Source organism: Notamacropus eugenii, chromosome 5, assembly GCF_028372415.1.
Source record: "Notamacropus eugenii isolate mMacEug1 chromosome 5, mMacEug1.pri_v2, whole genome shotgun sequence".
NCBI lineage: Eukaryota > Metazoa > Chordata > Mammalia > Diprotodontia > Macropodidae > Notamacropus > Notamacropus eugenii.
In genome coordinates, this window is record NC_092876.1 from 94,282,028 (window position 1) to 94,354,116 (window position 72,089).

Here is a 72,089-nt window from a genome sequence, read left to right on the forward strand (position 1 = left end):
TGAACCACTCTTGTCCTACTTTAGTCCGTTCTATAGCCTTGGAGCCAAAACATAGGCCTTCTGACAATCTTATGTCTGAGTGAGAGCTACTAAGGGTCATCCATGTGAGAGCAGACTGAGTCCTTTAACCTGTGGCTGATAAGTGAAGCACGAACAGGAATCCAGGGCTCTTAATGCCATCTTGCCATATATTCCTTAGGAAGTCAAATAAACTCCCAGGGGAAATTGCCTCAGGGAGCTAATCTCTGCCCTCAAAGGTAAGGAATAGAGACTCTGCCCATCTCACAAGAGTATTGTAGATATCAGCCATGATAATACCTTGAAATAATATTTCCTAAAGTTCCACATGAATCCCATTCAGTATCATGATGATAATGGCTGAATTATGGCTGCTGATAGCAGCAGTTTGAGCAAAGGTTTTCTACATAAATTCTAGGTGTTTTTAAGTAAGAGACTAGATCAGTTTCTCCTACCCATTTTATCACCACATTTCGCATAAAAGTCTCTCAGAATAAGGGGTTATGTGGTAATTTTACATCTGCATAGGGAAGGGAAAAGAAGAAATACACATATAAGACTCATATCCCAAACAGGTTTAGGATAAGAGATGGGAAAGTCATGCTTTGGTCCTCCAAACAAGCTGATTGTGTGGTACCTGCCAAGATTACTTCCTAGTTGTCCCTGTTGAGTTCTCTCCCCGTGGAATGTCTTAACCATGAGAATATTTGCTACCACTTTTTTTACCTGTTAATAGATTTATTTTGTCTTCTCAAGTAATATACTAAATTTCCTAAAGGTAGAATATATTTCCATTACTAATTCTATGTGTGGGGGACTGGGTGAGAAAGTGGGATGGACTCAATATGTGCATAGTAAATTTTTTGAATAAATGTTTCATACAAGAGGTACATTAAACTTGTAAATCCAAAAGACCTGAAAAATGAACAGCTCTTGTTGCAAAACAACAACAAAAACAAATCCACAAACTCTAGAAGTATCTTATTCAAATAACAATCCTGAGTAAAATAAGGCTAGCAAATGAAGGCCAGCTTACCAAAGTTGGAGCTGGATACACATTTTTTCTGGAGTGGCCACAGAAATGGAGAATGCTGTGAAGGCGGCACAGGTTATGCAATCAAAACCAATGTAGTCAGCAAGCTGGTATGCCTCCTAAAAGGAATGTGTAACAGCCTCGGGACAATGCCTTTGCCACTTACAGGAAACTTCCACACAATTATCGTTTGTGAGTATGTTCCCACCATGATGAACCCTGATAAAGTAAAACACTTTTTTCATGAAGACCTGGAGACCATCATCATCAATGTGCTGAAAGAGGACAAACTTGTACTTCTGAGTGACTTCATACCAGAGTAGGCACAGACTATGGCAGGGAGTCCTTAGAAGGAGTGGAGTTGGAAACAGCAACCACAGTGGTCACTTACTAATGAAGATGTTCAATTCATGACCTCACCACTAACACTGTGTTCTGTTTAGCTAAATGCAATAAAACATCATGTATATGCCCTTGTAGGAAACATTGACATTTAATAGACTATGTCATTGTAAAGATAAAATGTGACAAATAGAACGTGAGAGTGCTATAGGCAATGTGTGGTGGAAAGTGTTGGATCACACATTTATGCTCTCCAATCTAAACATTCACATGATTGGCAACAATGGAGTAGAAAATGAGTGGGCAGCTTTTTGGAGATTTGATGTACAGCATCACATTTATTCATCTGGGCCATACCACTCACAGATATCAATACTGATTTTATGAAAATGATTGAGAAATTCAGAAGCTGCTACCTAAAAAATAACTCCATAGGGTTTACCAGCAAGATAGTTCATCCATCTCTAATAAAGCTATAAGTTTATTTCTTTATTTTCTTTTTTATAGGTGTGTTTCAATAATATTTCAAACAACAAAGAAGCTAGAGTTGTATCCAAGAATAACTTATCCAGAAAATTTAAGTATAATTCCAAAAGAAACGAAATGGAAATTTGATGAACTGAAAGACTTTCAAGTATTTGTAACAAAAACATCAGAATTCAAGGAAAAATTTCATGTAAAAAATCCAGAAGAAATATAAGGAAACCATTTAATACTAATTATAAAGTATTGATTAAGGTCAAACTGTTTATTTATAGCATAATAAAATGTTATTAATATTAGTAACTATTAGTTATTATTACTAGTAGTATTCTTATAACTGTTCTTATTTCTAAGGTAGTTTGAAAGAAAGGTTGGGACTGAGATGTGTATGATTAGGTGATTTAAAAAACCAAAATTCGGTAGGAAAAAAAGGTTAAATGGAGAAATTATCTCATAAAAATGAGGCATTAAAGGAAGAACTAATACAAGGAAACAGTTGAGGGTGAGGGACTGGTAATACTGGAACCTTAATTTCATCTGGGTTGAAGAGGAAACAAGGCATATATATTTGAAAAAGTCTGGCAGTCTTCTAAACTTTTAGAGAGGTGAGAAAACTAGATAGACCCAAATAGAATAGGGCAGGGACTTTTAGAAGGGTGTATATATATTGAGGTTTGGAAGGTGGGGTGAATAGATAAGAACTTTTAGAGAAGTTTGTAAAAAAGGAATAAGAAGTTAAAGGAAGAAGCTAAGGTAGCAGGGTAAAAAAAAGAGAGGATGAGAAGAAAAACAATGAGTAAAAATAATAGGGAAATTCACAAATAGTAATTATAACTTTGAATGGGAATGGGATAAGCTCACCCATATAATGGAAATGGATAGCAGAGTGGATTAAAAATCAGGCTCCAACAACATGTGGTTTAAGAATTAAAAAATGAGAGATTAAGTTAAAATGACCTATTGGAGTAGAATTTATCATACCTGATTTGATACAAAAATGTAGGAATAGCGATTATAATCTCAAAGTTATAGCTAAAATAAATTGCAAACTCATGAACTGGGTAATTGCATTTTGATAACAGGTACCATAGACAATTCTCTGCTTCCTATGCTAATTTTGACCTAATAACTGACACCAAGAAAACACAGGCGCTCCATCAGACACCACCACACCATCCATATGTGGAACCATTGCATATCTCAAGTTTCTTTTTGAGCTATTGAAATTCCACTTTGCTCATACAGTACAGACCTGCTTTAATGTAGGCATGTTATGCTGGATGATCCTATGCCAGTGTCTCCCATGTCACACAATCAACTCCAAAGTTCTTGAGACAGGTGATCACTTGGTGGTCACAAGAAGACAAGGAAACTCTTGAGGTCTCAAGTGGGTGCTGTACTCTATGAACAAAGTGGAATTTCAGTAGCTCAAAAAGAAACTTGAGATATGCAAAAATTTTAGAGACATCTCCATCCAAAAATTCATATGTACTATTTGTGCCTGATGCTATGGTAAAATCTTCCAAGCTTGTACTGGTCTGATCAGCCACAGTTGGACTCACTGTACCTTGATATTAACATAGTGATGTCATTTTAGTACTTTTCCAGTATGAAGGGCAACAACCAACCACTACTCCCCTGAAGCTATCTTACTTAATCTCTCCTTCATTTCATAGCCAAATTCCTCTTAAAAACTATTTCTGCTTGTGACATCTATTGCCTCTCTTTTCCCCTTACTTCTCAACTTTTTGCAATTTCACTTTGGATGTCACCATCCAAGTTAAACAGCTTACTACAAAATTAGCAAGTTTTTTTTTAATTGTCAAATCTGATTGCTTTGTATCAAACCTCATTCTTCTGCAGTATTTCATGCTGTAGAAATATTTGCTCCTGTTGGATACTCCGGAATTCTGTCACAGAGATCTCTCTTCATTCTTTTAATGTAGTTTGACTATTTCTTCTCAGTCTCTTTTGTTGGTTCATTTTCCATATCAGCCCCACAACTGTGGGTATATCTACAAAGTTCTGTCTTTGATTCTCTTCTCTTTCTATACCATGTCATCTGATAATCACAGGCTCACATGGTTTTAATTTCATATCTCTTACAATGTCTCAAAAATCAATTGCAGGAGAGAGGTAGAGAAGAGGAAGAAGGGAGAAGGAGAGAGAGAGAGAGAGAGAGAGAGAGAGAGAGAGAGAGAGAGAGAGAATATCTTAGCCTGTCCTGAGTTCTTGTCATAGATTTCCAACTACTGGATGTCAGATAGTTATGTCAAATTCAACATGGTAAAATTTGAACTCATTTATTTTATTCCTCAAATTCACCTCTCTTCTGAATTTTTCTGTTTCTTCTAAGGGAACCACCAACCTTCCAACCACTCTGTTCCATAACTTCAATGTTATACTTCACTCCTTACTCTCCATCACCACACATATAATTGGTTGCTCAATCTTTCCTGTTTCCATTATTATTTTTATTGTCACAAGAACTTTCTCATCTATTCACTTCTCTGTACTCACAAAGACTATATTCTAGTTTAGCCCTTTATCACTTATTGCCTTAAATAATGCAATGGCTTCCTAATTAATTAGCCTTCATCAAATATCTGTTCACTCTAATCCACCTTCCATAGTGTTAATTAAGTGATTTTCCTAAAATACAAGTTGACCATTCAACTACCCTACTCAATAAATTCCAATGGCTCCCAATTGCCAGTCAATCAGTCAATAACCATTATAATATAAATTCCTCCATTTAGTTTTTTGGAATTTTTCCCAACCTACCCTGATTCTATCTTATTATACATTAATCTCCTTCCCACATTTTGCAAATCTGAAAAAATGGACTTTTTTCTATTCATCACAAGGCACTTCCTTTCCTTTCACCATGCCCATGGACTATCCTTCATGCCTGGAATGCATTTCTGCCTCACTGCTGTTTCTTAGAATCCATTTTTTTCCTTCAAAACTCTGCTCAAGCTACACATATAAAAATCATTTCCTGATCTCTCCAGGAGTCAGTGCCTTCCCTACCAAAGTCTAACAATTTGTTTGGTATTTTGTGTACATACTTATTCATTTGCACAATGACCCCCAATAGAATGTAAGCTCCTTCAGGCCAAAACAATGCTTCATTTTCATCTCTGTATTGTTAGTGACTGGAACAGTACCTGGCATGTAATAGGTACTCCATGACATCAGAATTCCACCCAAAGTTTTAAACCCCTAAACTAAGAAGGAATACATAAAGTGCTATGGGAATGGGTACCCCTACCCATAAAAACTTCCTGTGTTTAAACAAACTTTGTGGAACTGAGTAGCTACCTTTTCCACCTGTGCCATTAGAGATTATTCTGAGAGAATGTGAGGGTATGTGAATCCCTGGGCTCTGATAGGGAAATGAAGGCTATATATGAGACCAGTGGATATCCCTCACCTCACAGTGAGGAGGACGCTATAGACAATCCCAATGTTATTCATTTATTTTACATTTAATTTTGTGGGCTTGAGACCTATGATTTCAATAATGCAGATATTAATAATAAGTAAAATCTCTCTATCAATGAAAATGTGAAACTGCCCTGCTCCTTATAGCCTTAGAAAACTTCCTGAGGCAGAAATGTTGGATTTGCCCAGTTTGACTGAATCAATGAGTGGTCACAGCAGGAGTGGAACCCAAGTCTTCCTGACTCTGAGGTTTGCCCTGTATTCACCATCTCCAACAACCTCTCTCATATGAATAATATTAATCATAATAGCTCATACACTTCTGTGGTTTGCAAAGTGATGTGGTCTAGGGTTGCTAAGGAAACTGAAGGGTAAGGGCAGGTCTGCCTCAAAAGAATTCAAACACTTAAGCCTTCTTTTAGGCAGAATAGTGAGGCTTAATTATGACACCAGTTAGGTGTGTGAGATTCCTGATGAATCTGCCCAATTTAGTGGGAGTAAGATTGGTACTTTTATGCAGAAAAAAGGAGAAAAGGGCCAGTGAGAGAAGATTTGGATGGGATTAAGGAGTGACAATGAAAGGACATAAGACATGAGTATGGAGGGCAAGGAGAGGCTTTTCAAGATTGATGAAGTCCAGACCCCTTTCCTTTATCAAGGGATAAGAATAACACATACTGAACAACAGGTCCTCATGGACAGGGTCTCTGCCTTCTAAGATAAAACACCCTTCATCCTGACTACTGAGTCACACTACTATGGTTATGGGAAAGGTCTAAGAAGGTTGACCCAGGGCTCCTCTTTATAATCTGAGCAAAATTCTCCTGGGACACTGAGGAAGATTATTTCAGACCTGTTTGCTGGGGTAAATGACTCTTGACAGATCAGTGGGGTTTCAATGAGATATTGTATTGCGCTTCCTCTAATTTTGTGGTGCCAAATGGCTGGTCTGATGGGTTAAGTTCTACATTATCCCCTATATCATACTATTTCTAAACAAAAAACTTGTTCTGATTAGGGTAGGGAGGAGGAATCTCTTCCCAAGTACCACCACCTTTCCTGATTTCCAAAGTTCCTAGCTTCTCCCTATGCAAATCCCTCTGTCTTTACTACTTTGTGTACTGTTTTATCAATTCCAGCAGAATGTAAGCACTTTGAGGGTAGGGACTACTTCACTTATTCCAAATGATTAGTATAGGACTATGAATTAGTAGGTACTTAAGAAAGGTTTGTTGAATTTCACTTAATAGTGTTGAATTAAGGTTACCCCAAACCATGCTTGCGACTGTAATGCAGCCCTTGAGACTGAATTCCTTCATTACTTCTGTTGTATTTAGTCAATATAGAAGTCCTGTTCCCCAGAATCTCGTTATAGTTTTGTAGCCTTCAGTTTTGATTTCTTTTATTATTCTTTCCATTGAGATTGAGGTCATTATGTATCTTATTTTTTCATGTTCTGCTTACTTCATTTTTTAAAATTTTTCTTCTTTCCTTCCTTCTTTCTTCCTCCCTACCATGTCTTCTTTCCTCTCTTCATTCCTTCCTCCTCTCCTTCTCCCTTCCCTCTCTCCTTGCCTTCCTCCCTTCTGTCCTCCCTTCCTCCTTCCCTTCCTTTCCTTTCTTCCTCCATAAGGATCATCAAAAGGCAGTAAGATTTGAGAAGAGGGAACATAGTTGTTATATTTTCACCTAAATTATTAAGACTGAATGAATTGGATTTGGAATCAAGCACAAGATGGTTAAGACCTCTGCTAACCTTGTGAAAAAGAGAAAATGAATCTACACATATACATATATACACACGCTATATATACAGATATATAGATAGACACATATATACAGATATATAGACATGCACATATACATACATATACACACATATACATACATATGCATATTATACATATGCTTGTTTTACATTGTATCTGAGGAAGCTGAGGTCCAGAATGATGAAGCCATTGCCCTAGGTCACATACTTGATAATTTTTAGGAGTAGGATTCAAACCTAGTTTTTTTTTTTTAAATTCCCAGCCCTTTTTGCTTTGAAAATACTTTCAAACCTTTCTCCAAGTCTCAGGCATTCTTCACTCATCTAGTAGTCCCACATGGCCCCAGTTCTGTAACCTCTCACTGAATGGTATGATGGGCCCTTTAACAATTAATGATGGGGAAGTGAAATTGTGTGTTAAGAAACATTTCCTGTCATTACCAGTCTTGATTAGGTAACAGAGGGAAGGAAATCAGAATCATAACTTGGACTCTTGTTTATTAGGACAGATCTCTTGGTCTGTAGGATACCCCTACTCTTTCCTTCTATTTCTCTCCTGCACAGAAACCTGCAGGATTGTAGAAGTGTTTGAAATTGAGTGGTTTAGGAAATTTCAGAAAGAATGATGAGTAAACTGACAGAAATGGCTAAGGATTAGAATATGAGAAGGGAATATTAGAGTGGGAGACTAGAGAGAAGGAACTATGGGGTATGATTTCACTGAAGAAACCCTAAAATTTGGGGCTTGCCTAGTTTTCTTTCTTAATAAGGAGGTCCCTACACTGACCTAGAGCAGAAGATACTGAGTAAAGATTACACAGAAAATCAAGAAGCAATCAAGTAGTGAATAATGATACAGTAAGGTGATGTTGGACTTTTGACCCCAATTTCCTTATAAGATAAGAACTTTTTCTACCTTATGCTATTGAGTCTGGTCCTGGGCAAGTATGAGTGACAGTCTCCGCTGCAGACTGGTGCGATACTTGGAAGAGCTGACCAATGAGGAATTCAAGAAATTCAAGTTGTATCTGGAGGATACTTCTCCTAGAGAGGGAGCTCTCAGGATCCCTAGGGGTCAGGTGAAAAAGGCTGATAGCACTGACATGGCTGAACTCATGGTTCATCATTATGGGGAATGGGAGTCATGGGAAGTAGCCCTTATGATATGGGAGAAGATGGGCCTGAGAGAGCTGTGGGAGCAAGCAAAGAGAGAATCCCCACAAATAGGTAAGTGTGGAGAGATAGTCTCCCTACTGGATGCATTATCTTCCAACCTTGCTTTCCTACTCACCATGCATCCTATTCACCTACATCTCATCATGCTCTCTTATTTTCTCACTTTTTCCATATGTCTTCTATAGCCCAGCTTCTCTCTCATCTCTTCTAATTAGTCGTTGTTGATCTTCACCTCACTGTCTCCTCCCTTTACATTTCCCTTACCTTCCTCCCTTCTTATCCTTCATCCCATCTCCTTGCCTTTCTGATTTCTTTTAATAATTCCCTCCATTTCTCCCTCATTCTCTACCCCACTGCCTTTTCCATTCCTACTTCCATCCCTGGAAGACTCACTGGAATGACTACTAGGCTTTGAGAATGCATTACTGGGCAGAAACATTGGGACTGTTTTTCTTATTAGGGGCATTGGTCTGTCAATGATGTCTTACTCTAGGAAATGATGATACCTTGCTTTGTGTTGTTCCCCCCTCCTATTAGACCATAAGCCTCTTTTTTTTGCCTTTTTGTATCCCCAGTACTTAGCATAGTGCCTGGCACAAGTAGACACTTAATACTTTTTTACTGACTGAGTGATTGATGATCTCCAGAGATAAAGAGAGATCCCCTTCCCCCAGGCTTGGAGTACCAGTAGTGACTAAAGATAGAGAGGAAAGGCTGAGTCATAGAAGAAATAAGTCAGAGTCTTACAGGGACTGGGAGAGGGGAAAGCCATAGGAAAATAGAATGAAAATCAGAGGATAGGATGAGTTGAGCTCCACCTCTAAGCAGTGAAGAGACTTGGTCTTAAGAGAGCAGTCCCAGGAGTAGAATAGGCAGAACAATGAATGGCCTTGGAGTAAACTTTTCAGGTTCTATGTTTGATATCTATCCTACTTGAAGTATCATGTTCCTTTACACCCACTTCAGTAAATATCCTCAAGGTTAATCAAGTGTTGTGGTAAGGACTTCAAATGAATTCAACTTAGTGTTTCTGCCATGTTTCATTGAATTAAGAGATGGAGTCAGTGACAATTGTAAGAGGAATGAGCCTATAATGGAACTAGTGACAGCGGATGAGAAGATATGTCATTTAAATTCTCAGAGCAGAAGTCACAACTTTATACATGTGAATTCATATCCCATCTGACATTTGATCTTCTGGTCTTACTTGGAAATAGCTATGTCCATTCTTGAAAAAAGGGAAAATTCCCTATACCTTTCCAAAGAGAGAAAGTATCCCTGTCAATTACAGTGACTATATTTAGAAGGGATCTTTGTTCATATGAGTTAATAACATGATGCAAGTCTAAGGCTGATGCTAACAAATGGATGGCTTGATACTTCTCTGAAACCAGAGTGGGAGATATTTCTTGGAATCTTACATTGACCATGAATGACCACTGCTTAGGTTACCTTTCTATATTTCACAGAGATACTTCCCTATTGGAATGCATGCTCTTTGAAGGCAGGGACTGTGGATTTTTGTTTGTTTTTGCCCTTCTTTTTATCCTTGGCAATTGGCAAAGCATCAGACAACAACAACAATAATAGCTAACAATTGTTAGCTATCTGATCATTGTCAGTTCCCTAGGCAGAACCCAACTCCTCTCTAATATATATACCATTTCATTATCTTTTGTTCCAGTACATAGGCTTGGAAAATTCAGTTCTTTCTTTTAAGCCAAATCCTTCATCCCTTTGAGGTAGGTGGGGGTTTGACACTAGAATGAGTCTCTCCTCTTATTCCTAGGCCTTTTCCAAGACTCTTTTGAAAATGATTCCCATGCTCCCTTTGGAACAGATTCTTTTTTTCCCATGTTTTTCAGATAAACCCAGCTGGAATAGAAGGATCCTGAAAGGGAAGAACAGGAAGTCAGAGGGAAGAAATTCACTGTTATGGGGACATGTTGGCAGACTAAGGAAAATGTGGTCAGGCCTGGACCACATGGATCAACGGAATGAAGGTATGGGGCAGGAATTAAAGAAATATATATGGGCAGCTTCACCAGCTAGAAGTATGGATCAGTAAGTGACAACATTCATGAAATGAAATATAACCCATGTAGGTCAAGAACGAGAAGCTGAAAATCAGTGACCTGGGAAAATTTTGAAAAGCAGACAAAATTTCCAACAACAAGAACTTGAAATATGCCCTTATAATTAGCTTGAAGACATTAGCCAATGGGTAGAAAGGAGAAGTCAAGTGAATCTTATCAGGGAAATGTTAAATAGATTAATCTGGATAAAGAGCATTCAACTTAAGTTTTTAAATGTTAGGTAGTCCAGTGTTCAGGGTCTAGGAATTGAAAGATTATTATATGATACAATTATATGTTATAATGTCACTTCATAATAATAATTATTAATGAAAATATAGTATATCTGCTTTCAAGGAACCATAAAATGAGTAAATATATTTAAAGTCTTTCATGAACCTTAAAGCATTATATGAATATTAACCATTGTTGCTGCTATAATTGTTATGAGATTATAATACAACGTGAATAGTATGGAACATAGGAGATCTGTGTTCTCTTCATTACTCCCTTACAATCATAAAGAGGCTGTCAAAATTCTGGCAGTCCACATTTACTGAGCCTGTCTCTTATGGCAAGACTTTGCAAATCTAGTACTTTCAGGTTGCTGTCTCTGGCAGACTTGTTCCTGAAAGGTTATAGCCAAGAAGAACAAACTTCTGAAGCCTATAGCCAGGGTGTCCATAGCACTGGAAAGGGGGACAGGGAAACAGAGTGCAAGGGTGGGTTTTGATATGAGGCTCTGTTATATCTTTGGGTTGCTGTGTGATCTCAAGGTCAGTGAATATCAGTTCCTGTTTATTTTTTTTTTGCTTTATTTGGGATTATGGGTATCCTAGACAATGTAAATAATTAAAATGTCTTTATTCTTTGGCATATAATTTCTGTTTTGGAGAAGTCTGGGACAGGGGTAGGGAAGCTATGACCTTGAGGCCACATGTGGCCTTCTAGGTCCTTGGGTACCACCTTTTGACTGAGTCTAAGTTTTACAAAAAAAAATCCTTTTATTAAGGAGATTTGCTCTCTGAAATTTGGATTTAGTCAAGGGCTGCACTTGAGGACCTAGAGGGTCACATGTTGCCTCAAGGTTTCAAGCTTCCCACCCCTAGCCATGGGTATCAGAGAAAATGTCTAGTTTGCCATCTTGTTGAGCACATGAGATGGACATTTATTCCTCCATTTCAATTTTAAGAGGTGCCTTCCTCCTCTTCCTCTTTTATTCTTTCCACTACACATTCCATTTTTTTCCTCCACCTTTGTCTAGGAGGCCAATACTCAAGAGTCATAAAAATTGAGACCCTAGTCAGTGTCAGAATCAAATATCAAAACAAGCACCTTTTCCAATGACTTCCCAGACTTGAGCGTTTCTGAGAAACACAGTTTCTGTTCTGCTCTGTATTACCTTTCCTGGCAGATTACTAAACAGAATATGCTGTGAACATTTTCCTTTCAGATTCATGTATCTCTCTTGCCTGGGTAGAACAACTTAATTTTATCAGCTTAATCCAATGTACGTGTAGTCTATTGGGAATCTGGTTTGTGAATGAGGTTCAGAAATTTATTTACCAGTAACATGATAAAATCATCCTGAATTTTTTTTTTAAAGAAAGGTTTTAGTGGTGATTTAGTTGGATGGAGGAGGGGAGACTCAATGAAGAGAGAAGCAGAAGCCTAGGAGATGGAGTGGATGAATCAGCCCTAGGGGTCGTGATCAGGTTGAGTGCTTCAAATAAGGAAGTGAACAAGAAAAACAAGATTTTTTTTTTTTTTAAAGAAATATGCTTTATGAAAGTAGTGGAAACCAAAGAGGTTAACAGAATGAAAAATCCTCAAAGGGTCAGTTGGGCATGATTTTCATGCTGTAGCTATAGATTAACATTGTAGATGCTATTGTTAATTTTGTCATCTAAATAAGATAATGATTCATAAAAATGGAGGTTCCTATTTTTATAATCCTTCAAGGTTTCCAAAGAGTTATCTTTACTATGCTTTGAGTGGAATGGTATAGTCCAAGAAACACTGAATTGGGGGGAGAGGGGTTAGAGCACATGAATTTGGATCACAGATCTGCTGCTTGTTACTTTAAGCAAATCTTTAATTTCCTTGGCCCTCAGTTTTCCCATTTAAGGATACCTAGATGATATCTCAAGTCCTTTCTAGTCATAAATCCTATGAAGAGGTGGAAGACACAAATATTGTTAGCAGCCTTATTTTTACACATAAGGAAACTGGAATTCTGAGAGTTTGAGTGAATTACTGAAAGTCACATAGCTAACAAGTTTTTCAGATCTAGAATTTCAAAGGAGGTATTATGAACTCAAATCCAAAACATATTCCACTACACCATGCTACCCTTCTTGATTTCTCTGTGTGGTATTACAGCCATTTTTTGTGCCCTGGACTCTTTAGCAATGTGGTCAGCCAGTCAATGATCATTCATTAAATACCAACCATGTGTCAGGTACTATGCTACGTATTGGGGATAAAAAGAAAGGCAACAAAGAGTCTATGGACCCCTTTGTAGAACAGTGGTTATATAGGAATAAAATAAAATACATAGAATTAAAAGGAAACCAATTATCCTGAAATAAGATGATTTTTTTTTTTAATTTCAGAGAACTCACGTTTAGAACTCCTGTTTTGTAAAGCATAGGTCTGACCATGTCACCCCTTGGTCAATAAACTCTAGTGTCTTTCTATTACCTCTAGGATCAAATATATAATCCTCAGATTGACTTTCAAAATATTTTATGCCTTTAATCTTTCCAGTCATCTTATACTTTACTACCATCCTGACCCCCATGTACTCTTCAATTCAGTGCCAGTGGCCTCCTTGCTATTTCTCAAACAAGATACACTATCTCCAGAATTTGACCACTTTCACTAGCTGTCGCTTGTACCTGAAATGTTCTTCCTCCTCATGTCTGATTCTGGGATTCCCAGACTTTTTTCAAGTTCAAACAAAAATCTCACCTTCTCCAAGAAGGCTTTCCTCATTCGCCTTAATGCTAGTTAATTATCTTAATTATCTTTATTAACTATCTCCAATTTATCCTGGTATACATCTTGCTTGTATGTTTGTACGTTTGCATGTTGTCTCCCTTGTTAGACTGTGAACTTCTTGAAGTCAAGAATTGTCTTTTGCCTTTGTATTTCTAGTGCTTAGCACCATGCCTACCACACAATACGTGTTTAATTAATGTTTGTTGACTAGATTTTTAGTTGAAATGTATATTATACTTAGCACTTGCTATTGTGGGGATTAAATTGGGGCAGTATTAAAATTATAGTATCATGGCAATCCTAAACTTGTAAAGGACCTCAGAGTTAATTTAGTCTAGCTCCATCATAATCAGGTGGGTAATGTAGCAAATCTTGCAGCAGGGAGGAATAACCCCTAAGCTGTAACTATTCACTCAGAGCTAGTCAGGACATAAATTGGAGTTGATTGTGTAACCACTATAAGTGAGATGTATTGGGGATATTCTGGGTGAGTTAACATGTAGCACTAGGGCCATAACTTTAAGAGAGGAGCATTTCCCCTCAAGTGAACCATATGCCTATTAGCAGGACAGAACATCTTGAAACTTTTATCTAAAGAATACAAAAAGCAACTGTTAGCATTTAGTCTGGGAATTGTTCTGGGCCTTTGCTTGGAGGGCATACATCCAGCAATGGTACCAATGCTATGTGTATTCCCTAGGAACAGAAAAGGTTGTGGTGAATTTGAACCATAGTCAGTTTCTCTGTCTTCAAAGGATCATCATTACAAAGTTGGAAGAAAAGTCCACATTTTGGTACAACCAATGGAGGGCTGATTGAGAACAGGCTTAATATTTTTTTAAAAGAAGGTGTGTGTGTGTGGGGAGAGATCTTTGTAACAATTAGAGTTGTCTAAAATGGAATAGACTTCCTCATTTGATAGTAATATTCCCATCAGTGGAGGTCTCACATAGATACTAGATGAGAATTTGTCAGGAATGTTATACACATGAAAAATGTGACTTTAGGCAGATATTGGAAAATATGATTCCTAAGATTTATTAAAGCTCAATAATCTTGAATTCTGATTCTGTTCTCCAATTATCTCTCTGAGAAATGCACCACAGAAAAGTTGATCTGAGAACTTCCTGAAGAACTCACCATGATATCATTACCTGATTGTAGAGAATTCACTGATCTCTAGAGTTTCTTCTCAACATCTGTCTTAATTTTTTTTTATTTTTCGTCTCACTGACATAGGTAACAAAAGAACATACAGAAACCAAATTAGAGAGAAATTCCAAGTCATGAGGGACAGGAACTCCTGTCCTGGGGAATATGAAAACTTACATCACCGATTCACACAGCTATTACTTTTACAAGACTATCGTTATAAAGAGCAAAAAGAACATGAACTCCTGGCCAGTGGAAGGGAACATGCTGAGATCATGGAAAATCAAGGACAGCTTATAGAGGTTGCAGCTTTATTTGATCCTGATGAGAAGAGAGGAGCCCACCCACAGATTGTTGTTCTTCAGGGGGCTGCTGGCATTGGGAAAACAACACTAGCCAGAAAGGTGATGCTGGACTGGGCAGAGGGAAATCTCTACCAGGACAAGTTCCACTATGTTTTCTATGTCAATTGCAGAGAAATGAACAATCTGAGAGAGAAAAAAACAAGGTTTGCTGATTTGATTAGTAATACTTGGCCTTCTCTGGAGGATTCCATGACAAAAATCCTGTCCCAGCCAGAAAAACTCCTATTTGTCATTGATGGCTTGGATGAACTGAAATTCCCATGTGACGAGCACAGCTTTGATCTATGTAAAGATTGGAATCAACAGCAGCCAGTGGCCATCCTCCTGAGCAGTTTATTGAGGAAAACCATGCTGCCTGAGTCTTCTCTCTTGATCACTACAAGACTCACTGCTCTGGGGAAATGTGATTTTTTATTTGAAAACCCACGTCATGTAGAGATCCTAGGCTTCTCTGAAGAGGACAGATGGAAATATTTCTGCAACTTTTTTGGAGATGAAGATCAAGCCCAGCAAGCCTTTAGCTTCATAGTTACAAATGAAACTTTGTTCACCATGTGCTTCGTCCCGCTGATGTGTTGGATAATCTGCACTTGTCTGAAACAGCAAATGAGGAGAAAAAAAGATCTTAAACAGGCCTCCAAAACCACTACAACCTTATACATGTGTTATCTTTCTAGTTTAGTCATCCCTGGTGTCAGGAGCTGTTCAGTTCAGCACCACAGGGCTCTCTGTCGCATGGCGGCTGAGGGAATTTGGGAGGGGAAACTCCTATTTGATGGAGATGACCTGAGGAGGCATGGTTTAGAGGCTTCTGATGTCTCCGCTTTCCTGGATATGCATATTTTTCAGAGAGATAGTGACTCTGAAAATTGCTACAGCTTCATTCACTTGAGTTTCCAAGAATTTTTTGCTGCCATGTTCTATGCCCTTGGGGAAGAGAAGATTAGTGACAGCTCAACTCCTCCCATCCCAGGAGTCAAAGACCTTCTGGCAAAGTGTAGAGACTCTGCAACCAGCTTTGTGGCTTTAACAGTGCATTTTTTGTTTGGTTTCCTGCATGCAGACAACAGAAAGAGATTAGAGGAGATATTCAGCTGTAAAATATCACAAGAAATAAAGTTGGACTTATTGCAATGGATACAAGCAGGGATAGAGCAGCAACATAAAGATTCCTCTTTGAAGAATGATCTACTTGAAATGTTTTCTCATTTATATGAAACTCAAAATGAGGAGTTTGTGACATCTGCAGTAGCTCACTTACAAGAAATCAGTTTGAACATTTGTTCCAAATTACATTTCTTGGTGTCTGTTTTCTGCATCAAATTCTGTCATAATTTGGAAAGAATTCACCTCAACATAGTGTAAGTACTCCTATGTTGTTTCTATGCCTTATCCAGTCCCTTGGGCTTCTGTTTTTCATTTGCCCCCAAGAAGAATGGAATGTCAGTACCTTGTTGTGGAGATGGTGCTAATATTCAACCTGAAATCTTAGAAAAATGTGCATCCTTGGTATATTCAATCCTGCCCTTTCTTTGACTGAGGACAGAAGATCCAGTGAACTAGAGACTTCTGACTATATTACATTATTCAGCTATAATTTGGTGCTGCCATCTGGTCTTCTTCTAGTATTTTTCAGGAAAGAGACAAGTCCTTAAGACTAAGCTCCCATATCCATAGAAGCTCACAAGTACCTTTGGTATAATTGTCTTCTGGGGACTTGCTAATAACAATTGAAATGATTGCTCCTCTGGTTTCCTTCTTCTACTTTATTATTATAAACTCTTTGTTCTTAGAATCCTATTTCACCCCAGGATCTATATGGTCTAAGAAGAAAGGAGAGAAATATGTTTTCATTAAGTGACTTCTATGTGTCAGGAATTGTGCTACCCATTTTATAAATATCATCTCATTTGATCCTTACAACAACCTTGGGAGGCAGGCATTTGTCCAGGGTCATGCAACTAATAAATATATATGAGCCTGGAATCAAACTCAGATATTCCTCATTCCAGGTTGAGAACTCTATCCATTGTGCCACCTAGCCAGCTGTCACCAACTATTTGACTGGGCAATTCACTTGACCATTCTAGGGCTTGGTTTCCTCATCTCTAAAATAAAGATATTGAACTAGATGGCCTCTGAGGTTCCTTCCAGCTGTAATAGTTGAAAACTCTATGACCATTGTCTGGTGAGGGATATGATGTAAGCCATTACCCTAAGCATCTTCCTTCACAAGATGGGGAAGTTACAAGTTCTTGGCAAAATTAAAAATGTCATGACAATGACAATATTTGTAAACTCAATTCTATGCCATTTAAATTTCTAGTTTCCAAAGGGCTTTAATGCCTGCATTCTTGAAGTTATCATGCAGGAGCAAATGAGGTATTATACATAAAGAGATTTATAAAACTTAAAGTGGTATATAAATTTTGACTGGTATTATTGTTGGAGTATCAGAGGGTTTGGTGTCATATGCTAACACTAAGACTATATGCAAAGTACCTTTGTATTAACATCAGTTTCCTGATCTGCAGTAGAGTACTACTATTTTTATTTATTACTGCTATGACTATTATCATCATGCCTTACATTAGCATTTAGCTTCAAAGTTTTTGGAATACTTTATATTTGATCTCTAATACAATTATTTAAGGCAGAGGTGAAAGATAATATAGTTTCACTGAAAAATGAGAGTTGGAAAGCTCTTCAGTAGTCTTCTACTCCAAACCATATCCTAAAGGAACCGTCCTATAATACATTAAGCAAGTGGTCATACTATCTCTGCTGGAAGACTTCTAAAGAGGGGAAACACACAACTGTTCAAAGTAGTACATTCTGATTCAGAAGAGATTGAATTGTTGGAGATGTCCTAATATTTAGTCTAAATTTGCCTCTTCACATTTTCTTCCTGTTGTTCCAGTTTCTGCCCTCAGAAACCACTCTTCACTCTTTGTGATACCATTCCTTGAAATACTTGAAGATAGTTATCATGTCCCCTAAATCTTCTCTTATACTAGTTAAACAATCCAATTTTCTTTAACCCATCTTCATATGAAATATATTCATGATCTTCCATGATAATGGTTTTTCTCCTTTTGGTGTCTTCATCATTTTCCTTTTTAAGCCACTGTGCCCAGAGTGGAACGCAGTATTCTAGAATACCAATTAGGAATTATTACCCGTAACTTTATGGGCAAAAATGGTGAATGAAGGATGATGGAGAAAATAAATACTCAGGAAAGAAAGTGTGACAATTATGTAATGAATGTGAAGTGAAGTGGTGGGAGGGTGAGAGTCTTCTTAAGTAATGCATGAAATGTGACAAGATCAAGAGGAAAGGTCTACAAGAAGTTGGGAAGCTCTTCTATGAAGGATATATGGAGAAAACATACAAGAATAACATACAATAAGAATGCATGAATGAATTAAAATCTCCTTTTTCAAAGAAACTTACCACTATGGATTTGTTTCCTATTCTACTAAATATTTCTATTTGGTTGAAATTTTGGTAGAAATATTTCTCTTTCTAGTTGGTCAAAAGTTATGATACTTATTCCTTTCCAACTTTTTCCCTTAAGTTTTCACTTCTCTGTTGAACAATTCCGGATCATTCTGATGTGGTAGTGCAATCTCTTTGGAATCCATATGGTTCTGCATTTCATTGGACGTCAGTTAAATTTCCTCTGTCTTAAAATATTTAATCTAGGAGAAATCCTAGTATTCATCCTCCCTTCTAATTTTAGTGTACTCTTGGTTGATTTATCTTCATGGACCCTTTGTTGTTGTTCAGTTGTTTCAGTCTTGTATGACTTTTTGTCATCCATTTTGGAGTTTTCTTGGCAAAGAGAGTAGAACGGTTTGACATTTCTTTCTTCAGATCATCTTACAGAAGAGAAAAACAGGGTTAAATGACTTGCCCAGAGTAACATGCAGATAGTAAATTTCTGAGGTCATATTTGAACTCAGGAAGATGAGACTTCCTGTTTTCATGCCCCTACTGTATCTACTGCACCATCTAGCTGTCCATCACTTGCCCATGATTTCTTATGTTACAATCATCTATTTCATTCATATATCATGATGTATTTATTCATTCTCCAATAAAAGAACAGTCCCTTAATTTCCAGTTTGGGGCTACCACAAAGAGTCCTTGTAAAGGAATTATTAATAGTCATGTCATTAATAACATTATAGTTTGAGATACCTTGAATTTAAAAAAAGCCACTCTCTCTATGAAGATCATTATAGTAGTAATTTTACATGGTATATTATATAATATACTATTTTATTGTTACAATCAATGTTATGTTTTTCATTTTTATATTAAAATATGAAAAATATTGAAAGAATTTCCTCACTAAATATTATTCTTTTTATTGTTATATTCTATTTATTGCATTTTGTATTCTTTTTATTGCATTTTTAGATCTCTGCATTAGAAAATCCTAATGAATTCTTCCTTTTATTTGAACAGATTATAACATAAGAGCATAACATGTATAATATTTTATAAAAACAATGTGTGAAAAGCCTAAGACTATTTTGTAAAAAAAAAAAAAAAGTGACATTATTACTAGAGAAAAGTTTGAAAAACAGCAAGCCGTCAGAAAGTCATCACTGTCCCCTGAATCCTTTAGTGATTTGATTCCATGGAGCTCTGATTGCCCCTGGAATAAGGATTGCCACAGAGAAGGAACATTTGGCAAGCAGGGGGTAGACTTCAGGACCTAGCAGGTGGCTGAAGGGACTAAAGAGATCAAAAGTGTGGCAGTAGAGTAGAACCTCACATGGGCAGCTGGATGGCACAGTGAGTAAAGTGCTGGACCTGAAATCAGGAAGCTTCATCTTCCTGTATTCAAATTTGGTCTAAGATATTTACCAGCAGTGTGACCCTGGGCAAGTCATTTAACCCTGTTTGCCTTAGTTTCCTTATTTGTAGAAATGAATGTGAGAAAGAAATAGCAAATCACTCCAGTATCTTTGCCAAGAAAACTCTTAATAGATGCTTTTGAAAGAATTGGATAAATAATATTTGGTCTTTCTGTCTCTCCAGTAGGTTCCAACCGAAATCACTTCAATTCACAGTTTCCCAACTTGCTGTAGTTGACTGGCAGCATCTATTTTCAGTGCTTGTCAAGAAACAAAACTTAAGGGACCTGGACCTGAGTGGCACTGAACTTTCCAATTCAGCTATGAATGTACTTTGTTCCAAATTAATTCAATCTAGCTTCAAACTACAGAAATTGAGGTGAGTTTGAGGTAATTCCCTGAAGAGAATACCATAAATGTGGGGGTACGGAAGGTATTTGTATTCAAAGGGCAGAGATGGGGTAGGAGAAGAGAGAGAAAAGGAGTAGAGGAGGTACAGAATATAAGTGGGAGGCAAAAATGGAACATTTTAAAGGGAAAGATGTAGAAAATAAGTGGCAAGGAAAAGAAATCATTTGATTTAGAACTGGAAGGAACTTTAAGGTTTAATCTGGTCTAACTTCCTCATTTTACAGATAAAAAAGCTGAGACCTTGAGAATATGTGATTACCCAACGTTACACAGGTAGCACGTGACACATGTGCTATTTGATGCAAGGCTCTGTGAGAAGACAGAGAGGAAGAGAACCGTTAGAACAGTGGTTCTTAAGAAAAAGAACTAGCATGTTCCAAAATGAGTTCCCTGTTATTGCATATCATAGTGTAGATACCTGATGGTTGCTTATCAGGGATATTGTTAGGGAGACTTCTGTGCCTTTTAGGAGTAGGTGACCTCTGAGGCAGATGCTTACAACACAAAGATTCTGTGATATCTAGTTATAAAGCACTTCACAAGTTAACCATTTTCCATCTTTCTAGTCTTCCTATACTTTATTTTCCTCTGTACACTCTATAATTCAGCTAAATTGGCCTTCTTGTTATTTTCCTTTCACAAAGCTCTATTTCCCAACTTCAATCTTTTATTGGCTGTCTTACAAGACTGGAATGTTCTTTCTCTTCATCTCTTCCTTCAGGTTCCTTAGTTATCCTTCAAGGCTCAGATTAAATTAGAATTTGAATTTTTTAGAATTTGACCTTTTTTAGGAGATCCTTCCCAGTCCCCCAAGATATTAGTGTGTGTATTGTATATGAACATAATTATTTACATGTTGTCTCTCCTATTAGTATATGATCTCCCTGAGGACAGAGATTTTTTTTTTTTTGCCTTTGTATCTCTGGTCTTTAGCACAAAGCCTCATACATAGGAAGCATTAATAAGTACTTGTTGACTGACTGACTATGCTATGTTTAAGGCCCATGAATTATGATGCTAGATCTTTTCCTTGAAATAACTGGTGGTGAGGATGGGGAGGTGGTGGTGGTGGGGTGTTGAACTCTAGGGAAAGAAACTTATTTCCACTCTGATCTTGGTCTTTCTTGTAGTTTGTCCAAATGCCACCTCACTGCCTCTTCTTGTCAGCTCCTCTCATCACTCCTTAAGAATAATGGAAGTCTGATGTATCTGGATCTGAGCATGAATTTCCTTGGGGATGAAGGAATGAAAGTACTATGTGAAGTCTTAAGAAGTAAGAACTGTAATATTCAGGATCTGAGGTATGTCTACACACAGATTTTCTTTGGGGAGAGTCTTTTGTGCATTTGAGAGCAGGCTGAGAGAGTAGAATGAGGGATGGTAGAAGATGAGTCTCCACAATCATCTGAGAATTAGAAGGGTCCTCAGAGATTTCCCTCAGGAAGGACTGAATCCCTCCACAACCAAGAATCTGCATCATCCCTACCAAGGGATCAATCATAAGGCTTTTGCCTGAATACCTCAAGTAAGGAAAAATCCAGCAACTGCCAAGGCAATGTTGAATTCTTTTAATTTTTAAGCTCCTGTTGCCATTGAGTTCTATGGATAGGACTGTTTCATATATAGACCCTCTTAGGATTATCCTCATTGATTCAAATATTTCTCCTTCTTCCAGCCTCCCCAGTATATGAAGTGATTGTTATGAGAGAGAAGATGGACATTTCTGTGATTGAGATCAATAAGCTTCCATAAACAATGATTCTAATCAGCTCTGGTTCTTAGTCCTCATTGACCAACATTTGCTGTCCTGAAAAAATAGCATCATTCTAGGAATTTATCCAAGGGACTCCTTTATATTTCATATTTTGTTTTTTACTAAAATGTCAAGCTCAGACAGTAACTAGAAGCATAAAATTTTCTGACTTTGTTGGACTCCTAAATTATCTTGGATTCTTAGGTTTAGTGATAGTCCATACTTTCTCCAAATAAGTACTCTCCCCATTTTGTTGGTCATGGCCAGCCTTTGGGTATCCATTCCTCACACTTACTTTCCTCTTTCCATATTCTTTTCCTTTTCCACACACTTCAGATTGCAACAGGATATTTTCTATTATGTAACATTTTTTTGTTTTATTTAAACAAACAAAAAGAAAATATGGATTCCGAATAAATAAACAACAATGGATGTTATGGGGCTTCAAAGTGAGGAAAGGGATGATAGGATTTTGGAGAGCATACCCTTGCATTGATAATGTCCTCAATTCCTCACTCAGACTCCCCAACCTTATTAATCTAATCTCTGATCAAATCTTGCTGTTTTTACTGTCACACTACCTCTTGAAAGGATCCTGTTCTCTCCCTTCTCTCCAATAATTCCATCAGTCTATTACAGGCTTTCATCTTTTCTTACCTTCACTATATTGCAATAGTCTCCTAACTGGTGCTCCTGCCTCAAGTTTTTCCCCACTCCAGCCCATTCTGCACTTATCTACCAAAGCTATTTTCCCAAAGTAAATGTTTGACTATGTTATCCCACTACACAATAAATTCCAGTGACTCCTTGTTACCACCAAAAATTAAATATAGTCTTTAGTTTTGCAATTAAAATCCTTTGCAATCTGCTCTCTTCCCACATTTTCAGTTTTATGATATTACATTCTCCTCCATGCATCCTACAAGACAGAGACACTGGTCTGCTTGGCATTTTTGGTACCTGACACTCTATATCCCTAACATGTGTCTTTCCACTGTTTTTCCCTCATGTCAAGAATGTTCTCCTTCATTTATTCCCTCTTAACTTTATTGCCTTAGGTGCTCTGCTAAGACTCAGCCTAAATGCCACCTTCTAAAGGACGCCTTTACTGATCTCTCTAAAAATCTCCTTCCTTCCTCTCATCCCTTCAGTTCCTTCTCTCTAAGGCTACCTTCCATCTACTCTGTATATGTCTTGTCTGTAATTTTTTGATTACTGGTTATCTTTCCCATTAGTCTGTAAGCTCCTTGAGAGCAGGAAATAGTAGTTTAGTTCATTTTTTTTTTCCATTCTTTGTATCTCCAGCACTTATCATAGAGCTCAGAATACAGTAAATGCTTCATAAATGCTTATAAAGCATTTGACTGCTTGACTAACTGATGGCCAGGGCAAGAGATCAGTGAAACTAATGCTCTGCATGTTTCTAAAGGGGCACAATCCCCTTTTAGAATGGAATAGACCGGTGGGCTTATCATTTCTCACAGGAGATATCTTTCCTGCAGGTTGTCCAGGTGCCACTTTTCTAATACCTGCTGTGAGAATCTTTCCTCTGCTCTCAAGGCCCATGAAAGAATGAAATATTTAGATTTGAGTGAAAATAACCTTCAGGATATTGGAATGAACCTGCTTTGTGAAGCCTTGGGAAATCCAGACAGTAGCCTCCAGGAACTGAAGTAAGTCTTTCAGTAAAGAAGACTACTTTAGACTTGCCAGTGAGCAGCAGCAGAAGAAGGAGAATGACGTCAATTGACAAGGAACTTATCAATCAATTCAGGATTTAGGGGGGTTTTTGCAAGCAATTTGACACAGGTTACAAGTGTGTAGTGATGCAAAATATATCCATATTAGTCATGTTGTAAAAGAAAACAAACAAAAAACACAGGAAAAATAAAGTAAAAAAAATTACACATGGATTTGTATTCAGATGCCATCTGATCTTTCTGTAGAGATGGCTCACATTTTTCATCATAAGTCTTTGGAATCATCTTGGATCACTGTATTGCTAAGAATAGCTAAATCATTGGTAATTGATTATCATACAGTATTTCTGTTATATATACCAAGTTCTCCTAGTTTAGTTCATTTCACATTGCATTAATACATGTAAGTCTTTCTGGATTTTGGAGGAAGCATCCTGCTCATCATTTCTTATTGTACAATAGTGTTCCATCACAATAGTATACCACAACTTGTTCAGCTATTCCAATTCTTTGCCATCATAAAAAGATTGGCTATAAATTTTTTTGGCATTTTTCCTTTTTGTTTTTTATCTCAGGATACAAATGTAGTAGTAGAAATTTTCCTCTTTTTTAAAAAAAAAAATCTTTTTGGAATACATGCCTAGCAGTATTTTTTTTTTTTTTGCATCAAAGGGCATACTCAGTTTTATAGCATTTAGGCATAATTCCAAACTCTTTCCATTATGGCTGAATCAGTTCACAACTCTACTGCATTAGTGTCTTAATTTTCCCACATTCTTTTTAACCTACAAATGTTTTCCTTTTCTGTCATATTAATCAATTTGATAGGCGTAGGGTGGTACCTCAGAATTGTTTTAATTTGAATACCTCTAATCAGTAGTGGTTGAGACCATGTTTTTATGTGACTATAGATAGCTTTGAAAATTACCTGTTCGTATACTTTTACCATTTTTCAATTGGAGAATGTTTCTTATTTTTTATAAATTTTTATAAATTTGATAGTTCTCTATTTATTTGAGAAATGAGGTTTTTATCAGTGAAACATGATTTAAAATGTTTTCAAAAGTTATGATTACTGCACATTTCCCTCCATTCTGTTTTCCCTACTTATGCTATCCTCTCCCTACTTTCATCTTGTCCATCCTCAAAAATGTTTTGCTTCTGACTACTTCCTCTCCTCATCTGCCATCCACTCTTATAGGTCACTTTCCTTTCTCTTATCCCTTTCCCCTGCTACTTTCCTGTAGGGTAAGTTACATTTGTATACTAAACTACATTTTTCCCTCTTTCAGTCAGTACTGATGAGACTGAGCTGCAAGAACTCCTCCCCTCTCAACTTCTTCCACCTTTCCTTTTCTCCTTTATGCTCTTTCATGTCTTTTTTTTGTGCAAGATAATTTACTCCATTCTACCTCTCCCTTTTCCCTTCTCCCAGTGAATTCTCCTTTTTCATCTTTTTTGTTTGTTTGTTTTCAGATATCATACCATCATGGTCCTTCTATGTATGCTTCTTTTACCTGCCTTAAAAATGAGAAAGTTCTTAGGCATTACAAGTATTATCTTACCATGTAAAAATGTCAACAGTTTAACCTTATTGAATGCCTTAAGATTGCTCTTTCCTGTTTAACTTTTTATGCTTCTATTGGGTCTTGTATTTGAAAGTCAGATTTTCTATTCATCTCTGGTCTTTTCATCAGAAAGACTTTTAAAATTATCTTGTTAAATTAAAATTCTATTTTAACCTTGAAGAATTATACTCAAATTTGCTGAGTAGGAGTTTCTTGGTTGTAAACCTAGCTGTTTTTCCCTCCAGAATGCCATTTTACAAGTTCCTGGATCCTTGAAAGTAGAAGATGCTAAATCTTGTGTTATCCTGATTGTGGCTCCATTATATTTGAATTATTTATGTCTGACTGTTTGCAATATTTTCTCTTTCACCTAATTTAGCTATTATATTCCTAGTAGTTTTCATTTTGAGATCTTTCTCGGGAAGTGATCGGAGGATTCCTTCAATATCTATTTTATCTTCTGTTTCGAGAATTTCAGGACAGTTTTCCTTGGTAATTTCTTAAAATATGATGCCTAGTTTTTTTTTTATCTTTATTTTCAGGTAGTCTAATAATTATTAAAATATCTCACCTAGATCTATTTTCCAGATCAGTTGCTTTTCTAATGAGATATTTCCCATTTTTTATCCTTTTTTTTGTTTTATTATTTCTCGCTGTTTCATGAAGTCATTAGCTATCACTTGCCCAATTCTAATTGTAAAGCAATTATTTTTTCCATTTGCTTAGTTCTACTTTTTAAGGAGTTTTTCTTCAGTAAAATTTTGTGCAATTGACTATGTGATCAGATTCTGTTTTTTAAGGCATTATTCTCTTCAGTGGAATTCTTTTTGCCTTATTTACCATTTGAGTTCTGTTATTTTTAAGGTTTTATATTCTTCAGTAATTTTTTGCCTCCTTTACCAAGATATTGACTCTTTTTTCATGATTTTCTTGCATCAATCTCATTTTCTTTTCCAATTTTTCTTCTCCCCCCATTTATTTGATTTTAAAAATCCTTTTTTCAGGCTAATATGACAGCAAAGGAAAATGATAAATATTGATGAAGATGTGGGAAAATTGGACCACTAATGCATTGTTGGTTGTGAACTGATCCAACCATTCTGGAGAACAATTTGAAACTATGCCCAAAGGGCTATAAAGTTGTGCATATCCTTTCTTCCAGCAATACCACTACTGGGTCTACATCCCAAAGAGATCATAAACAAGGGGAAAGAACTACAAAAATATTTATAGCAGCTTTTTTTGTGGTGACCAAAAATTGGAAATTGAGGGGATGCCCATCAATTGGGGAATGACTAAACAAGTTGTAGTATAGGAATGCAATGGAATACTATTGAACTACAAGAAGTGATGAGCAGGAGGATTTCAGAAAAAAAAAAACCTGGAAAGACTTACATGAACTGAAGCTGAGTGAAATGATCAGAATCAGTAGAACACTGTCTACCACTAACAGCAACATTATATGATGATCAAGTTTTATAGACTTGGCTCTTCTCATCAATACAATGATCTAAGACAATTCCAAAAGACTCATGATGGAAAATACTATCCACATACAGAGAAAGTACTGCGGAGTCTATATGAAGATCAAAGCATACTATTTTCACTCTTTTTTTTTTCTTTGTCAAGGTTTTACCCATTTGTTTAGATTCTTCTTTTACAACATGACTAATGTGGAAATGTGTTTAATATGATTGTACATGTATCAACTATACAAGATTTTTACCATCTTGGTGAGGGGGAAAGGGAGGGAAGGAGAAAAAGAAGTGAAACTCAAAATCTTACAAAGTGAATATTGAAAAAAATACCTTTACATGTAATTGGGGGAAAATATTAGTAAGTGGGAGGGGGGATTCTTTTTGAACTCCTCTGTGGTCTGAGAACAATTCACATTTTTCTTTGAGGTTCCAGATGCAGCAGTTCTGACTCTGTTGTTTCTTCTGAGTTTGTGTTTTGATTTTCCCTATCACCATAGTAACTTTCCATGTTCAGTTGCTTTGTTGTTGTTGTTCATTCACTTTTTTCTCCAGCATGATTCCTCACTTTATGCATTAAAGTTGCACACTACTCCTAGGCTAGAGATGGCACTGTTCAAGTTTCAGATTTTTGTACAGCTGTTTTCAGAGTTCTGGTGGTTGGTAAGTTTTCACTTCTTCACAGATGGTATGATCTAAGGAGAGCTATTTTTACCTGTCTACTACCTTGTGCTCTATTATGTGAGTGACAGCAAGTATTCTTTTCTTCTGTGAAACTGTGACCAGTGTCCCTGATTCTCTGCAGACACAAGCTCTGATGTGCTAATCCTCCTCCTCACCCTTGGCTGATGACTCAGTACTTCAATTCAGATCCATGTGTACGCAATGCAACAGAGTTCTGTACTCAATGGTATCAAAAAGAACTCTGTATTCTTCTGATCAGTTGTCCAACCCTCTTACTCTCTGTGGACTAAGAGAGGTCCAGAAGCTGCCACTGTAACTGTTGCTTCAGTCACCCCCAAAGCCTACTGCTGGTTTGCTAAGGAATGACCTGTGTTACATTCTATACTCTCACCCAGGTGTGACAGACCTTTCCTGCCACCCTTCCAAGTTTTCTTTGGCTGGAAAATTGTTTCATCACACCTTTTTGTGGGTTCTATCACTCAAGAATTCACTATTTAAAGTTGCTTGGTGGGGAATTTGGAAGAGCTCAGGCAAGTCCTTGCTTTTTCTCTGCCATTGTGGCTTCCCTCCCTGAATTTCTTTTTCTTAAGACATGTATAGAAGTAGAAACAAGGGCAAATAACTTAAAATGAAATCAAGAGAAGCATAGTTAAAGCAAATAAGTCTCCTTAAGGGAAGAAGTTGACAATAAATTCTAAAGATAATGAAAAAGAGATTTTGTTTCAATCTGTTGAATGAGAAATGAGGATCAAGGAAGAAATAAGACCATACTTTGGAGAAAGATGGAATGTTCATAAATGATAATAGGACTGAGCTATTGAATTATGATTTTACTTCTGTTGATTTTCTTCTTCCAATGAAAATGAATCTGGGAACTCTCACTCTGGTCAAATCAGTTACTTGAGTAGGCACCATAGAACAAAAATGGTTAGCAGGGAATCATAAAAATAAATAACTACAAACATAATAGAGTTTCTATCCAACCTTGATTAGATCAAGCGTCATACTCAGATGAATTATATCACTTTACCAGGAAAAGTGAAGCTGACCAAAAATATTGAAGACAACAAAAATTATTTTAAAGTTTTTGGTTGTTTTTAGAGAAGAAAAACAAGGCATAGGAAATGCTTGGAGTGGGTGTGTTAAAACTATCAGTGAAGAATGAATGGATGAATAAATGAACAGATGGATGGATTGATGACAAAGTGTTTATTTAGAGTTTGCTATTGTAGCAGCAATGCAATATCCTGGTGCGATTCTGTATCATGAAATACAACAGACTATCCACATGAAACACAGAACCAGAACATTTATACAAACACTAGAAAGCCAAATCCATCATAGTAACAAAAATCTGTATACAATAACAAGGCAGAGAACAACACCACCCCAAGCCTTCCCCCTGCTAGGCTTCCCACAAACCAGCTCCATTAAACAAATCACAAGCTGATTCTCTTAAACAAAATCACAAACAAGCTCTTTCACTCACACTAGCCAGTTGCCTACATGCCTGCAACCTTCCTAGCTCTGACTGCATTCTGACCAACTTCTTCTCAGCTCTAACACCTTTCTAGCATCCTTCTAACTCTAGCCATTCAGCAAACTCATCTCACCACAGATTTCATGTGACTCAGACTCATGTGATTCAGACTTCCATGTGACCCAGGCAGGTCACATGGACCTATTAATAAATGGGAAAGATCTTAACATTTAAATTATCATTACAACTATGTACTAAATAGTGGGTAACATTCTAGGGATACAAAGGACTAGAGTCATTCTGCCTACCACTACTGGGGGAGAGTTGGCTTGATCTGAGTGGAATTAGGATTTAGGATTCCATCCCACAGAGGTTGAGATAGATGGGGTCAAAATTTGTTAGTAGCTGGTTTTGGCAAGGTTGTGAGAGAAGGGCATTCTGCCACACTTACTTCAGAATTTGTCATTTCTAAAACAAATTGTTAATTTTAGCCACTCTGTGCCTTTGAGTTTGCAATTATGTTTTTTGTTTTCCTTTAAGTGGTCTGTGAATTATTTTGTTTGGAATTTAATTTTCTATGTTTAGAAGTTCTGAGAAATTCTTCCCATTATTATGTTAAAACTTTTTGTCCTCTCATGCTCTTTTGGGAGACCTTTGGTTCCTAGGTTGTCTCTGTGCATCTTGTCTTAGAGTTCGGTATGTGTTTGCATGGAAAGCTATGTATTTAATCCACCTATCTATCTATTTATCTGTCTATCTATTTGTTTATTTGTTTTTGTTTCTCTTCTACATTGCCCTTTACTTGTGTATTTGAATTCTCAATCTATTGTTCTCTCCTTTGCCTCTTCAGTGAGTCTTGTCTTTGCAGATTCAAGTTTTATTTTTCTATTTTCTTTATTATTTTTACTACATAGGACAAAAATTCTACTCTCATAATTCTCATTTCTCTTTTAAACCACTCAGGAATAGCATGTTGTGGTTTCATATTCTCCTAAAATTCCACAGGGTCCTTTGTCTTATTAAGAATTGGATCTTTTCCCCTCATTTTGCAGTACTTATTCCTAAATGCACAAATTCATTTATCAAATATGGAAATATTATTTGTTGTTGTTGTTACTATTTTTTTCTGCTGATTTTTCTATTTGTGTTCAAGATCTTTGAGTTTTCTTCCTTCTGAAATCTTCTATACTTCCAGTTCTTTCTCTCCCTTGTTTTCTCTTATTACTTACTTCTTGACTCCCTCCCCTCTGATTTTGGCTTCCTTAAGGGATGGCACTCAATGCATCTCAACCTCCCCTCACACTGGGTGATCCATGGTTTACCTTACATATTTTGAATAGTAAAAACTGTTCCAGCCTGATGTTGATCTCTTTTCCTCAGGTTTGGTGGAGTACTCCACAGCCTCCCACAAGCACAGTTTCCTATTCTGGTGACCTACTTCCACAGTTTATGGGCTAGGCTGGATGAGGAGAGTACCATTTTACTTTTGCTTCACATAGAACCAAAGGGGCCAAGGGAGTGAACTATTTCATGAAGAGAGATATCATTCTAAAGAGTATTAAATAAACCATTTCTCTTCTGGGGTTCTCTTTCCTGAAGGTTGTCTCAGTGCCATCTTACTGATGCCTGTTGTCAGAATCTCTCTACTTGCATCAAGAATAAAAACCTGACATATCTGGATCTGAGTGGCAATTCTCTTCACGATTGTGGCATGAGGCTGCTGTGTGAAGGTTTAAGACACCCTGCCTGTAATCTACAGAAACTGATGTAAGACTCCTCATTTTTTTAAATTATTCTCTGCAAATCTGTGATCAGCAAGAGACTGTTTGTAAAATTAGCATGAATTATAATTTTAAAAATTCAGGGATGGGAATTAAAGTCACATATTTTGTGCCTTTGGCCAGAGTTTAAGGTCCTCCCCATCTCTGCAAGAGAAGTTGATGGTGAGGCTGATCCCCACTTATAGCATCCCATCTCCTTTCTCTGTACCTTTGAGGTAGGCTGTCCTACTTGCCTCAATCAAGTCCCTTCTCACCTCCATCTCTTAATATCCTAACAACCTTTAAGGTTCAGTCTAGGCACCTGCATTAGGTCTTTCCCGAATCCCTCATGTGTTTGAGCCAGGCTGTTCCTCAAATTATCTCATGTTTACTTTGAATATATCTTATCTCCATTCATAGTCTACACATTTCTTCCTTCTTAGATTATACAGTATAAGATCCTTGAGGACAGGAAGTGTTTTTATTTTTTATTTTATTCATTCTGACTCCTAGCACTGTCCCCAGTACATAGTAAGAGCTTACTAAATTCCTGTTTAATGACTGACTGACTGATTTATGGTCCCATATTATTTCTCACATTTTGTGCCATTAGTAAAACTTTGGTGATTAGGTGGGAGGTGTGTCTTATTCATTCTGATGTCTTTCTTGATCTTACCTAGAGTTATTTCAGTGGCATGAGAACACTGCTTCTCCCACCATCCACCTACTGGAAGCAGTTTCTGTTTGTTTAAGATCAGGAGGGTCAGGAAGAAGGCAGAGAAAGAATTATGAGTATTCATTCTACAAATCACCAATAAATAGCACTGAAGACAAGACAGTCCTTGGTCCAGGAGCTATGACTTAGAGAGAAATCCTTACCAGGGGTCACTGTCGTTTTATAGGCCATAGGTTCAAAGATGTCCTTATTTGCCATTAAATAATCTTGAACCCAGAACTGAGCCTAGTAAATCAGCTAGTCAAAGTGCTTTTGTCAAGTGCCCAGCCCTATGTTAAATGATGTACGTGCAAAGGAAACAAAAATGCCCTTGATTTCAAGGACTGCACATTCTACCAGAGGAGAGTGAAGCAACAAATAAATAATTTGGTAATGCATAACATATACAGAGTACATGAGAAAGAAAGGTACTGGTATTTGGTGGGACTAGGAAAGGCATGTTGCAACAGATAGGACTTAAGCTGAGTCTTGAAGGAAGCATGAAAAATGAAGGTAGGATAAAGTGGGTCCAGTCCCTTAAACCTGCAGGAACTATCTTCGATTTTTTTATGCCATAACTAAAACCTGATGCTCAGGGACCTACCCACCAGGGCTTCTCTGATTTTAACTAGAACTATCTCCTTTCCCTTCAGTGGATGCAATCCTTGAAAATCCTTGGTGTAACTTGCCACACTTGCTGCTCTACTTGTGGTCTCCTCTCTGTATGTAGTCAGTTCTGTCCAGCTAAGACTGAAATGCCCAACTCTGTGCTTTTATAATGGCTGCTGTCTAGAACATACTAGAATGTTTTCCCTCCTCATCTCACTCTTAACTTCCTGGCTTCTTCAAGACCCAGCCCAAATTCCACCTCCTGCCAGAGGCCTACTTGTTTCCCCACCACGAGTGCTTTCTTTTGGGGATTACCTTCCATTTACACCATCTTAGATGTATAGTATTTTTTATTGTTTCTCCCTTAATAGACTGTGAGATGTTTGAGGGTAGGGTCTGTGTTTTTGCCTTTCTTTCCATCTCTAGTGCTTAGCATGATGCTGGGCACACAGTAACCACTAAATAAATATTTGTCAATTGCCTAGAAATCCATAAGACTGATTCAAAAGCAGCTTCTAAGCCTGAAGCTAGGAAAGAAATTGATTTTTGAGTTAAAAATTGAAGTTCTCTAAGTGATAAAGGAGGAGAGAAGAACTAAAATGAATTATTATGTCTTAGGAAGATGCAAGGACAGGGGCAGGGACATATTGTATGCAAGGCTAACAACATAGGGAATGCCAACTCCTTTCAAGATGAATACAGGGAAAACATCATTACTCTCATGGAAATCTTTCTCTTACAGGTTATCCTTGTGTAATCTCACGGATTCCTGTTGTCAGGATGTGTCCTCTGTTCTTAAGAGTAACCAGAGTCTTATTCATTTGGACCTGGGATGTAACAACCTGTACAACCATGGTGTAAAGCTGTTATGTGAGGCCTTAGAACATCAGGACTCTAACTTACAGACCCTAGAGTAAGTCATATGTTTCCCTTTAACAGAATGTTCTGTGTTTTAGTAGGAAGAAGTCTGGAAGATGAAATAAGACCATGTACTGGAGAAGTGTGGCTGGGAATTAAGTCTCTGTTGGGGCAAAGGGTCAAGGTCTCATACATTTCTGGAACAGGTCATTGTAATAGTCTTTGCTTGTGACAGATACTGTGATACTCCTTATCAATGTCTCATATGATCTTCATAACAGCCCTGGAATGTAGATGCTATTATTATCTCTATTTTACAACTGAGGAAACTGAGGCAAAGATTAAGTGGGATGACATAGCTAGTAAATATCTGAAGTTGGATTTAAATTTAGGTCTTACTGAATCCAGACCCAGTTCTATATCTAGCTGCCTCTAGTCAAAGACTTATGGGCTTCACCAGATTGACAAAGGAGTCCATAAAACACAAAAAGGTCAAGGACTTTTGTTCTAGAGAGACTGGACTGGGGGTATAAAATAAGGGACCATTGGGTTAGGAGTTAATATGGATAATGCCAAAGAAAGGCTGTACATGGGGCCAAAGAGTCATCAACATAAGCCTATGCTGAAGGATAAATAGAATAGTAAACTTTAAAGACTGAAGAATTCATTTTATTCCTCCACCCTCCATCTCCCCCTTACACATGAATGCTCCCTACAGGTTGTGGAACTGCCAACTCTCTGCTGCTTGCTGTTATTCTCTCTCCTCTGTTCTCAAGAAAAATCAAAGTCTGATCCATCTGAATCTGGGTGCTAATCCCCTGAGAAATAATGGGGTGAAAGTGTTATGTGAGGCTCTGGGAAACCAGAATTGTAAATTACAAGAACTGAAGTAAGTCCTCTTAAGCTTTCTTCATGTAAGATTGCCATATTCCTTTGGGGTAAGAAATGAGGATGTCAGTGACTGAGGTGGGGATTAGGAGAGTTTTGCAGAAGAATGGACAAGGAAGTCAAGGTGGAAGGCAGCAGACCATTTTATTAAGGGAAGACTCCAAAAGGAAGGTCATTAAGTCTTCACTGGAGATACACAAGGGAGTAGGAGACAGTGACAATAATCCAAAGGCCCTGACAGAACCCAATAGCTCCCTGATAATAAAGCCAGGTCTCTAGACTAAGGCAGCCCCTCTGAGCTTCTCACGTTGAAATTGGATCCAACACCTTCAAACTAGATCATTTCTCAATCTTCCTGTATTCAGACTGACACCTTCAAAGATTATTGGGAAAAGTCAGGGAAGGCATGAGACCATGCAAGCCACCAGAGCAAGCATAATGATCTTCTAGGTTAGAATTCTATCTCATTTCATAGTCACATGCTATTTCCCTTCCAGTGACTTTAGTGATAAAATCCAATAAAACCCACCTGAACTGGAGTCTGTCCCTCTCAAGAAAAATCTGAGTGACTCTTGTTCTCTATAGCTTTCATGACTCCCAGAGTGAGGGAACATCTATGACCCCTAACTGAAGTGAACTGCCCTGAAGCAAAGAGCTGAGAGTTGTAGAAAGAGCTTGGTGTGGCCATGCAGATGCCTAGAGGGTGGGCTCTTGCTTGACTACTTGGGGACTTTCTCCTTCCATCATAAACTGAAGATTAACCTGCTTATGCTGGGCATATCCCTGGTTGTGTTCCTTATCTAAGTTATACTTTCAGGGAAGGTTATAAGTAAACTATTTCAATCAATCAGTAAACATTTATGAAGCACCTATTATGCGCCAGGCACAGTGCCAAGTTCTGGGGATACAAAAAGAGAGGGAAAATTGTTCCTGCCCATAAAGAACTTGCAGTTAATTGAGAGGCATGCAAACAAAGGCATGCAAAGCAAGCTATATATTAGATAAACAGGAAATGATTAATAGAGGGAAAGCATGAGAATTAAGAGAAGTTGAAGAACACTTTCAATAAATGATGGAATTTTAGTTAGAACTTTAAGGAAGCCAGGGAGGCAAGTCGAGCTGAGGAAGGAGAGTATTCTAGGCATGGGGTACCACCAGAGAAAATGCCTGGAGTCAATTGATACAATGTTTTGTTTGCGGAATAGCCAAGAGGCCAATACCACTGGATCAAAGAGTATGTGCTCAGAGAATAAGATATAAGAATAATGAAAGTAAAAGTGGGCTAGATCGCCAGCTTCTAGAAAAAGTTTGCCCTGCTCAGAGAAAATTTATCCTGTTCTTTGGATAGAGCCATATAAGACTTCCCTGACACATTTTACGGCTGTTCTCATGGAATAATCAATCAATCGCCCTCCTAATCTAGCCATTGGATGAGATAAAACTTTGCAAAAAGAAGAAAAGAATTCCTGGTTTGGGTATTGTGAGGTCTAGAAGAAAGAAAAAAGTGAAGGCAAAATGAGCAAAGACTTCCATATCAGTCACTAAGTAACATGAAGATGGGATACCATCCTTCCTTTATTGTTTTCTCAGCAATTCTGGCCCACTCTAACATATTTTTTTCTTGGAGATAGTCTCCGTCTGCAGCTAAAACAGCTTCTGACATCAATAATGGCATAGGTAGAAGAATTTGGTGGGACACATACATATTAACAGCACATCCAGAGCTCAATACAAGAGACAAATATTGAGACTGGGACATAATCAAGGGCTCTGCCATTGGTAACGATATAAGCATCCTATCAAGACAAGAAGAGGATAAGGTTAATGATGGAATCCTGGCTCTTGGGTTGGTAGGGAAGAAGAAAAATCAAAATAGAGGAATTATGAGACTATATATATTCAAAGAGACTGGAAAAATGTAGATCTTCCCAGGGAGAAGCAGGAAATGAATAAATTCTTGGGAATTGAGTTGGCAATTGCCATCTGTTCTGTCTCTTCTATAGGTTGAGTAAGTGCCTTATCTCCACATCAGGATGTCGATATCTCTCCTCTGCACTTAAGAGCAATCTAAGTCTGATAGACCTAAAACTTACAGGTAATGGCCTAGGTGATGAGGGAGTGAAGCTTCTGTTCCAGGCCTTGCAAAACCAGGATTGTAAACTACGAAAACTAACGTGAGTCTCTAACATTCTTTATGGAAAGTTTGTGGGTTTGAGAGAACAGAGAAGGAGGCCAGGTGAGAAGCACGAAGAGGGAAAGGTGATTTTATACAAAGCATCTGAATCCTGATGAGGAAGGGGAAGGATTAGACATTCTAGCCAGTACATTTTCCTGTGAAACTCTCATTCCTCTCTCTGTGATACTATTTGTATAGCATGCCCCCACTAGGTGGAAAGTGCTGCTGTTTATGAGGTATAGTGAGGTATTAAGGATTAGTCTTTTTTTAAATTTTGAATAATTGTGATGAGAAAATATATACTTTTCAAGAACTCTATTTTTCTTCTTCTAGAGCATTTTTCCACTTCTCACTATGAGAAATGTAAATAAATGCATATTTTGTCTCTATTTTGTATCTTGGAATCTATGTAGATATGCAATTGCACATATCTGATTTAACACAACATGAATTTTCAATGTATAGGGCAATGGGAAGAAAATTACAGTGTAGAAAAATGACAGCCTTTGACTTCAAGAAGCTTATATTTGTAAAACTCATTGCAAATCATTAATCACTATCTAAATTTTAGATATTTGTAAGGGAGGAAATATTCTTTGATCTCTTCTCCAGGGTCAAATTTGTTGAATGTCATTACATAGCTATGCTGTCTACACACAAAGAGATACTTGCTGGCAAAGGGGAAAAATCATTAAAACCAACCAACACGTATATCCCACATGCAATATTCCAGACCCACAGTTTTCCCAGATCTGAAACAAAGAGAAGATGAAGAATGGCTTATTTTTAGTCTTTTTCCAGGCACAAGCATGGTGATTATAATTAATAAGCCAATAAACATTTACAAAACATGTACAAAGCATTAATTAATTAACCAGTCAATAAGTATGTACAAAACACTCATCAGGCACTTTACTAGGTGCTGCAGATACAAAGACAAGAATCAAAAATATCCCTGTGCTCACGAAGCTTATATTCTATCAGGAAAAAACAGGTAAATGTAAAAGTGTCCAAAAATACACAAAAGAGTAACACAGGTGGATGAGGATTAGAAGCTGGGGCAATTAGAAAGGACTTGGGGGCACTTGGGGTTGAAGAAAACTAGGGTTTCTGCGAGGTGGTAAAGAGAAGACATAGTTTTAGAGTCAAGGGAATCTTAGAGTTAATTTAGTCTTATTCCCTCATTTTACAGATGAGGAAACTGAGGCCAACTAGACTGATGAGGTGATTTGACCATGGTTACCTCAAAATGGAAAGATTTTGAACCCAGTTCCTTTGACATCTGACTCAATTGCTCTTTCAGTTACACCACAAGTAAAGAAAGGAGTCTAGTTACAATGGACATTCTTCACAAAAACAAAGAAACAAGAGATGGAGCAAAACAGCCAGAAGGTCAGGTAGACTTAAATGAAAAGCATGTGAAGGGTTGGGTGGAAAGGTAGGTTGCAGCTAGGCTATGAAGGACTTTACTTATACAAAAGAGGAATATGAATTTTGTCCTAGATATATAGGAATCCATTAGAGTTTACTTAGTAAACAGTGACATGGTCAAAGTTATCCTTTAAAAAAGTCACTTTGGTAGCTGTGTTTAGGATGAATTGGAGAGGGGAGAGATGAAGAGCAAGACCAATTAGAAGGCTATTGTAATAGTCTATATTACAAAATAATCATTATATTATATTATAAAATAATCATTATAATTATAATGTAGCTGTTCTAAATATTTATAAAATTATTGTATTAGGCAATAATAATAAAAGAGGGAATCAAGCGTCTGAACCAACGTGGTGGCCATTTCAGTAGAGTGAAGGGGACAGATGTGAGAGGTAAGGAGGCAGAGGAAGGGTGGTACTAGAGTTCTGAACCTGGAATCAAGAAGAACTGAATAAAAACGTAACCTCAGACACTTACTAGTCATGTGATCCAGGAGAAATCATTTCACTTTCCTCAGCCTCAGTTTCCTCATTTGTAAAACTGGGATAATAATAGTGCCTACCCTCTAGGGTAGTTATGAAGATCAAATGAGATGACGTGTGTAAAGTGCTTTGCAAACATTGAAGTGCTATACGAATGCTAGTTACTATTTTTTGTTGTTGAGATAAAATCCATAAGACTTGTCATGTATTTAGATCTGTGGGGCAAGAGAGAGTGAGTAATCACTGAATATGACAGCAAGTCTGTAAACCTGAATGACTTGGTATTACCTGGTGGTACTCTGAAAAGAAATAGAAAAGTTAGAAAGAGAGGAAGGTTTAGGGGAAAATATAATGAGTTCTATTTTGAACATGTTGAGTTTAAGATGTTTTGGGGTTATCCTGTTTGAAATGCCCAAGAAACTTTAGCTGATGTGGGACTGGTGCTCGGCAGAAAGACAAGAGCTGACTACATGGTTCTGGGAGTCATCTACAGACAGATGACAGAGTTATTGAGAGAGCAGACAAAGAGAGAAGAGAAAAGGTGCAGTATAGAGGCTTGGGGGACAGCCATGGTAAAAGTGGCACTATTCAGCAAATTAGGCTGAGAAGAGCTAAATATGTGGGAACAAAACCAAGAAAGATCAATGTCAAAGGTTTCAGTTTACCGTAGTTATTCTTCCCCTTTGTACCAGCACACTGACATTTGTATATACATACTTATGTATGCACACATACATATATACACTTGTGCAAACAAAGTATAGAGGAAATGAAAGAAATTTAAGGTGCTTCTGTAATGTCTAACTTCCCTTTTCCTTCCTACTTTGTGCTTATTTGAATCTTGATCCAAAGAGGGAAAAGGACTCTCAGTTCCCAACCCTCCCTTTCAGTATTTATATGAATCTGCTTTCTACTGGGTCAGACAGAATAGTAGAGAATTGGAGGTGGAAATAAGAATGATAATTATGTGTTGTGTTTCCACAGGCTGGATAAATGGAAATTAAGTGCAGACACTCAAAGAATCCAAGATGAACTGAGACAGAGTAAACCTCATCTGATCATTGAGAATTCAAGTCTGTGTTGATTGTCTCTGGGACTTGGCAGACATATGAAGTGTTGATGGGGGGAAAAGTGGCACAGAAATGTTTTTGTTGAATTGTTAACTGAAAAACTTTCTTTTGTGATAATCTAGAGAATAGTTTGGATAATTGAAAGTCCTGTATGATGAATACAACATTTGAGATAAGTTCTTCATATGGCTCTGCCCCAGGTCTGCTTTTGAAAGTGATTTCAAGATTTCAAGTGATTTCAACTGTGCAAAAGATAGATCTTCAAAGCTTGGATGGCATCAGACTGTGTGAGCCCTAAGGATAAGAAATCCAGCTTCCTTATGGGCTCAAAAACTATGGAAACTAGATGTAGTCCTGACTCCAGAAAGAAGGCTCATGTTTCCTTGATTTTAATAGGAACCTTGGTTGATATATTCTCTTACTATTGATCAGTCCCTATAGAATTACAACCAAACTTTGACACTGTCAATCATCCTCTTCTCCTTGAAATGCTTCTTTCTCAATGTATATGACACTGTTTTCTATGGTTCTCCTATTTGTCTGAGAACTCCTTCTTAGTTTTTTTTGTTGGATCTTCATTCATGTCATACTTCCTAAGCATGGTTGTCTCCCAAGGCCTTGTCCTAGGATCTATTCCATTTTTTGTTTCCCTCAGTGATCTCATCGTTTTCTTTCTTTTTATTTTTTTAAAGCCAAAGAAAACAAAGTTTATTAAAGATTCACCAAATTGGGTTGCCTCTTAAGGAGCCTAAGCATTTGTAACACTTGTATTCACAAGCCGGCTAGATAGAATCCCAGCTAGACAGAATCTGAGCTGGATTGAATCTGAGCGCCTGCACGGAGGCAAGATGGAACTTAAATACAGAAAAGAGTATAGGAGGGATCTGGGGGGGGAGGGGGGGGGAGATAGGGGTCTGGTAGTCCAGGGTGATAGGAGGAGGGGTTTAGGAAGGGTCTTGAGGAGAAGTCCAAGGAGGGAATCCAAGAAGGATCAAAGGCTGGAAGCAGCTGGAGGCTATCAGGAGATATGAGACAATGGAGGGTTTGGGTGGGAAGCAGGTAGGGCAATCCAGAGATCTTGATAGGGGCAGTATAGGAATGAATACAGATCTTGATGAGCTTCCAGAGACTGCCTGAACAAATGGGAAGATTAGACTTGAGTAAGAAAGGCCAGATTAAGTGAGAAGATTCAAGGGGAGCTCAAGGAGGTTCCCAGAGTCTGAACCTCATCATTCCCCCCTCAAACAGATTGAAACCAAATTCTTTTGGGGTAAAGGGTGAAGGTCTCAGCTTCTGAAACTTCTTCCTGCTGGCAAGGGGCATAGAGCTGTCCCTGCCTTGATAGGTCCTGTTCAAGGGATCAGACTTCAGAACCTGGGTGGTGCCAGGTCCAGTGGGCTGGAGACCTTGGATTCAGATGGAGATTGGTATGCAGCATGGGCTGTCATCTGGAAGTTCATGGCTTGCACTCTAGAAAAGACAAACCTGGCAAGGAGGTTAGGCAAACACACACCAAGCAGGTACAAAAGGAGTATAAAGAAAAGACAATTTCCCTGGCATAAAAGATAATTTCTCTGGAGAGAATTAAAGATGACTGTGGCAAGGCCAAAACATAGAAGGGCATGTTTGATAGGGGAGTTTTTTCTGTCAGATATCCCCTTTCTTTCCAGATTGCTCCATGGGTATGTAGAACAAGGAAAGCATATTTTGAGTAAATAGAAACATCACCTGGCCTGGGGATCAGGTCCTAAGGAATGGGTTAAGACTCCCAAAGCCTATCTTCTCTTTTCATCAACATACAGAGTGAAAGGTTTTCCCAGATTGGGTAGGTCTAGTGATGGGGTGGTGGTCAAATTAGTTTTCAGAGTCTCAAAAGCTTTAGCCTGGTCTGAGTCAGTGCCCTGAGTAGGGTCATAAAGAGGTTTAGCAATAAAACCAAAATTAGGAATCCAGAGTCTACAAAATCCAGTCATTTCTAAAAACACTTGAACTTGTTTCTTAGTGTCTGGATCAGGGATAGACAAGATTGTCCTTCTTCTCTCAGAGGTTAAGGAGAGAGAGGTGGGTTTGAGTTCATGGCCCAGATAATTTATGGACTGGTATGCTATCTGGACTTTGTTCAAAAAGACCCTATAGCCTCGAATGACTAAGAAATTAAGGGCTTCTGTGGCAGCAGCCAAAGAACCTGCCTGGGTGGGGCTACAAATAAGACTATCATGCACATACTGAATTAATCTACTACCTGCTAGTTTCAGGTCCCTTACATCCCTTCCCAAAGCCTGGCTAAATAAATGAGAGTTATCTAGAAAGCTTTGGGGCAAGACTGTCCATATTAGCTGATATGGACTTGATTCCCCAGGAAAAGTACATTCAAAAGCAAAAGTAAATTGTGAGTATTCTCCATTAGGCCTTTTTGCGGGAAGGATTGCAGTGTTGCATGGAGATAAACAAGGGACAAGGATTCTATACTTAAGGAATTTTTCAATTAAAGGTTGTAGTCCTTCCCAGGTCTCAGGCTTAATCAGATACTGGCTGAGATGGGGGAGCACTTTAACTTCTGCGAGACTAACAGTGGCTGGGGTGGCAGAAGTAGCTCTCTCTGGAATTCCAGGGTCCCAAATATTTGGCCTGACTGTCTCCCACACTCTCAAGCAAACCTAGGAAGATATAGTGAACAGCGACAAAAGGGAGATGGAAGGTTTAACTAGAGAAAATTGGCTTCCCAATTTCACCATCAGGTCCCTTCCCAACAAGGGGGCAGAGTCAGAGGAGGGCATAAGGAAGGAGCGTTTAAACAAGGGATCCTCAAGCAGGCTGGGGAGGGGATATGTCTGGAGACATTCCTTAGTTTTCCCTTCAATGCCTATAACCTGAGGGGTCAAGGGACAGGTAGGGCCAGAGTGACTGGTCAAAGCAGAGAATTTAGCCATGTTAAAGTAACCTTACCTTCAGCCTTCGTTTTTGCCCACGGCTTGGTGAGAGAGGTAGAGAAAGTGGGAGCACTACCAGCACCCAGGTTTTTCTGTCGTTCCAAGTCTTGAGAAGACTGGAGGATGGGGTACTGGGGGCGGCTCCACCACTTTTCCGTCCTGAGAGACAATCTTTCCTCCAATGTCCCTCCCGGTCACATGGGCTTGGTTCTACAGGCGTTGGTTCCTGGGGCTCCCTCTGGGGGGGCACCCTGGAGGGGCACTTCTTGGACCAGTGACCCTCCTTGTGGCAATGAAAGCAGGTTTCCCCACTGCCCAAGTAGCCAGCCTTCCTTCAAGGGGGTGCCCTGGAGGGGTGTTCCCTGGGTCTTTTCCTAGCCAAGGCAGCAGCCAAGAATTCAGCATGCTCCCTGGCCCTGGCCCTTCCCCTTCGTTCTCCTTCCTCTAGTGCAACAAAGTCTCTGTTGTTAAAGACTCTGAAGGCCGTCTCCAGTAACTGGGCCTGAGGTGTTTGGGGTCCCATTGCCAATTTCTGCAGTTTCCTTCTAATATCTGGGGCAGACTGATTAATAAAATACATGCTAAGGATTGCTGTCCCTTCTATGGAGTCAGGATCCAAATTTGTATGCTTTTTAATAGCTTCTACCAGCAGGTTTTGAAAAAGGGCAGGGTTTTCCTTTTCTCCCTGAGTAATTTCCCTAATTTTTTGAAAATCTACTTGTTTTTGAAATGCAGTTTTTAGGCCTAACAGGTAAATTACCATAAAGTCTCTCTTTTCCCTGTCCTTACTCTTTTGATAGTCCCATCTGGGGTCACTCGAGGGAACAGCAGCTGTTCCTGGGGGGTATTTTATGGGATTATTGCTAGCCATTCAAGCCCCAAACTTTTGGGCATGTTCCCAAATTCTCCTTGAGACTAGCAGCTTTTCCCAGTCAGGGAACCATAAATGAATGGGTTGTGGGGTGAAGGGGACCCCAAAATACAGACAGTCCGGGTCATGCTCGAGTGAATTCAACTCAAGCCTTCTTAAAGCCAAAGAAAACAAAGTTTATTAAAGATTCGCCAAATTGGGTTGCCTCTTAAGGAGCGTAAGCATTTGTAATGCTTGTATTCACAAGCGGGCCAGATAGAATCTCGGCTAGACAGAGTCTGAGCTGGATTGAATCTGAGCCTCATCATTTTCAATAGTCAGTTATCATCTATATACAGCTGATTCTGATTGCTTTATCCAGCCTAAGATCTCTCCTAACATCAAGTTTTGCATTTCTAACTACTTATTGGACACCTTGAACTGGATATCCCATAGACATCTTAAACTCAGCAAAATTAAACTCATTATCTTTCCCTAAGAACCTTTTCAACTTCTTGAATTCCCTGTTACTATGGAGAGTATCACCATCCTTTCAGTCATCTAGGCTCTAAATATAAATGTTATCTTTAACTCCTAGCTCTCAACCCCTCATATGAATCTGTTGTGAAATCCTTTAAATTTTATCTTCATAGCATCTCTCATAAATATTCCTTCTCTCCTCCTCCATCCTGGTGTAGGGTCCCTTCCCTTCACACCTGCATTATTACAATAGCTTTCTGGTTGACCTCCCTGCTTCAAGTCTCTCCTCACAACAATCCATCCTCTCCTCTCAGCTCCCAAAATGATCTTCTTAACTGCAGATATAACCATATCACTCTTCTACTCAATAAATTCTGGTGGCTACCTATTAGCTCTAGGGTCAATTATAAAATCCTCTGTTTGGCTTTTAAAGCCCTTCATAAACTGGATCTTTCCTACCTTTCTCTCTTTAACAATTTTACTCGTCTCCACACTCTACAGTTCAGTGACAATAACTTTCCTTCTCCTTGCACGAGACAATCTCTATCTGCAATGATTTTCCCTGTCTATTGCCCTAGTCTTGGAATGCTCCTCTTTGTCTCCACATTCTGGTTTCCCTGGCCTATTTAGTATTAGCTAAAATGTCATCTTTTTTCCAGAAACCTTCTCCTGTCCCCCTTAATGCTAATACTTTCCTCTGAAATTGTCTCTAATTTATCTCTTCTGGATCTTGATTGTGTATAGTTGTTTGTGTGCTATGCCTCTCACTAAATTCAGGTCCTTGAGGGCAAGGATAGTTTCTGACTTTGTTTGTACCCCCATGGCTTAGCACAGTGACTAGCACATACTAAATGATAAATAAATACTTCTTTACTTGAATAACTAACTGATGATTATTGAATTAATTTGCTATATATTACCTTCATGATTTCACAGATATTACAAGTCATTCAGTTATAAACATAAATAGTTTCATTTCCCTTCATGTATATTCTCATTTATCACCCATTTTCCTTTCTTTTTTCTTCAAGAGTCAAACAGGGGAAAAGAAGACCCAGGGAAACTAATGTGAAGGCTCTTTGAAGAGAAAAAGCATTTGCAGTCACTGCATTGTGTATGGTGCGTGCTATATGTATACAACACTGTCATTTTATTCTAAGTTTGAGGAGACTCTTTAAATGAATTCTGTGTAGTTGTGGTTCCCTTCCTGCTCTCAACCAGTTATATTATTGGGCAACCTCCAAGGCGAGCTATTTTATTTTTTTGGATACTTTTAGTTTTCAGATGCAAGCTCTACATTAGGAAACACTTCCTGTTTTAAACTGCTTCACACTCGTTCCTATTTTGTTCTTTGGGGCCGAACTAAAGAGACAAATGCCTCTTCTACATAACAGACATAAAAATGTTTAAAAGTAATAATTATGCCTCTTTTTCTAGGAGATCACTCTGATCTTGGGAGGGCTTTGTGTTGAATTTTTACTGTGAACATTTATCAGCTCAGAAATTGACAGAATAAAAATCTGGGTTTGATTCGTTGCTTTGTTTTTGCCTAGATTTAAGAAAGTGAAGAAAGGAGAAAATAATAGTAATATAGATTGAACTGAACATACTTTTTCTTTTCAAAGAGCTGTTATTAAACATTTCCTAGCACACCTTTGCATCCCATCACCCCACTAAGGTTTTTTTTTCCTTATCCAGCTTAAACATTCCCTAGTTTCTTCATTTGACCTTCCTGTATCATGTCATCACCTCTCCTTGCCATCCTAGTTATTTTTTTGTAGATACTGACTGTCATTTCCCATTCTAAAACCTTAACACATAAAACCAGACACATACCCATTGTACTCTACCCTTGTCATATTTATCACACCCTTCGCTCTGGACATTATTCTTTTATTAATCAGGTAAAATTATTTGTCCACCATATGACACTAATACAGAAGAAAAATCCATTAGAACCTCAAGATCTTTTCCCCATAAATGCTTATCTGATCACACCTCTCCTAACTTATGTGTACTGACTTTTTAGCCAAAGTAGAGGACTTGAAATTTTGTAGACATCAATGTAGCCTTGGTAGTCAAAGTTCACTCTTCTAGCATGTTGAGATCTTTTTGGATCCTGATTCTGTGACCTAATATTTTAGCATTCCCTCACAGTTCTGGGGATCATATGAGAGCCGAGTCTTGAAACACAGAAAGCATTTCAACAGCTAGAGAGATAGAGGAGTTCACCAAATCTTCATGAAGGAGATGGAACTGGACATAAAACTTGAAGGACTGCTGGGTTTTAAATAAGTGCAAAGAAGGAGGGCTTTTCACATGCCCAAAGTCACAGGCATAAAAAACAATCATGCCTCTGCTAGTCTAATGAAGGCACTGGATCACAAGCTACTTTATTACTTTAGAAGCTGGTGATGCCCTTAAGGCATTATCTCTGTTGTGTTACCAAGTGCTCCAATCTCCAGTGAGCTTCCTTTACTTGATCTCTGCTATTGCTCTATACTTCCATCTGCTGGAGGAGAGTTTTTAAACATTTTTTCCATAAAGGGAAAAGATGTTTTGTTTTGTTTTGTTTTTTTAAAGCAAGTAGTCTGAAGAGCTATCTCAGCTCCACTGTGTTAAAACCAAAACACACTTGACCAGTTAGCCAGCCAGTCAGGGAAAAGGGTCTTAGGGCTCTGCGTTCAGTCATATTTTAGTCATGACTAACTTTTTGTGACCCCATTTGGGGTTTTCTTGACAAAGATTCCGAAATGGTTTACCATTTCCTTCTCCAGCTCATTTTACAGATGAGGAAACTGAGGCAACAAGGTTAAGTGACTTGTCTAGGGTCACACAGCTAGTAAGCATCTGAGGCCAGATTTGAATTCAGGATTTTTGATTGTAGGCCAGCACAACATCCATGACAACGCTGGTTAGGTCCATCTATTGCAGCATTTTGCTTCTATGACTGCTCTAACTCCTTGAAAAAAAAACAAAAACCACTATTTGAGTTAGGATGAAAAAATTCCATTCAGTTTCCATCATGCCCATGGTTGCTACCTTGGGGCCATGAAAATCATCCTCAAGAATATAGCAATACTAAAGAATTTGGAAGAAGGTCATCAACTTTGTCTTGCTTTCCTGATTGCAAAGAAATTGCTATTCTCTCTACAAAATTTTGATATGTAATATATATATGTGTGTGTTTAAAAACATATATATATATACATTTATACAAATACAACACAGCCAGAATAATAGATTCATGCTATGAAATATAAAATGTATAAGTATTCACCTATCTGTCAGGTTAAGAGACGTTTCTTAAAAGATAAACTGTCAAAATAAATAAATAGGCAATTTTCTAGAAAAGATGTGAATTGCCAACTACCCTCTGAAACAATGTTCAAGATAACTAATTGTAGTACAAACACAGGTTAAAATAATTTTCAAATTATCACTTTTTGAGACATGGTTGAGACCCATGATTATAATGGTGAAAGGAATTCTCAGTAATGTATCAATGGATATTACAATACACAATGGCGACTTTTCTACAAGTATTCTACAATAAAGTGATTTTGAAAGGATCACAAAGTCATATATCAGGGGCAGAACTTGAATTCAGGTCTTTCTGACACCAAGGACAAATTTAGTATCCAAACAGAAAAATTCAGTATTGATGGGACTGTGAAGGAACAGGAATAATAATTCACTGCTGGGCCTATGAATTGGTTTGACCATTCTAAAAAGCAAAGTAGAATTGTACATATTAAAAAATTATTCATACTCAGAAAAGAGATTATTTGATTAAGGAGGAGAAAGACTCTGTGTACAAAAAAATCATTATTTGTAACAGAAAAAGTTAGAAACAAAGTATATGCACAATGGTAGTGAAATGGCTGAAGAAGTTATGGCAGATCCATTTATTCACAAATATTAAACACCTACCAGCTTTTTGACTTTGTGCTAGTATGTACAGGAGTACAAGGGAACATTTATTAAGTACCTGTTTTATGTTGAGCACTATGCTAAGTGCTTTACAAATATTGTCTTTTTTCATCCTCATAACAACCCTGCGAGGTAAACACTTACTATCTCCATTTTACAGTTGAGGAAATTGAGACAAACAGAGGCTAATTGTCTTGCTCAGGATTACACAACTAGTAAGTGTCAGGCTGGATTTGAACTCAGGTCTTTCTGATTCCAAGCTCAACACTCTTAGCCACCTAGATGTCTTTATGTAGATGTATGTAAACGGATATCATTCTACCATAAGGATAGCCCAAAAAGCAAGAATTAAGAAAAAATGTGGAAAGATACATGAACAATGCGAAATAAAGAAAAGAGATTCAGAGAAAACATATAGTAATTATATCATTAAACAGCAATGAAACTAAATTTATGTAAAAGAACCATCATCAATATTACCTTGCCAAAGTTAAATCATACAACTTTCCTTCCAATAGGCAATAAGGTACAAGAGTATATGTTTGCATATACTATAATTAGCCCCAATTACATTTTTTAAAGTTTTGCTTAAACATTTGCATAAAGACATTGATGTGTCTGTTTAGGTTTCATCAATCATTTTAAAACAATTTATCAATAAAATTTCAAAGAGGAGACTCAGCCTTGTCCCACATTCAGGTCCTTTGTTCATACAATTGTCTATTCCTAAAATGTCATCCTCTCACCTTCATTTCCTACACATCCTTCAAATCTTAATTCAGACAGTACCTACTCCATGAAGCTTTCTCCAATCCCTTCCCAATCAGAGTATGAATAGCACTTTGTAAGATGGCAAAAACTACATCCCAACTTCTCTATGTATCTAAAATATTATGAATGTCTTAGGTGAGAGAGAAAGAACAGTGCAAGATGAAATGGAGCTCTTGAGTACTGGTTAAGAGAAGTCTTTTAATGAATACAAAAGAATGAGGAAGTAAGGGAGGGGAGCAGGTTTTGAGGGGAAATTGAGGGCTTAAGAACATCCGGAGTTTGGGAAAATCCAGAAGTTTGTGTTTTGTCTATGTTTTATATCATACCAATAGAAATAAAGAATGGATTTCTAGGGAGAGGTTTGTGGGTAAAGATATAGTTATGACAGCCATCTGTGTGAAAGTGATAACTGAAACCATGAAAGCGGAGGGGATGATGAAGGGAAAATGTATATATAGAGAAAAGAAATAAGTAGAGCAGTTTAGAGGATACTCACATTGAACAGTACACAGTATAGGCACCAAGTAAATGTTTGTCGAACACAAGAATATTTTGTAGCACCTTAAATTCTATATTTTAGAAACTAAACATCTTCCCCACAAAGCATGCCCTTCCTTACAACTTCCTCTTTTCTTTTGTTTCATTTTCCTCCCAGTTAGTTATACTTGAAACCAAAAGCATTGTTGGATGCAGGAGATAAAAAAGCAGAAAGACTTAATTAAGTACAAGTTCCATTGATAAGTAACTCTGGAATATTTCTATCTTTGATCTACTCTTTCTACCAAAATAGAAATTTCCTATCATTATCTTAGGCCTTCATCCCCTCTCATCTGTTCTATTATAATGGAGTCCTGGCTGCTTTTGCCACTTCTAGTCTCTGCACTCTCCAATTCATATGCCAACCAGTAGCCATATAACATTCCCCAAACACAAGTCTGGAAAGCATTATTTTTCTCAAGAACAGAATAATCTATTAACATATTATTAACATCAATTTACCCAGTCTTTGAAATAAGTATATTTGATAGTGAGGTATATATAATAATGGCATTCCTATAGCTATATACACTGACAGTTGACTCACTCTCACATTTTCTGCAGTTATAAAATAGTCAGCCAATTGCCACAATCATTAAGGAAGAGCCTTCTCCCTTCTCTCAGTGTATGTGCTCTCTCCTAAGCCTAGTAAGAAAATAATTTGGCACCTAGGTGCAACGGAGAGTTAGATCTATGATCTGGAATATGCTCTCAATTAACAAAAACCCAAGCATCTCGAGAGGGTAGAATGAACACAGCCTGAAGGATCAGACTGCAGGAGGTAGCAATGAAGGTCACATCAATCCCCACAATGATGAAGGAAACAATCAAGTTGTAACGACTACTGGGCATGGGATCAGCACATGCCAACTTGGCCACAGCCATGTGTTCACAGTGGGAATGGGGGACTACATGAGAGGTACAGTAAGGTAGATGGGCCACCATCCAGGTCATTGGAGTCATAGCTGCGATAGCTCTTGCTGTGATGGCCATGCCCATCCCTATCATGATCCATGGGGTGAGGATGGTTTGCTAGTGCAGAGGTTTACAGACGGCTATATACCTGTCTGTCTCATATCTATTCTTTGAGTCCCAACCTTAGTGCTAGGATTATTCTCTTATTGGTTAGGACCTTCTTCATTCATAGAATACTTCACTGTTTATAGAAACATGATTCATTAATATAATCAGGCAGGATAGGTTAAAAATCAACTTCACTGGTATAGGCTATGACAAGAATTTTAATAGATATGGATAAGATATCTCAATATTAGTCAACAGGATGTCAGCAGCATAAAAAAAAAAGCAAACAACCTAAGGCCACACTGAGAGACACATAGTGTCTACAAGGAAGGACATGATAGTCTTGGTATTCTGCCCTGATCAGACTTCATCAAGAGAATTGTTTTTACTTATCCATAGTCCCTAGAAAGCAACAACTTCTTCTTCTCCCTTCACTATTCTGGACAACTTTTCTGGAAGGCCTGAAGCTTATCAAATCAGGAATTGTTCATAAATCAAATGATATTTATCAAAGAGAAAGGAAGTTGAGAAGGTAGGGCACACATCTATCTTCAGTCATCTAAAGGGCCAGCCACGTCGAAAAAGGTTTGAATTTTTTCCTTTTTGTCTCAAAGGATCAAACTAAGAATGATGACAAAATGATATTGAAAGATACATAGATACACACACATAAATTTGGCAATTATTCCAATAACGAATTTAGAGGGGGTTCATAGGCTACATTAAACTGTGCAATAGGCCCATCACACACACTCCCAGTGTGCGTATGCACACACAATTCTTGGTGCAGAAGCTATAATCAGTTAGGAGAAATTGGAATTGGTTATTGCTAAGGTTCCTTCCAACTCAAATATTGTATGTTTTGAGGATGCTGTTATTGCTAAGGACATCCAGAGTTCCTCTATAGTTCTGTAACCTTTGATTTTTAAAGATATTCTAAATGTTTTGTAAAAGATCAAAAGCTATCCCACATGTTAGTGGAAGAATTTACTCAAATGGAGATACTCTATTATCGGTACTCAATGAAGTTTAATGCATGACTCTGAGGAATAAGTCTTAATACTAGGGAATAGTTTTATTCCTTGACAAATTTCAGAATACTTCTCTTCCATCTCCACCTATGATCTCCCTTTGAGGGACCGCAAGTGTCCACAGTGTAACAAATGTAAGATGTAAGACCAATACAATTGAGAAATGGACACTAGCTAAAGGAAACTCCCTCCCAAGGGGATTGGTATTTTAACGTTTATAAGTGGCTATCAGAAGGCTCAAAAGCCTTCAAGATCTGGCTTCCTTTAAATCTAAGCTCAAATTCTGCCATTTGCAAGAGAGTCCTGCAAATACCCTGAGTTACTAGTATCTTACCCTATGAGACTGCTTCTAATCTACTTTGTATATATATTTTTGTGTCTATATGTGTGTGTTCATCCTTCATTGCTGAAGAAGACCATGCCATCAGAGAAATGATGACATGACTTGCACTTGACTTTGTTTTCCCTTTGTCTGCGTCTATGTATTTATATATCGTCTCAGCTGTTAGAACATAAACTTCCTAAGGTCACAGGTTCAAGTTTTTGTATGCTTAAAGGCATAGCATAGTACCTGACATATGGAAATTGCAGTAATGTTTGTTGACTCACTCATCACCAGACACAAATAATAAATATTTTTGATTATTAAAGTCCCAAGAGAAGAAACATAAACATTGTGATGTCTGACATGTCATCGTTAATATGAAAGTAATTTGACTAAGATAACCACTAGTATGATTTGAGATGTGTTATTAACTCCCCAGTACATGACATCAAGTACTTGAGATCAACCTTGCGAGGAATGAATGATATTCTAAAGACAAAATTTCAATATGCCCACTTACTTCTGAATCTGTGCCCCTCATCGGGATTCACTGTGTTGTATTACAAACACTTGGATATGTCTTTTCTCTTTCGCTGAGTTTTGGCAGACATGGCCAGGGAGACTGGTAGTCATTGCTTTCCACACTCTCTCCCGGATACGCTTTGTCTTCAGGCCATAGATAAGAGGGTTCAGCATAGGAGGGATGACTAGGTAGAAATCAGCAAGTAGCACCTGTGCATGCAAGGGTACCATCTCCTGCCCCAACCATGCCATATAGATGGACACCATGGCTGGCAAGTAGTAGAGGATCATGACACTCACATGTGAACCACATGTGCTGAGTGCCTTGACCCGTGCATCTCGAGAGGGGAGACTGAACACAGCCTGAAGAATCAAACTGTAGGAGGTAGCAATGAAGGTCACATCAATCCCCACAATGATGAAGGAAACAATCAAGCTATAAAGACTGCTGGGCATGTGATCAGCACATGCCAACTTGGCCACAGCCATGTGTTCACAGTAGGAATGGGGAACCACATGGGAGGCACAGTATGGTAGATGGATGACCATCCAGGTCATTGGAGTCATAGCTGTGATAGCTCTTGCTAGGATGGCCATGCCCATCCCTATCATGGTCCATGGGGTGAGGATGGTTTGGTAGTGCAGAGGTTTACAGATGGCTATATAGCGGTCAAAGGCCATGGCCAGGAGTAACCCTGTTTCTATTGCTGTAGTGGCATGGACAATGTACATCTGAGTGAAACAGGCAGCAAAGCCAATGATGCCGTTGCCTGACCAGAAGATGTTCAACATCTTGGGGGTGACAGAGGTTGACATGACAATGTCTATAGCAGCCAAGACACATAGGAAATGATACATGGGTTCATGCAGGGCACTGTCTGTCCAGATCACAGTCATGATGATAATATTTCCTAATAGAGCTACAGAGTACATGGCACTCAGTGGGACTGCCAGCCAAAGATGGGCTGCCTCCAACCCTGGGACGCCCAGAAGGATGAAAGTAGCTGTGTTCTGTAATGTGTGGTTGGAGGGAGAGTCCAGCATCACAGGGGAGACTTCTTCCCTGTAGACAAAACCACACAGGTCACCACAGACCAGAGGCCAGAGGTCCTAGGCTACTAATTTTAATGGGTGATCAAAGTCTAAATGCAGTTTTTGGACAACACATGTTTCTCTTACATATCCAGGGGACACTGACATAATTCTGTTTGGTTGTTCTGGTCTCTCATCTTCAAGTTGGGCAAATAGATTACCATTAATTCACAGAAGCAACATAGAAACATCATCTTCTACATCATAAGTTGGGCATATCTATTTGACCAGGGTTTGATTAGTGATGTTCTCTGTCACTGTCTGTCTTTTTCTGTGTCTCTGTCTCCTTTCATCTTTCCATATCTGTCTCTCTGTCTTTTTGCTTCTCCTTCTCCTTATCTATGTGTCTATCTATATTTCTTTTTTCTTTCTTTCTCTGTTTCTATACATCCCTCTCCCCCATTATTCTTCTCTCTATTCTTCCCTCCTCTCTCTCTGCACAATTAGCAAGTTTGGCATTAAAAATAACTGTCAAGAATGGATCCCATTCCTCCTTTCCCTGGACCTGAATGCCTCCATCAATCTCTCCAACTGCATCGTGCTTCATGATCAGTCAAGCCTTCAGACAAAGGCTAGGTATATGAGTCTATTTGGGACAGGAGATGTGTGAAGAGGGAGTGAGGACACTGTCTTCAGTAATTTACCTTCTATTCATTCTCCATGCATTGCATTCCCCTCCTCCAGCCAAATTCCATTACCTGACACCATCATTTTAACAAGCTATTCATTATTTTCCAAGAAGGTAATGAGGATAACAAGCAACCATGTACAGATTTTTGTCTAAAATAGGCTTAAGGAATTTATACAGTCATATACCTTATAAATAATTAGTCAGGACTGGAATCCAGTGTTAGTGGTAATAATACTAACAGATCCCAGGGCAGCTAGATGTCATAATGGATGTAGTTCTGGACCTGAGGACAGAGAGATCTGCATTCACATTGTCTCAGACACTTATTTCCTTCGGGACTGGGGGAAAGTCACTTAATCTCTTTGAACTTCAGCTTCCACATGTGTAAAATGGGGATAATAGCACCAACCTCACAGGGTTGTTAGGAGTGTCAAATATAATCACATATGTAAAAGACCAACATTTTTAATGCTATATATATGCTAGCTACTAATAGTAAGAAGAATAAATAGTAACTCACATTTATGTAGTGCATCATTTGCAAAGACTTTTGACATGATGTATACAAGACTAGCAAAATTCCTGTGGAGTAGATGCTACTATTATTATCATTTTACAAAAAAATCCCCACAAAAACAACTACTGAGTTTCAGAGAAGTTAAGTGATTTACCTATGGTTACACAGCTACTAAGTATCGGAGGCAAGATTTGAGCTCAAGTTTTTGTGATTCCACAGTAAATACCTGTATTCCATATGCTTCACAAGGATTGTTTCAGTTCTTTGGAATTGTCTAGGAAAAGCAGAAAGTAATCTGAGGGGTTTGGTGGATGGAAGGGTTAAGAGACTGACCCAAGCACAATGATGAAAAGACTATAGAAGGAAAACCAGCAAAGATGGCGAAAGCTTTGGATAATATTGGAGAGAGATTGTTGGAAAGTGAAATTACGGACTCTTCATTGAAAACGAAAACTGCTTTCAATTCTTACTGTATGTGGGAAAGTGAATGATTCGGGATGAGTTAAATTGGAGATCACTGGCTATTGGGATTAGCCAAGAAAGAGAGAAAGAAAGAGACTTTGTTGCCTAATCCCTGGTAATCTTCCCAACTACAAGCACACACACACACACACACACACACACACACACACACACACCATAAAGAAGTACAATAAGCTGTGATGAAAAAGCATAAGACCATTCAATCTCATGCAACATGTCTGAATTTTGAGGTTCTGGAGGAGGGAGGAGGAAGTTTGGAGATAAAGTGATCTAAAGAACAAGATAAGACTGCCCACAAATCTCTGCCTCCTGGTACAAAGACTTTTCTACATATGTGGTTAGTTTTTCCCCTCCCCATTCCTCATTTTTAGTTAAAAAATACCTCTTCATCAGACCTGCAAATCTTTGGGTAAATATCTTCTTTTTACAAGTTCTTATATGCACTTTGTCCTTGGCTAAGAACCCATGATTACTCCATCTTAAGGTGTGATTCATATATTGGGATTTTCTGAACTAACTATTCATTTTCTCTCAAGAGGTTGACAGGTGGATTAAGTGTTCATGTATACTTCCATTATCTGTTAAATAGACATATAATTTGTCCAAAGTTAAATAGTCCATAAGGAATTAGATGGCACTGGAACCCAGGTCTTGAGGTTTTTGACCACTCTTTCTTTTATAATCCACTGCTTATCTAAGGTCAGTCTTACCAGTTCAGTTGTAGAAACCAGGTTCTACTGAATGACTCAGTTCATGTAAGTAGTCTGAGGGGTTCGTGTAAGGTGATAGATGTTGATTCAGCAATACTGAGCACAGTTTGTCACCATGGCTAAAATACATACTACAATTCCATCTCTATCTTTCGAAATCCTTAAACTTTCTTGAAGGCTTATCTCAACTGCCACCTTCTAAAAGAGTTCTTACCTGATTCTGTCTCCCTCAATTACTAGTCTTCCCACACCATTACTGAAAATATTTTTTATTTCTCACATACATACTTTATAAATATTTTATATTTTCTTATATATGACCATGTTATAGCTCATTGATTATAATTTTGTTAACCTGGAAATCATGAGATAACATTTTAACTTTGCTACTCTGTCGCTAAATTACCATCCACTGGAGTAAACCCAAAATGATGACAGGGCTTGAGTCCAGAAAGTATAAATCTGTGGAGAAGATAAGATCAAGGAGGGGACATGATAGACATCTTCTTTTAAAAGTTATCTGTTAGAAAAGGGATTATACTTGCTCTAACTGACCCCAAAGGACTAGGAGCCATCAGTGGAAGCAGCCAAAAGACAGATTCAAATTTGATATTATTTAAAACTCTTTAACAGTGAGAACAATCTAACAGTGAAATGGCCATCCCCCTTAATCTTTCCAATGAAAGCCGGATGACCATTTATTGGGAAGTTATAGACATGATTTTAGTCATGGTGTTTTGTACTAGATGGAGGTATGATTCTTTTCAGCTCTACTATTCTGATTCTAAGCTAATAAAAATCCTTTGGACAAACCAACAACAACAACAAACTTTCGTACTTTTAGAATAAGTGATCACAGTGTCACACATCCATGCCCTGAATAAAATTGAGCAATGATTCTTCTGTATTCTGAACATGGAATATCACATCTTGGGGATTGTGTCCACTATTGAATAATGCATTTGGAAGGAACACTGAATGTGATAAAGCTTATTGAAGGAGAATTACTAGGGCAGTGAGGGAAATAGAAGCCATGTCATAGTATGACAGATAGAAGTCACCAGGGGTGTTAAGCCTGAAGGAGGGAAGACACAGAAATGATGAGATGGCCATCTCCTCCATAACATTCCTTCACACATTTTTTTTCCAAATTGCCTGTATGGAAGAACTAGGATAAATAAATGTACATAAATATAATGAGGAAATTTATTTCATTATTGGGAAGAAGGGGGAATTCCTAACAATGACAACTGTAGACAATTGAAATAGGCTACTTCAGGCCCATAACTTACGGCCCTTATGCACAGGCTAAGTGATCCATTCAAAAAAGTTTGTAAAGAATATCATGTCCACCCCAGCTTCTGGGATAAGAACTCACTGTTTGACAAAAATTGCTGGGAAAACTGAATAAAAGTGTGGCATAAACTAGGCATAGACCAATGCCTAGTTGGCATTGTACACAAGAATAAAGTCCAAATGGGTATTTGATCTAGGTATAAAGACTGACACTATAATCAAATTAGTGGAGCAGGGAATAGTGTATTTTTCATGTTTTGGAGAAGGGAAAATTTTTGACTAAAGAAGAGTTAGAAAGCATTACGAAGTTCAAAATGGATAATTTTGATTACATTAAACTGAAAAGTTTTTGCACAACCAAATCCAATGCAACCAAGGTTAGGAGGGAAGCAGAAAAGTGGGAGAGAATTTTTGCAACTAGTATCTCCGATAAAGGCCTCATTTCTAAAATATATAGAGAACTGAGTCAAATGTACAAGAATACAAGTCATTCTCCAATTGATAAATGGTCAAAAGACATGAACAGGTAGTTTTCAGAGGAAGAAATTAAAGCTATCTATAGTCATATGAAAAAATGCTGTAAATCACTATTGATTAGAGAGATGCAAGTCAAAACAGCTCTGAGATACCACATTACACCTATCAGATTGGCTAACATGACAGAACAGGAAGATGATAAATGTTGGAGAAGATGAGGGAGAGTTGGAACACTAATTCATTGTTGGTGGAGCTGTGAGCTGATCCAACCATTCTGGAGAGCAATTTGGAACTATGCCCAAAGGGTTACAAAAATGTGCATACCCTGTGACCCAGCAATACCCCTTCTAGGACTGTATCCCCAAGAGTTCATAAAAATGGAAAAGGGTCCCACATGTACAAAAATATTTATAGCAGCATTCTATGTGGTGGCCAAAAACTGGAAATCAAGGGGATGTCCATCAATTGGGGAATGGCTGAATAAATTATGATATATGAATGTAATGGAATACCATTGCACTATAAGAAATGATGAACAAGAAGACTTCAGAGAGGCCTGGAAAGACTTATATGAACTGATGCTGAATGAAAAGAGTAGAACCAGGAGAACTTTGTACACAGCAACAACAGCAGTGTGCTAGGACTTTTTCTGGTAGACTTAGAACTTCATTGCAATGCAAGGACTTAAAAAATTTCCAATGATCTTTCAAGGCAGAATGCCTTCCACATCCAGAGAAAGAGCTATGGAATTCAATCACAGAATGTAGCAGATCATTTTCTTTCGTATTACGTTTTGGTTTGTTATATGATTTCTCCCATTCATTTTAATTCTTCTATGCAACATGACTATGGTGAAAATGTATTTAATAGGAATGTATGTGTAGAACCTATATAAAATTGTATGCCATCTCAGGGAGAAAGGGAGATTTGGGGAGAGAGAGGGTCAGGGAGGGAAAGAAAAAATCTAGGTTGTATGGTAGTGATTGCGGAACACTGAAAATAATTAAACAAATAAATAAATAAATAAGAATTTCATGTTCAGGTAAGGACTTGGACAGATCAACTCTGAAATCCCTTAGAGTTTTGATTTTGTAACAATTGGAAGTTTTGTGGTATAGAAGTAATGCAATAGAGGTATTATGGTATAGAAGAAAGGCAATAGATTTGGAGTCACAGAAGAGCAGGGCTGAATTCCTGGTTCTGTCACTTATTACCTGAGTAATTACTTTGGGCAAACCATTTCACCTGCCTGTGCCTCAGTTTGCTCATTTGTAAAATGAGGGGGTTGGATTCGGCAACTTTTAAGGTCAATTCTAGCCTTAAATCTATTATCTTGTGCAAGGGCTTTGTAAATATCACACTATATAATTATGAATTTTTAATTATGATTTTATAAATGATTTTAGTTATTACATACTCAAGAATGTAAATCCCATTGCAGAATCTCGAAACAAGTATCTTGTTAGGATCTACAAGACCAGAATCTTTGCAGAAGGAAACATGAACCTGTTGGAATCACATGTTTTGACTCTTAAGAGAAGGTATTGATTCTAAAAATAGAGAACTTCCTACATAAAATTTAGTGAAAATGATTCATATTAACTGAAGACTTTGTCTGTCAGACAGACAAAGCGTGGGGTAGTATGGATACAAAAACACAAACCAGGTAAGCCCCTGCCCTGGAGAAGTGTATATGGTGGAAGATACATTTCAATTTATGGGCTTTTCAGTCTTAACTATGTCCTAATGTTCCCCCTTAGGGCCCTGACTGACATGAGTATGCCTGGCTCAGCAGGCTGCAGACAGATAGTGGAAAATTGGCCTCAGAGTGGGACAGAATGCTGCTGTGGCAGGGCTTTCTAAACTTGAAGAGGGAATGCATGGAAGAAGGGGGCAGTGGCATGTAGCATCGGCTACTGGATAGAATTTAAGGCCAGTAAGCATGGGGCAGCAAGTTCCTAATCTTGGCTCTGCTACTTACAGAGAAACTGAATGACCCTGGATAAGTCATTTCACTTGTCTAGGTTTTCTATTTCTTCAAATGAAGTATGAAGAAGCTGGAGCTGGAATAATTCACTGATATCACCAAGTTGAATATTTTATGCTACAATTTTCTCCTGTCACTTTTCTGAGCTCTTATTGCACAGCAATGGAGAGTTCAGCAACAGCTATTTCATAAATTTCACTCACTCCATCCCAAACTTATCTTCTCTATTTTTGGAAATATTAATTTGAAAAAAAGTTCATTTAGGTGAGTATAGTATCTAATACATAGAAAAAAAAGAGAGGGAGAGCGGTGGTGAAGGGGGAAGGGAAAAAGGGAAAGAAAGGAGAAAGAGAAGGAAAGAAGAAACATTTATTAAACACCTACTACATACCAGACACTATTTTAAGTGCTTTATAAATATTACCTCATTATTCCTCACAATAGCACTATGAAATAGGTGCTATTGTTATACCCAATTTACAACTGAGGAAACTAAAACACACAGAAGTTAAATGATTTGATCAGGGTGATGAGCTAGCAAGTTTCTGAGGTTGGATTAGAACCCCGGTCTTCCTTACTTCAATGTCAGTGCTCTATCCACTCTGCCACTTAGCAGCCATTAAAATGACATCATTATGTTAGAGCTATAAAGGCAGTCCTAAGCATGAAGGGGTGGAATATGAACTTGGTCCCTCCTTCTTAAAGGAAATTCAGATGCATAAGCACAGTAATTTTCCCCTAAAAGTCAATTCCTCAATCTATATAACATATTCCAAAGTCTACAAAGTTTTATATCCAAACCCCCTATCCTAACATAATGACCATTAAGAGATCCAAGGTGTCAATCTAATCTCTGTGGCATCATGGAGGAGAGATAAACTGATAAGAAAATAAGCTGTTATGCTCCCTGCCCCATGTAGCTCCACAAACAAGAGCTGGATCTTCAATGGTTTTAACTTATTTGAAGGCCACTTTAAATTCAATAACAGAGATAATTTTAAAATAGCTGCATTTTCCAACAATAAAACTAGATGACCTTAGCAAGAGTCAGCTCCCAATCCTTGGAAATATTCAAGAAATGCAGGATACCTGTCAGGTGTAACCTAGTCCGGAGCAGCAGACTTGGATTAAGAAAAGTTAAAACTCCTGCCTCCAAAACTTAACAATTCTGTGATTCTGGGAAAATCTCTTAACATCTCTCAGCCTCAGTTTTGTCATCTGTAAAATAGGAGTAATAATACCACCCATTTTACAAAGTGGTTGTGAGGCTCAAATGAGATAAATACATAAAATGCTTTGCCAGTCTTAAAGTTTGCCAGCTTTACATTTCCACCTATTACTTCATTATTAGTAATCTGTGGTCCTGGAAAGTCATTTAACCTCTTTTAGTCTATTTCATCATTTGTAAAAACGATAATAAAACCTACCTCACAGGGAAGCTGTGAGAATCAAATGACAGAATAAATCCTTATAATTTTGAACATCTTAAAATACTACATAAATGCAAATTAATGTCATCAGTTTTTAATGAGGGTGTCAGTCCTCTCCACAGCCCCACAAAAATCTCTCCCCAAATTATAGTCCTGTAATTCTTTACCTATTGTAAGTATGTCATGCTTTACCTGTTTCCTCTTTACAATTGGATGAGATCACCAATGAGAGCTCCTCAGGTTCAGAGACTCTGTGATTTAATGACCCAAATCCTTTTTGCCCCTTCTTTCCCTCTATCATGGCATAGTACCATTAAATTAGAGTTACATCTGAAAGGATCCTTAGAGGGCTTCTACCTTGAGATCTAGACAGGTAAGAGGACTTGCATATAGTCACACAGGTGATAAGTCATTAAGCAAAGGTGGGACTTACAGTGAGATCCCTTTATTCCAGATGCAGAACTCTATCTTTCCACTGCAAACCCATTGCCTCTTTTTTCACCTTGATCATTGACCTCCCTCTGGGAGAATTAATGAGAAGTCCCATGCTTCTCTCTAAGGACACCCCAACCCCATGACTCCATTAGTTCCACCCACCAACTCAGTGACCAATCTCTTGGCTGACCTTTGCCAGTTTCCTCAGAAGTGGCCCTCACTACCACTCCATACTTGCTCTGATCCAAGGGGATGAGAACTTCAATGAAGTGCCTTAGGGGCAAAATGTGTGGTGATAGAAGGAGTAAGAAATCGATGAGAGATGTAATTAAACCTTTATATTGAAAAAGAAGTTTCTATATTTGTATCCTGTTCTCCTCCCCCCGAGGCATCCAGAACACCAGCCCATCCCCAAGTAAGCCCCAATATCACCCTCACTTCCAAATACAGAATCCCTCGGAGGTCTTTACCCTTTTCTCCCTAATTACCAAAACAAAATCAAACATGAAGAAGGTGAAGGAGGGGTAAGCCTCACCTGATTTCTTATTCCAGCTCTTTAATGATTCAATCACGGATATTTTGTGAGTACCTTTACCTCCCTGGACCTAGTTTCCTCATCTGTAAATGACAGGTCTTGGACTAGGTTCTCTCTAAGGTCCTCTCCTCTTCTAAGTTACTATGATATTTTGAACTTTAGCCAAGCTCTGTGGGACTGATTAAGAACAGAAAGGGGAGCCCTAAGCATTCCAAGGAGAGTAAAGGGGTACTCAGAAGGCCACAGTGGAACACAGGAATATCAGCACTAATGAGGTTGCGTCTCTTTGTCCCCTATACTCTCCCCAGTGAACAATGAAGTGATTCTGCTGTTAGGTGTCATCACCTTTTCCATTCTCAGGGTGTCATTGGAAACAAGTGCTGCACCATAGCTGACTAGACAAATAGACTTCTGTGGCCATAGTCATTGAATAGCAAGAGGTGGTACCTTCACTTAAACTTCCTAAATCCTTCCCATTGTTTTCATCATGATGCTCAGAAAAGAAAGTGATAGAGGTTGTGGGCATCTTTGTGCTACATAGAAGATGTAGCTGAAAATTGTTATTTCTTCCTTATTAGCCTTGACAATCAGAAATAGTTTTGTTCAATTTTAATGACTTTGAAATTGCAGTTGTGAGTTGTGTAACAGACAAAAGGATCTAAAAAAGCCTTATTTAATAACTGTTTAAAGAAAATTTTATAGACTGAACAAAATTTAAGATATTATTATTTCAAGACTTTAAGGATCTATAATTTTATAGGTGGGAATTCTGCCTGCACCAATTCAGGTTGCACCCTCACCTTTGAATTAGTAGGAGTTGTTGCTAAAGGTAAAAAAAAATCATCATCCCACGATCTACCATATAATTGATGACTGTCTCTGAATATAGCTAGTCTGGTCTTCTCACATTGGGCATACAGTTAGCCACTAGGTAGGCCATACTTGAAACTTTTCCAGCTTGGGAGAATCAGCCAGCACTTGATCCCCGGTGAAATAGCCTTTGAGAATTCAGGGCCATCCCTATGCTGCAAATAGGCATCTGAATACAACTTTGGTGGATAAAATAATCATTTTATTAGTGTGGGAGCTTCCTCCAAAGAAAATCAAAAGCCATCTGTAAATTATTAGAAGTTAGTCTTATAGAGCTTCCTGAGGCTCAGAAAAGTGAAATGATTTACTCATGGTTATTCAGCTAATGAGTGTCAGAGAGGTTACTTGAACTCAGAGTTTTCTGTCTTTAAAGTTGGCATTCTGTCCGTTATGAAATGTGTCTTCTTACAGATGATAATACTACTAGCAAAATGGCATTATGTAGGATATATTAAAATGCTGATGACTTTGTGGGTTTATCACTTTAAAAACAATCCTTAAGAAGCTGACCAGAAATGAATTTCATTTACAGAAATGACAAATATATCAAGCATTTGGATGTTAGTTGACTAATTAAAGCTCCGAATTCTAAATATGATTTTTTACAAGAAACAAATTTAAAATGTAATTGTGGATGGATAAATAATACTAATACTTAAATCTGAGAAAACTAAATCAAAGAAGTTTACATATAGACCATCAATGAATATCCAAAAAATTTAAATAAAATTAGTGACAAAATATATTGCAATATATCTCCCCAAAGGAAGAAAACAATTAATGTAGTCATATTAAAAATAATTTGAAACCACACAGTTAAATCAATGAATTCAGAAAAATCTTGACCTTGTACATGGTATAGGAACAGGTGTCAACTGTCAGTTTTGTAACTGTTTAGTCAGTTTCAGGTAACATACCCAGGAAAGACTGAAGAAGAGACATGTACCAAGGGGAAGGGATTATGATCTCTAGCCTGTGTACCTAACAATGAGGAAATTATGAAGCAAATAAGAACCAGTGTAGTTCAAACCACCAGGAACTGAATAGGGCTTTAAGTCTAGTTTCTAGTTCAAACTGAAGAGTGTAATAATCAGATTAGGAATCTAGAACAAAGGGAATCCTATGGTTTAATATAAACTAGAAGGGCTTTCCATCTTGCCAATGGGACTGAGTCCAATAGCATTCTACTGTGCCCCAGACTCAAATACGGGTTAGGAATTTGTTGTGTAAAGACAATTGGGAGCACTGAAAGCTTACAGATCCCTGGTCTGGGCTGTTCTTGAGAGCCTGGAATAATAAAATGCCCTAAGAAGGAGTCCTAAGAAATGCCCTAAGAAAGCAGCAATTTGAACCAACCTTGACCTTCCCTCAAGAAATATACAGAAGCCAGCTCTAACATGAAATATGAAGTTATAAAGTTGTCTGGAAAAATGAGCAGACAAAAAAATTAAAGAATCCCATAGTTAAAAGACTTTATGGTCACAGAGATATTCAAAAAGAAAACCATGGAACTCCAAACAATGAAATGAGTACAAAATATCTACAAGCGAAGCCATAAAGAAAAACACAGCTTCAGCATAAATTCAACTAGAATTCCTGGAAGAGAAGAAGCAAAAATTTTTTAAAAAGTTACAAATATTTTTATAGTGTGATAAAAATTCTAAAGGAAAAAATGGAAAATAAATGAATATTATGTAAGAATTGGAAAAGAAATTAATACTTTAACACAAGAGATACAAAATCTTGCCCAAGCAACAAATTCTCTAAAAATTAGAATGGATCAAATAGAAGTCAATGATTTCACAAAACAATTTTTTTTAAGATAATAGACTGAAAAGATAGAAGAAAATAAAAGGTAACTCATACCAAAAAAAATATTTGACCTGGAAAAAAATTGAATAAAAAAAAATTGAATCATTTTGTTTTGTTGTTCAGTTGTTTATTCAGGTCTGACTCTTTATGACCCCTTGGATCATAGTATGCCAGGCCCTTCTATTCTCCATTATCTCTAGAAGTCTGTCCAAGTTCATCTTTGTTATTTCCATGACACTATCTATTCATCTCATCCTCTGCTACATCCTTTTACTTTTGCCTTTAATCTTCCCCAACATGTCTTTTCCAAATAATCCTATCTTCTCATTATATGACTGAAATACTTAAGTTTAAATTTTAGTATTTGACCTTCTAGTGAATAGCTTGAATTAATTTCGTTAAGTATCGGCTGATTCAATCTCCGTGCAGTCCAGGAAACTCTCAAAAATCTTCTTCAGTACTACAATTCAAAAGTGTCAGTTCTGCAGCATTTAGCTTTCATTACAGTCCAACTCTCACAGCAAACATTGCTACTGGACACAAAACATAGTTTGGAGTATATGGACTTTTGTCAGCAAGGTGATATCTCCTCTTTTTAGTCAACTGTCCAGATTTGCCATAATTTTCCTTCTGAGAAGCAAATATTTTTACTTCATGGCTGTAGTCACCATCTGCAGTGATCACTGAGCCTGAGTACAAAATTTGACACTGCTTCTATTTATTCTTCCTCTATTTGACAGTAAATGATGGTGTTAGTTGCCAAGATCTTTTTTTATGTTAAGCTTCAAGTCTGCTTGTATATTCTCTTCCTTCACCCTCATCAAAAAACTTCATAATTTCTCTTCCCTTTCTGCCATCAAAATGGTATCAGCTGCATATCTGATATTGCTGATATTTCTCCCAGCCACCTTAAGGGGCTTGCTATCTAAAAGCTATGATTTTTTTTTAATGAATCTAGGCATCATATTAAAACAAAAAAAAGAAAACTGCTTAGATCCCTTAGAACCAGAGAGGGAAAAATGGAAATTAGAAGGAACTTACTTTCTGGGAAGATAACTAAGTAGGACAGAAATTTCTAACCCTTCCAGATTTCCTCCACAAACAGACAGATAATCACCATAAAGTGATCATAGAGCAGCCAAAACTAAGGGGTAAAGAAGATGTCCTCCCAAGACAACTTGAGAGGAGCTCAGAAAAGGCATGATACATAGAAGCTGAGGTGTGGCCTGTGTGGAGGGTAAATATCTCTAAGCCTTCACTGAATCAATAAACAGCAGGCTCCTGTAGTTGCTCTTTAGTGAAGTAGCCCAGGTCTCCAGAAATTTCTCTTCACAAACTCTAGAAATTTTACCTCATAAACTTTCACTTATGGCCTCAGGAACTTTAATCTTGTGAACTTTTGCTTCACCAACTTTCATCAACAAAAAACAGACAGCTGAGTTGGAGATGATTAAAGAACCCTCACTGTTTCTGGATGCCAAGACTAGCAGTGCTGATCAGAAGAAATCTTTGTCTGTGGCTATGGACAAGGAGACATGAACATATGACATGTGCATGTAGTACTTCAGGGAGCAAAAACATTTTGGAGACAGTGTGATTAATGGCCCTAACAGTGGCTTAGGGAAGGAGAGGAGTGTCTGAGGTTGAGCTTCCAGACAGAATTAAAAAAAAAAAATCTTAAGGAGGACCTGAGGCCTGGAATATCATTATGCACAATTTGGGATTAAAATGATTTATTTTATTTTATTCTCATCAGCTTATTATTGCGATGACAAATAAGCTACTAAAAATAAAATAAAATAAAAATGAATAAGCAAAGGAAAAACAAGTTGAGCATAGTACATTATGGTGTAAAAGAAGATCTGGGTTCATATTCAGAGGAAGCTAGTGAAGTTAAGAAAACCATTTCTACCACAAAGACTTATGTCAAATGATCACAAGCCTAAAAAGAATTCTTGGAAGAATTTAAAAGGGAATTTAGAAAATCAAATAAGAGAGATACAGCAAAATTAGGAGAAAAATAGAAGCATTCCAAGAAAGTTATGAAAAGAAAGTCAACAAATTGGGGAAAGAGGTCCAAAATCTTAAGGAAGAAAATAATTCCTTGAAATATAGAATTGGGTAAGAGGAATTGAATGATGTTATTAAATAATAAGAAATAATAGCACTAAAAAATGAAGAGAATCTGAAATATCTCATTAGAAAATCAACTGGCGTGAAGGACGGAGAGGACAGACATGAATGGTTGGACTTCTTGAAGGTTATGATGAAAAAAAGAATCTTCATGCAAAATTACAATTTATTGAGGAGAATTTTCCTGACATTCTAGAACAAGAAGATTAAATAGAAATGAAAAAATCTACCATTTACCACCTGAAAGAGATCCCAGTAGAAAAACTTCCAGGAATATTATATTCAAGTTTCAAAACTCACAAGGTAAGGGGAAATTATTGCAAGGACCAAGAAAGAAAAACAATTTAAATGCAGACATATGGTCAAGATTTCACCATATCTAGTAACTTCTACACTAAAAGATCTCAAGTCTTGGAAAATTATGTTTCAATGAACAAAGGGCTGGGGTTGTGACAAAGAATAACTTACATAGCAAAGGTGAGTATAATCCTGAATGAAAAAAAGGTATTTGAAAAACTGAAAGATTTTTGGGTATTTAAAAGAAAAATAGCAGATCTCTATGGAAAATTCAACATAAACTATCCAAAAGAAATATAAGAAAAACAATAAAGACTATTTGTAAGGGACTTATTAAGATCAAACTATTTACTTATGGTTTGTGAAAATATAACCAGTATTCTTAAAGCTATCATCATGGCTAAAGTAATTTGAAAGAAAAGCTGGGGCTGAGTTGTGTATGATGGGGTTATTCTAAAAAATGAAGAGAAAAATATAAAACGAATAATCTCATAAATACGGTGCATGAAAGGAAGAAGTGATGCAGAGTAAGCAGATGAAGATGGAAGGCTTGTTATATTGGAACCTTACTCTCATCTGAATTGAAGAGGAAACAATATATACATCAGGGGGAATGAAGACATTTTCTGAAATTGTAGAGAGATGAGAGAACTGGGGGATAGGGTGGGAGAGGGATTCTTAGAACGGTGTGTGTAGATTAAGATTTGAGAGGGTGGGTGAGAGAGTAAAGGAGGGACTCTTTGAGGAATGGTAGAATAAAGAATAGGAGGACAAGCAGAGATGAGAAGACAATAACGATAAGATAAAAAGAGAGGATATGAAAGAAACTAGGCTTAAAAATAAGATGAAGGGAAATACATAAATAGTAATTATAACTCTAAATGTGAATGGGATGAACTTATCCATCAAACAGAAATGGATAGCAGAATGGATTAAAAATCAGAATCCAGCAATATATTGTTTACAAGAAACACATTTCAGAATGAGAGATACAAATAATTAAAATGGAAGGTTGGAGTAGAATTTATGATGTTTTAGCTGATGCAAAAAAAGACAGGATCAGCAATTGTGATCTCAGACAAAGTTATGGCTAAGATAGATTTAATTAAAAGAGATTAACAGGGTAACTACTTTTAGATAAAAGCATTATCAATACTTAAGGCATCAATTGGAGCATTGTCAATACTAAATCTATGTGCACCAAATACCATAGCATCAAAAACTTTAAAAGCTAAGTGAATTACAGGTGTACCTATATAACGGTACAAGAACAATGGAAGAGGGGTTTTAATCTTCCCCTCTAAGAAATAGACATATCTAACAAAAACCAAATAAAAAAAAGAAGTCAGAGAAGGGAATAGAATTTTATTTAAGCTAGATATGATAGATACCTAGAGATAATTGAACAGAAATAAAAAGAAACAAACCCTTTTTTTTCTCAGTGGTTCATGGTAACTTTACAAGGATTGTCACATATTAGGACATAAAAATTTTAGAGTTAAAAGCAGTAATATTAAACGTATCCTTTCCAGATCAGAATAAAGTAAAAATATTAGATATTAGATTAAACAACCTAATCTTAAGGACTGAGTTGATTAAAGAACAAATCATAGAAATGATCAATAATTTCATTAAAGAGAATGACAATAATGAGACAACATAGTAAAACCTATGGCATGCAGCAAAAGCAGTGATCAGAGGAAAAACATATCTCTAAATGCTTACGTCAGTAAAAAAGAGAAAAAGCAATGAATTGGGCATGCAATCTCTAAAAAAATAGAAAAAGATCAAACTAAAAATCTCCCGTCAAAAACCAAACTGGAGACAGTAAAAACAAAAGGCAAGATTAATAAAATTGAGTGCAAAAATCTATTTAACTAACAAATAAAATTAAGGGTTGCCTTTTTGAAAAAAAAAAACAACAAAATAGATAAACTATTGCTTAATCTGACTTAAAAAAAGAAAGAGGAAAACTAAATCACTAGCATCAAAAATGAAAAAGGTGAATACACCACTAATGAAGATAAACTAACGTTTTTATAAGAAATTATTTTACTATAAAATGTGCCAATAAATTTAACAATTTAAATGAAATGGAACAATGTTTACCAAAAAATTAAATTTCTTAGATTTCAGCAGAAAAGGAAATAGAATATATAAACAGCCTGAGTTTCAAAAATAAATTGAAGATGTCATCATTTTACTTCCTAAGAAAAAAATTCCATGACCAGAACAATTTAAAAGTAAATTCTGTCAAATATTTTAAGATCACCTAATTCCAACATTTAATAAATTATTTGGAATAATGGATACAGAAGTGATGCTGCAAAACCCTTTTATAAAACAAATATGATACTGATACCTAAACCAAGAAGAATAAAATCAGAGAAGGAAAACAAAGATCATTTTAATCAAAGAAAAAAGATGACAAAGATGCAAAATTCCTAAATAAAATATTAACTAAAAGATTACAACAATATATAACAAATTTTATACATTATAATAAAGTGGGACTTATACCAGGAATGCAGGGATGGTTTAATATAAGGAAAACCACTAATTTACTGAATTTGTAATTTAATAAAAGGTTAAAATATGATTGTATCGATAGATGCAAAAAAAGCTTTTATTAAAGGACAACACTCATTTCTATTAAAACAATCAAAAGTATAGATACAACTGTATTTTCCTTAAATTGACAACAAATTCTCTAAAACAATCAGCAAGAATTATTTGTAAAGGGGATAAACTAGAGACTTTCTAGTATGATCAGGTGAGAAAAAAGAAACGAGGATCCAATGTCACCAATGTTATTCAATATTGTATTAGAAATCAGAATAGGCAATGAGGGGATAAAACAATTTCTTTTTGAAGATCATTTTTCTTGGAAAATCGCAAAGAACCAACTAAAAAGCTAATCAAAACAATGTCCATATAAATCACCAGCATTCTGATAGCTTATCAATATCTTACACCATTTAGCAAGATATGGTCAAACTAGATACCTGACCTAGATATAAAGAAAAAAAGAATATTACAAGAAAAGTTGAAGAACATGGAACATATTACTTATCAGAATTATGGTAGGTGAAGAATTTATGAATAAACAAGAGATAGAGAACAGAGTGAAATGTAAAATGGATAATTTAGATTACATTAAGTTAGAAAGTTTTGTACAAATCAAACAAATGTAGGCAAAATCAGAAGTAAAGCAGAAAGTTGGGGGAAAATTTATAGACAGTTTTCCAGAAAAAAAAAAAAGATCTCATATCTCAACTAAGAACTGGGTAAAAATCTATAAGAATACAAGTCATTCTCCAATTTGTAAATGGTCAAAGAATATGAATTGGCAGTTTTCCAATGAAGAAATTAAAAAAAAATGTAATCATATCAAAAAAGTGCCCTAAATCATTATTGATTAGAGAAAGGTAAATTAAAACAACCCTGAGCTATCATTTTACACATCAGAATGGCTAAAATGGTAAAAGGGGAAAGTGAAAAATATTACAGAGAAAATGGACAAACTGAGACACTGATTCATTGTTGGTGGAATTGTAAACTGATCCAGTAATTTTTGAATAGCAATCTGAAGTTATAACTCCAAAGTTATTAAACTATCTATTCCTTTTTGACCTAGAAATATCACTATAAGATCTATTTCCAAAGATAAGCAGGGGAAAGGGGAAAGAAGCCATATGTTCCAAAATATTTGTAGCTGCTCTCTTTGTGGTGGTAAAGAACTAGAAATTGCAAGGATGTCCATCCATTGGCAAATGGCCAAACAAATTGTGATATATGATTATGATAAAATACTACTGTGCAATAAGAAATGATGAGTTCAGTGATCTTAGAAAAACAGGGATTGACTTCTACAAAATAATTTAGAGTGAAAAGAGCAGAACCAAGGGAATATTATATACAATAATAGCAATATTGTTTTAGGAACAACTTTAAGTGAAAAAGTAACTCTGACTATTATAAACACTCAAATTAACTACAAAGGAAATAGGAAGGAATGTGTTATTTGCATCCAGAGAGAGATCTGGTAAAAAAATATATATTATATATATATACACATACATATATGTATGCATGCATGTATATCTACATGTATATATGTGTGTGCATATGAATATACATGTATACATACATGTACATATTTGTATGTATATGTATGTGTGGGTATGTGTGTATGTATATATGTACATGTATATGTATATAGAGAGAATGTATAGGAGTATGTGTAGAATGATTAACCATATGCATGCATTAAACACAGACAAACTTGCATACACATGTGCATATACATATATATGTGTATATGTATATTGTTTGTGTATATATATACATACATATTTCAATCTAATGTAGTCATCTCTACAGCAGTAGATGGGAAAGGAAGAAAAAAAGAAAAGACAAAAAGAAACTTACATTATAACTTTATTACCAATTTAAAAGGAATAGCCAGTTATGCATAAGAAATAAGAAGGAAAAGGGAAAATGGTGAAAAAGGTATTAGGAGGGAGGTACATTAAGGGAGGGATTAGTCCTAAGCAAAACAAACTCTAAGTGTGTATAATACCACTTATAATTTTTAAGACAAAACGAATAGGATTGAGAGGGGTGCACATGAACTGAAAAAATGTCTGAATAAGTTATGATATATAAATGTGATGAAATATTTATGTGGTATTAGAAATGGCAAAGGGGGTGGTGTGAGAGAAATCTGGGGAAACTTGTATAAATTAACTCAAAGTGAAGAGAATGAGAACAGTTTATACAATGAAAAAATATTGTAGAGACAAACAATTTTGTAAACATGAGAAAGTCTGATCAATGAAATGATCAATTCCAGAGGACTAATGGTGAAACATTCTACCTCCTTCTTCATAACAAGGTGAAAGGTACAAAGGGCAGAATGAGAAATATGTTTAGATGGATGGATGGATGTTGGGATTGGAAGCTCAATTCCGTGTGGACGGTCTCGGGCAGGTAAAAGTGGGACTTCTAAATCTTAGAGTCTTATGAGGCCCTCCATGAACAGCGGGGATTCGAGAAGGTTAGACTGAGCTAGCTCGGCTAGCTCGGGTATTTCCGCCTCTCCCCAGGAGATACGTGATGGGTGGAGTCTCCCTGCCCTCGAGGTCGTCCCGGATTGGAGCACACCTAGTTACCTAACAGCACGGTATTGAGATGCAAACTGTGTGGCTGAAGGTTAAGTAGGATTGAGGAAGCCTGAAAGCTCTTAGCACGTGTGGAGCCAAAGAGGACAGTAGGCTCCGCTTCTTTTCTCTTCTCTCTCCCCTCCCCCTCTCTCCCCACTTGTACTTCTACTTCCAATCCCTTAAGATCTTAGCCTCCTTAGGAAATCTCCCCCTCTTCCTCCTAAGGAAGACCCACCCTGCACTTGTAACCGAAACCCTGTAATAAAGCTCAACCCCTGTTCGACTCTGGAACGTCCTTTCTCTCATACGTTTATCCGGTTTGGCCAACCGAAGACCTGGGACAGGTAAGAAAGACTCGGGTAGCCCAATACAGCCCTCTAGGCCTGGCAGATGTATATGCACCTGTGTATGCATGTATACATATATACATTTATATACATATATGCCTGTGTGTATGTGTATGTATATATATGTATACATGTGTGTATGTATTCATATGCTTAGATTTAGGCATTGTGGAAATACTGTGCTTGATGATATATATATATGTATATCTTTATATGTATATCTATATATCTGTACATATGTATGTGTGTGTGTGTATAAAATCTGTAAATGGAATTTTTTTCCATTCACTATTGTGGTTGGGCTGGAAGGGAAAATAAATTTTTGCTTATTGAATAGAAATTAATTTAGAAAGAAATGATATAGGGATAGTAAGTAATCACATAAAAATAAACATTATGAGACAATATGCTAAAACTTATGGGATGAAATTAAAGAAGTCCTTAGGGAGAAATTTGAATAAATTAATTTAGAATTAAGCTTGAAAATTCTTAGCCCTAAATGGAAAAAATAGAACTTTAAAAAATTAAAGTAAATAGAAATTCAATTAAAACAAAAACTACTGAGATGGTAAAAGAAAGGACAATTGTTTTTAAAAATAAATAAAATAGAAAAAAACTTATGATTTCATAAGAAAAATAAGAAAACGAAGCAGCAAAATTCACAAGAGATGAAAAT

The 72,089-nt window shown here is 37.2% G+C and overlaps 2 protein-coding genes across 2 annotated transcripts; one reads left to right on the forward strand and one right to left on the reverse strand.

Annotated features, from left to right (window-relative positions):
* Positions 1 to 7,606: 7,606 nt before the first annotated feature.
* Positions 7,607 to 39,653, forward strand: LOC140504856 (NACHT, LRR and PYD domains-containing protein 12-like). The gene is made up of 11 exons (XM_072610224.1): positions 7,607 to 8,318; positions 10,133 to 10,270; positions 14,585 to 16,223; positions 19,916 to 20,110; positions 21,273 to 21,443; positions 23,398 to 23,568; positions 30,402 to 30,569; positions 32,629 to 32,799; positions 33,463 to 33,633; positions 35,636 to 35,806; positions 38,709 to 39,653. The coding sequence occupies exons 1-11, from the start codon at positions 8,039 to 8,041 to the stop codon at positions 38,806 to 38,808; spliced, it is 3,375 nt and encodes a 1,124-aa protein (XP_072466325.1). The 5' UTR covers positions 7,607 to 8,038; the 3' UTR covers positions 38,809 to 39,653.
* Positions 39,654 to 51,211: 11,558 nt separating this feature from the next.
* On the reverse strand, positions 51,212 to 52,252 carry LOC140508837 (olfactory receptor 52I1-like). Its single transcript, XM_072616717.1, has one exon. It carries the CDS (start codon positions 52,238 to 52,240, stop codon positions 51,212 to 51,214), a length of 1,029 nt encoding a protein of 342 aa, XP_072472818.1. The 5' UTR covers positions 52,241 to 52,252.
* Between the last annotated feature and the right edge of the window lie 19,837 nt (positions 52,253 to 72,089).

Excerpts from the sequence above, each read along its gene's own strand:
- LOC140508837 (XM_072616717.1), bottom strand. The coding sequence starts at position 52,240 with ATGCTGGACTCTCCCTCCAACCACACATTACAGAACACAGCTACTTTC.
- LOC140504856 (XM_072610224.1), top strand. The coding sequence starts at position 8,039 with ATGAGTGACAGTCTCCGCTGCAGACTGGTGCGATACTTGGAAGAGCTG. Across the intron at positions 16,224-19,915 it reads AGAATTCACCTCAACATAGT|TAGGTTCCAACCGAAATCAC; the intron begins GTAAGTACTCCT and ends CTGTCTCTCCAG. Across the intron at positions 23,569-30,401 it reads AGTAGCCTCCAGGAACTGAA|GTTGTCTCAGTGCCATCTTA; the intron begins GTAAGTCTTTCA and ends TCTTTCCTGAAG.